At 37.9% G+C, this 72,089-nt stretch overlaps 2 protein-coding genes and 1 long non-coding RNA gene across 4 annotated transcripts; 2 read left to right on the forward strand and 1 right to left on the reverse strand.

Annotated features, from left to right (window-relative positions):
- The first annotated feature begins 2,412 nt into the window (after positions 1–2,412).
- Positions 2,413–4,448, forward strand: LOC138883666 (uncharacterized). Its single transcript, XM_070164366.1, has 3 exons — positions 2,413–3,007; positions 3,166–3,428; positions 3,912–4,448. The coding sequence occupies exons 1-3, from the start codon at positions 2,413–2,415 to the stop codon at positions 4,446–4,448; spliced, it is 1,395 nt and encodes a 464-aa protein (XP_070020467.1).
- An 11,042-nt stretch (positions 4,449–15,490) lies between these two features.
- LOC104240799 (ethylene-responsive transcription factor ERF024) lies at positions 15,491–16,060 on the reverse strand. The gene has a single exon (XM_009795687.2). It carries the CDS (start codon positions 16,058–16,060, stop codon positions 15,491–15,493), a length of 570 nt encoding a protein of 189 aa, XP_009793989.1.
- A 2,888-nt stretch (positions 16,061–18,948) lies between these two features.
- Positions 18,949–29,720, forward strand: LOC104240798 (uncharacterized). 2 transcript variants are annotated; one of them, XR_714542.2, is made up of 3 exons: positions 18,949–19,164; positions 20,274–20,359; positions 29,464–29,720. It is a non-coding gene; the product is annotated as an uncharacterized lncRNA (long non-coding RNA). The 2 variants fall into 2 exon arrangements; XR_011404525.1 differs by lacking the exon at positions 29,464–29,720 and adding an exon at positions 23,842–24,795.
- The last annotated feature ends 42,369 nt before the right edge of the window (positions 29,721–72,089 follow it).

Genomic DNA, 72,089 nt, shown 5'->3' on the forward strand with positions numbered 1-72,089 from the left:
CGGAGTTTGTACACCCCTAGTGAGCGCGGGTACCCAACGTGAGATGTGATATAGCCCGAGAGGCTGATTACGAGTGATTGTGAGGTAGCCTGAGGGACTTGTTCTGTTGATATTATGACCAAGGGACGATTTATGGTACATGTTTTGCCCGAGGGGCAGTTTACATTTCTATCATGTTTACTCACAGTTTTATCACTCGTTTGAAACTATTGAAAATTGTTTTAAAAGGATTTTACCGAAACTGAGCATGATTTACGAAGAAATGATTTCTGTACTGTGTTGGAAATATCATGTATTTGTTGTAGCATTTTGACGTGGTTTACGTATTTTCTTACTGCTCAACTTTCATTTACTTTTATTACTTACTGATTTGGCGTACTCACATTACTCCCTGCACCTTGTGTGCAGATTCAGGAAATTCTGAATCCGGTAGCGGGTGCTGATTTCTCAGTGGCAGAGTCATCGGAGTTAGCAAGGTAGCTGCCCGACGTTCGCAGCACTACTTTTCTCCCTCTTGTCTTCCTTGCATTGTATTTAGGATATTTTTAGACTCTTCGTTATATTAAGACCTTAGTAGATGCTCGTTACTTGTGACACCCTGATGTCGGGCTTGTGTATTTATTCCGCACTGTTCATTTAAACTGTTATTATGAAATATTTTAATAATTAAAGACTTAAAAATGACTTTTATTGATTAATGGTTAATTCGAGAGTTGTGTTGGCTGGCCCAGTTTCATGATAGGCGCCATCACGACCGGTTGGTTTTAGGGTTGTGACATTAATGGTGTTACACCCAACAACCCATTCTCTTGCTCCTAGATAAATTCTAAAGTCTCAAATAGTTATAATCAACATCATTCTTCATCACCCATAAGGTAAACAACACCCTTAACCAATAATAACTAATCAACAACCCAAACCTATAATTCGTTCATGTTTTTCTATCAAACCCATCAACTCATATCTCATGAACTAGAGTCTATAATCATTAATTCAATGCTAGAATCAATTAAAGGGCGAAGACATTACCTTTTTGAAGTTCAATCCCCTTGAATTCGAGTTCTAGGGTTCCTTCTCTCAACAATGATGTCTCAATCGAATATCTAATGATATGGAGGGTTTAATCATGTTAATAAGATGTTGGAAAATTGAAATTAACTTAGAATCACCATTACAACTTACCTTGGATAGTGGAGAGATCTTTAAGGAGTTAGGTTTTTGAGAGCTCCCCTTCCTAGAGCAAGTTTTTGTGTTTGGGGGGGGGGACAAAGTAGCGCTTTAAAATGACCTCCAAGTGCTTTCCCCATGCACGTAAAGTCCTGACTACGCACCTGACCGCGCAAAATGGCAGTAGCACTACCACAAGTGTGCGGCTGCGCACGTGACCCTCTGGATGCGCACCTGGGCATGCATATAGCGCACTGCTCTGTAAAACACACATAAAATTTTTCACATAGATCCATTAGGGCTCCATAATATATCTTTAGAAATATATTTTAAAGGCCTACAACTTTCTTGTTTTGAGTTTTCCCAAATTCCTTACATATTTTCACTAAATTCTGCTGGAAGAAGGACCTTTTGTAAACTTAGCCAATTTTGTCGAATCTTATGCACCTCACTCTCTATCTTGATTCTAAAACAACTATTTCTACCCATACTCATACCAATAGAACTTTACATGTCTATTACTATTCATTTAACATGTCCATACCTAAGCCAAATTAACAGGGTGTTATATTAGTTCGAGCAGCTCGAGCAGGGTCAGATGTCCGTGACCAATTATGAGGCGAGATTTTCTTAGTTGTCTCGCCATGCACTTATGATACTTCCTAAGGACGCATAGAGAGTGCAGAGATTTGTTGTAGGGTTGCACTCCAGTATTCGGGCTAGTATGGCCCGGGAGGTTGAGATGTGTACTGATTATCAGCTAGTGGTGGAGATTGCTTGAAGGATTAAGGGCTACCGCTAGAGGGGCAGAGAGAAAATGCAGCAGGACAAAAGGGTCCAATTATCTAGAGAGTTTAGAGGTGCCCCGGCTAGGGGCATAGGTCAGTTTGGGATGGGTCAGCCTAGGAGGCCCACATATCCAGCACCACCACCTCCTCGGGGTGCTCCAACACGACCCTATTTCAGTGCTATGTACGAGAGTTCTTTTCGCCCACCAGCTCATTAGGGTTCTTCTAGTGCCTATTTAGTGCCATACTAGAGAGTTCATACCGCCCACCAGCCATTCATGGTTCTTCTAGTGGGTATTCAGGCCATCAGGGTTAGACTTCAGGGCAGTAGTCTATAGTACCGATAGGTTGTTACGAGTGTGGAGATCCGGGTCACATGAAGAGAACCTGTCCCAGACTTTGGGGCAAGGCAGTACAGTAGGGTCATCAGCCTAAGATTGCAGCACCAGCTGTCCTTATGCCCAAAGGTGGGGGACAGACGGGTAGGGGCCGTCTTACAGGTGGAGGCCAAGAAGGGGGAGGTCAGCCAACTATTGTTCAGTTAGGTGGAGGCCAGCCAGCCGACGCTCCAACTAGATTCTATGCTTTTCTGGCCAGACCAGATGTAATGGCCTCAGATGTCGTGATCACAAGTATTATTTCTGTCTGCGGTAGGGATGCTTCAGTATTATTTGATCCTAGGTCTATCTATTCATATGTATCATCTCTGTTTTCTCATTTCTTGGATATTTCTCGTGAGTCCTTGGGTACTCCTATTTATGTGTCCACTCCAGTGGGCAACTCTATGGTTGTGGATCTGATCTATCAGTCCTGTGTGGTCGCATTCTGTAGTTACGAGACTAGAGTGGACTTTTTGTTACTTGATTTAACTGACTTTGAGGTCCTCCTAGGCATGGACTGGTTATCCCCATATCACTCCATCCTTGATTGCCATGCCAAGACTATTACCTTAGCGATACCAGAGTTACCGAGATTGGAATGGAAGGGTTTCTCTATTAGTACAGCTAGTCAGGTCATCTCTTTTTTGAAGGCTCGACATATGGTCGAGAAGGGTTGTTGGCTTATCTAGACTATGCTTGGGATACCACCGTAGAGTCTTCGACGATTGATTCAGTGCCAGTAGTCTGAGCGTTCGCCGATATGTTTCCTTCTGACCTTCCAGGCATGCCACTAGATTGTGATATTTGTTTCTGTATTGATTTGGCTCCAGGTACCCAGCCTATATCTATCCCACTATACCGTATGGCTCCAAAAGTGTTGAAGGAGTTGAAGGAGCAACTTGAGGAGTTGTTAGCAAAGGGGTTTGTGAGACCAAGTGTATCACTTTGGGGTGAACCAGTGTTATCTATGAAAAAGAAAGATGGGACTATGCGGATGTGCATTGATTACCGCCAGTTGAACAAAGTTACCATCAAGAACAAGTACCTATTGTCATGTATCGATGATTTGTTTGACCAGTTGCAGGGTGCTAGGGTATTCTCTAAGATCGACTTGAGGTCAGGGTGCCATCAGCTGAAGATTTGGGACTCAGATGTTCCGAAGACTGTTTTCCATACTAGATATGGCCATTATGAGTTTCTGGTGATGTCCTTCGGCTTGACTAATGCCCCAACAACGTTTATGGATTTAGTGAACAGGGTGTTCAGGCCTTATATTGATTTGTTCGTCACTGTCTTCATTGATGACATTCTGATCTACTCACATAGCCTGGGGGAGCATGAGCAACATTTAAGAGTGGTGCTTCAGACATTGCGAGAACAGAAGTTGTATGCCAAGTTCTCCAAGTGTGAGTTTTGGCTAGAGTTTGCAGCATTCTTGGGGCATATTGTATCAGGCGAGGGTATTAAGGTGGATCCCAAAAAGATTGAGGGAGTTCAGAGTTGGTCTCGTCCTACTTTAGTGACTGAGATCAGGAATTTCCTTGCGTTAGTAGGTTATTATCACCGGTTTGTGCAGGCTTTTTCATCCATTGCAGCACCTCTAACTAGATTGACCCAAAAGGGTGCTCAGTTCCGTTGGTCCGATGACTGTGAGGCGAGCTTTCAGAAGCTCAAGACAACTTTGACTACAACATCGATTCTAATGTTGCCTTCTTATTTAGGGATGTATACGGTGTATTGCAACGCTTCATGCGTTGGTTTGGGTTGTGTATTGATGCAAGAGGGGCGAGTTATTGCATATGCTTCACGTCAGCTGAAGATCCATGAGAAGAATTACCTTATTCACGATCTAGGGTTAGCCGCGATTGTTCATGATCTTAAGATCTGGAGGCATTATCTTTATGGGGTGTCATGTGAGGTTTACATCGATCATCAAATCTTACAGCATTTGTTCAAGCAATGGGATCTCAATTTAAGGCAGCGTGGATGGCTCGAGTCACTGAAGGATTATAACATCACTATTCTTTACCATTCAGGCAAGGCGAATGTAGTCGCGGATGCCTTGAGCAGAAAGGCAGAGAGTATGGGTAGCTTGGCATTCATTTTAGCATAGGAAAGGCCACTAGCCTTGGACATTCAGTCCTTGGCTAACAGACTTGTGAGATTGGATATGTCAGAGCCCATCAGGGTTCACGCATGTGTTGTTGCTCAGTCTTCACTATTGGAGCAGATGAAGGCTCGACAATTTGATGATCCGCACTTGGCAGTTCTCAGAGAGAAGGTACTATAGGGTAGTGACAAGGAGGTTTCTATCGGCGAGAATAGTGTTCTACGACTCCAGGGTCGTCTATGTGTTCCTAATGTCGGTGGCTTGAGAGGGAAGATTCTAGAAGAGGCACACAGTTCTCGGTATTCCATTCATCCAGGTGCTACGAAGATGTATCGTGACCTGGGACAATATTATTGGTGGCGACGGATAAAGAAAGACATAGTTGAGTATGTAGCTAGGTGCCTAAATTGTCAGTAGGTTAAGTATGAGCACCAGAGGCCAGGTGGCCTACTCCATCAGATGACTATACCAGAGTAGAAATGGGAGCACATTACTATGGACTTCGTAGTTGGGTTGCTGCGGACTTTGCGGAAGTTTGATGCAGTATGGGTCATTGTCGACAGGCTGACCAAGTTGACACACTTCATTCCGATTGTAACTACTTATACTTCAAAGAGGTTGGCCCAGATTTATAATCGAGAGATAGTTCGGTTGCACGGGGTGCCTGTTTCCATCATATCAGATAGGCGCCCTCAGTTCACTTCGCATTTCTTAAGAGCCATACAGAGTGAGTTGGGGACCCGTGTAGAGCTCAACACTGCGTTCCATCCATAAACTAACGGGCAGTCAGAGCTGACAGTTTAGATCTTAGAGGACATGCTCAGAGCATGTGTGATTGACTTTGGGGACAGTGGGATCAGTTCTTTCCTATAGCTGAGTTTGCTTACAACAACAGTTATCAGTCCAGCATCGAGATGGCTCCATTTGAGGCCTTATATGGTTGGCGATGTCGTTCTCCCATCGGGTGGTTTGAGCCCGAAGAGGCTAAGTTATATGGTACTGATTTGGTGAAGGATGCCTTAGAAAAGGTAAAGTTGATTCAGGAGCGACGTCACACAACATAGTCCAGACAGAAGAGTTACTCGGATCAAAAGGCACGTGATGTATCATTTATGGTAGGCGAGAAGGTTCTCTTGAAGGTCTCACCAATGAAGGGAATTATGAGATTCGGAAAGAAGGGCAAGCTTAGCCCAAGGTTTATAGGCCCATTTGAGGTGTTGAGACGGATTGGGAGGTTGCTTATGAGCTTGCTTTACCTCCCAGCCTATCAGGGGTTCATCTGATTTTTCACGTGTCTATGCTTCGGAGGTATCACACCGACTTGTCACATGTGTTAGACTTCAACATTATTCAGCTAGATAAGAGCTTGGGTTATAAGGAGAAGCCAGTGACCATTGTTGCTAGACAAGATCGCCAGTTGAGATCCAAGAGGATTTCCATGGTGAAAGTCTAGTGGAAGGGCCAACCAGTCGAGGAGGACATGCGGAGCAGATATTCATAGTTATTCAGCACTTCAGGTATGAATCTAAACCCCATTCGAGGACGAACATTTGTTTATGAGGTGGAGAATGTAACGACCCGACTGGTCGTTTTACTTTCTAGAATCCATTCCCCTAAATAAGACTTCTCATACTTGCTTTTATTGATTTATGACTTGCGGGGATGGTTATTTCGGTATTTGGAAGAGTTCGGGTTGAAATCGGAACACTTGGTTCCTTAAGGTTGGCTTAAAAGGCCAAGTTTGACTTCGGTCAACATTTTGTGTAAACGACCTCAGAATCGGGATTTGACGGTTATAATAGGTTTGTATGATGATATCGGACATGGGCATATGTTCAGATCGTGTTTTAGATGACGCGGGAATGTTTTGGCGCCAAATAGCAAAAGTTGGTTCTTGAAGGTTTTAGAAGTTCTTTAATTTTGGTTTGGAACAGGTTTTGATGATATCGAGGCCAAAATAGAATTTCGAGACCGAGAATAGTTCCGTAATTTCATTTAAGACTTGTATGCAAAATTTGGTGTCATTCCGAGTAGTTTAGGTACATTGATGTAAATTGAAGAACTTGAAGTTCTTAAGTTTGATTCAATTGGTTTTAATATTGTTACAGGTGTTTCGAGAGTTCGAGCGAGTCCGTTTTATAATTCCAAACTTGTTGACATGTTCGGGTGGGGACCCCGTGTGTCAATCGGACGAGGGTCAGACCAAGTTGGAAACTTGGAGCAAGAGCTAAAGCTCCCCAGATCTGTCATAATCGCACCTGCACTTGGCCAAGCGTAGATGCGAGCCATAAGCCGCGGAAGTGGAAAGGCGAAGGGAGCCCAGGCACCGTAGGTGCGGAGGAATTTACGCACCTGCAAGACCATAGGTGCGAACACTATGGTCGTAGGAGAGGAAAGGGCTCGCAGATGCGGAGCCCGGCAAGGTTAGGAAAAGGCGCACCTGCGAAGGTCTTGCCCCAGGTGTGAGTCCGCGGATGTGGCCCTATGACTGCAGGTGCGAAAATCGCAAAGGGCAGAACATCATGTAATATGGGACTTAGACACTTTTGAGCTCATTTATTACATTTTGGGGCGATTCTTGGAGCTCTTAGAGAGGGGATTTCACCTAACACTTTGAGGTAAGTAATTCCGACACAATGTGAGTTAAATACATGATTTATGGGTAGATTATAATATGTAAATTGGTAGAAATCATGGGTTTAGGTGAAGACCTAGGGTTTTGATAAAAAAAATAAGATTTTACCACGAAAATGATTATGAAACTTAGTGAAAATCATATATTTATGGTCCTAAGATTATGGGTGATAACTTTCTTCGAAAATTTTCGAAATCCGAGCATGTGGGACCAGGGGTGAATTTTAGAAACCTTACATTTAGGGTTGGGTAATCACTTAAATAGTTAGAATATAAACTTTTGAATATATATTGATTAGTTTTTACACTATTCGAATAGTTTTGGATTGTTCGGCTCCGATTTGAGGGTTTGAGCGCATTCTTGAGTTTGGAAGTTGGCTTTGAGACGAGGTAAGTCTCTTTTCTAATCTTGTAAGCGGAAATTTACCCCATAGGTGAACCTAATTAAAATGTGCCATTATTTGTTGGGGCTACGTATGCACGAAGAGACGAGAGTCCGTACGTAGCTATTATTCATGTTTATGTCCGGGTAGTTTTAGGTTTACACCATGCTTTATGCACACCGTTATTTGATTATATTTGTTAATTGTAACAAATAGAATTAAGTTGAGGATTTTCAAGGATTTAAATCTTCAAGTTGAATTGTCTTTATTTTGAAAAGAATCAAGAAAGGATTATGATTTATTGATAAATTTATATTTGACCGCGTCGCATGTATAATTCGCGAGCAGGGTAATTAGATGCATCCATAGTTTGCGCCGTTCGACCTTCAGTAGTGCACAATTTACATTTATATTGGATCAGACCGAATGTCCTCGGTGAAATTCGTGTGTGATAATAGAATTGGAAGTCCTTTTTGTAACTTGTATAAATTCATTGTTTAAGAGATCATTTGTTTTAAATGAAGGAAGTGTTTTGGGTTCTTAAATATGATGAAAGAATTGTTCAGTTATTTCTTGTTCTGAGTTTTATTGTTCTGAGTTTTATTGTTATCTTTATATATCATGCTTAATTAAAATTTCATATTTTTATATTGCTGGCCCTTAGTAAGTGTCGAAGTCGACCCTTCGTCACTACTTCTTCGAAGTTAAACTAGATACTTACTAGGTACATATTTTTATGTACTCACTCTACACTTCTGTACTTAATTGTACAGGATTTGAGGCAGGTGCATCTGGTCAACAGTCCGACGCGCAGATTTGATCCCCATTTTGAGACTTCACGGTGAGCTGCCTTCTGAGCCGTTCTGCAGCAGCTGGAGTCTTCTTTATGTTATATTTTTCTGTCTATTTCCTTTCAGACAATAGACTAGTATTCTTTTGTATATTCTACTAGAACCCCCACATACTTGTGACACCAAGTCTTGGCACACACACTAGTAGACTTATGATTTTGGGGTTTGTTTACATGATTTTGATTTGTACTCACTTGCTTCTGTTTAATTATGTTGCGTTTGCAAATTTCTAAATCTTTTAACAAGTGAGGACGTGCAATCCACTTAGTAATTTATTTAAACGGGAAACCACTAGTTTGATCAGTGTTGGATTGCCTAACAACGGTGGTTGGCACCATCACGGCCTGTAATTAAAATTGGGTCGTGACATGTCTAGATTACATGTAATTTTGATACTGGGATTGCTTCCGCTGCTCATAATAATCAATTACTAAGAAGCTATGGTTCAAGCGAATTCGATAGTTTTTGTTCAGACCCCGTATATATATTAAGAAATTCATTAAATATCTATAAATAGTTAATTGTGAATAACTTGAGATATTATAAGAACTCATAAACTTTAAATTATGAATATGCACGTGACAGTATAGACGTGTCACTCCCGAGTAGCTATTGCGAACGTGTCTATAAATCTTTGTCCGTACGGAAACAAGATCAAGGCACCAAACTATGAAAAAAAGATTAAACATGAATGAAACTGAATGATTGGTGGCTAAAATTGATATTCAAAATGGGAGTTGTTGGTTTTCTTTCGCTTTCTTAGTTTCTAATATTGGAGTCTTTTCCTTTACCCTACGTGACAGGTGTTTTAGCGATGTTCAGATTTGTTTACACCAATGTATATATTATATATATTCTCATGTCACAATTGTGGATCAATAGTAGAGAGATATATATTAACACCCCATTTGATATTTAATGAGCACAGTCAATGAAGGTGATTATTAGACTTTTGTGGTGCTTAATACCTTTGCTTAATCTGTAATTATCACTTATCTTCACTGTCATTAGGATCCCTCATTCTTATGCTAATTTTCTATTTATTAATGCACTTTGTTGGGACTTGGCAGTGCACTAAAAGTCATATACTTCCTTACTACTCCTCTGTTCACTTGACATGTATACCAAAAATAAATTTTTATTTTTACTTGTCATTTTACGTATATCAAGAGAAAATAATTTTTTTTTCTATTATACCCACAATATTTATTACTTATTTCAAATTATTTTCTCAAATCTAATAAAATATGCGCCAATTACTATGGGTATCATAGTAAATTATGCACTTCATTTATTATTTTTTAATGGGCGTGAAAAGTCAAAACTTGTCAAGTAAAAATGAACGAAGGGAGTATATCCTTTCTATATTATTTTTCTTTAAGGTGTTAACATGCTAAGAAAATTATTTATCAATTAACGTCTATTATAGAGTTATTTGATTAAGTTGCCCTTTATATATCTCTTCAAATATACTTTATCTCTTCTCAATTTTTTTAGTTCATTAATTAGGGCAAGGATAAATTTGAAAGAAAAAAAACTATTTACTACATTCTTTATTTGTCAAAGTGACTCCTATTGTAAACAAAATTTGAAAGGCTAAAGAGACTATCATGATCCCAAATTCACTAGTTGTGATGACATCTGACCTAACCTACTAGGTAAGTCAATTAATATTTATCCAATTCTAATAATATTAACAAGACAATTAAACAAAAGTAATTTAGTGAATCTTATATATTTTCTAAGGACTGGTAGTACAAATAATGAGCTTCTAAGAATAGAATTTACAAAGCTGATAGGAAGTAAATACATCTTCTATTTGAAAAGTACATAAACAGAGTTCTAAGAATCTAAGGCTACCATGAACAAGAGGCAGCTACAACAGGAACACAGTTACATCTTCAATCCCAGCTCCCGTCGATCACAGCAACATCATCAGTCAACATCTACACGCAAGGTGCAGAAGTATAGTATGATCAGTACAACCGACCCCATGTACTCAGTAAGTAACAAAACTAACCTTAGGTTGAAGGTCACTACGAGCTAACACAAAGGTCGGGTCCAATACCAATATTCCGTAAAAATTCATAACGACATAGTACAAGTAGTAAAAGAAGTATCTCAGAAATAAAATGCTCAACTCGTTCACAGAACAAAAAAATAGGCATGCTTTTCAAGTATCTCAGTAAAAATCCAAAACTTTTACCGAAATTGTCAAAAATACGATTAAGTTTGAAAACCTCAGATATTTCTCAAAAATTCTTTCAACAATAAGTAAGATGTTTCATTTTCAAATAGTGTGAGGAAAGTACATTTCTATGTCTACATGTCAAGATACAGGTAAAATCATAAATGTCACCAAATCGGGTAGCAGAAGAAAATGCATCTTTATGCACGTATCTCAGGTACGCATGTCAAATGAAGTGCCTCTCAATGATAAACTCATGTACTCACACTCTCAGAATATTCAATCTCACTGTCTCGCATTCTCTCTTACCGTACTCCATACTCAGCACACTTAATCACTTAGCACTGTACAATACTCGTTGCGGCGTGCAACCCGATCCACATATATAGACATAAGGCTCGTTGCGGCGTGCAACCCGATCCATATATAAATAGCCATAAGGCTTGTTGCGGCGTGCAACCCGATCCATATACATATATATAATCAGATGCGCTCACTAGGGGTGTGCAGACTCCGTGGGGCTCCTTCAGCCCAAGCGCTATATTGCTGCGGCGTGCAACCCGATCCCATAAACTGTAACCAATATAACACGCTGCGGCGTGCAGCCTGATCCCATAAAATATAACCAATATAACACGTTGCAGCGTGCAACTCTATCCCAAAATATCACTCTCACGCAAGCCTTCGGCCTTACTCAGTCATCCATCTCTCCAGTCTCACTCACAGGCTCACAATGTCATGAAACTAGCCCGATAACAATGATATGGTATATCAATAAATAATAACTAAGACTAAGATATGATATAAATGATGAATATGACTAAATACGAAATATCAATGAAATTAGTGAGATGACAGCAAGAAACGACCACTATGGGTCCTAACAATATTAGCATAAAGCCTAAACATGATATTCTAGCATGATTGAAAGTTCAGTTACTTTATCACATGGTGAAAACACAGATATCAACAAAATAAGGCAGCTATACAGTGCCATAGAGACAACAGAGTCACAGAGTCACAATTCACAGAGTGCACGCCCACACACCCGTCACCTAGCATGCACATCACCTCAATACCAATCACACAATACGTAATTCGGGGTTTTACAGCCTCAGCACTAAGTTTAGAATAGTTACTTGCCTCTAATAAGCAAATTCCAATACCGAGCAACCCAAGCGATGCTCCAAGAATGCCATCTCGCGCATTCTGACCTCCGAACGGTACAAAACTAACCAAAAATAACTCAAATATATCAAACAATGCTAAAAGAACCAATCCCAATCGAAAAAGGTCGAATCTTTAATCAAAAGCCCAAAATCTGCCAAAAAGTCCAAACCGGGCCCGCACCTCGGAACCCGACAAAACTCATAAAATCTAATAACCCATTGAATTACGAGTCCAACCATACTAGTTTCACTCAAATCCGACTCCGAATCGATGTTCAAAACACAAAATTTCATATTATGAAACATTAGACCAAACCTCCCAATTTTCTCTTTAAAAATTCATCAACCAAAGCTAAAATCGAAGATAAATTAACAAAATATAACCAAAATCGAGTAGAGAACACTTATCTCAATTTATATAGTAAAAATCTCCTCTATGATTAGCCAATTCCGAGTTCCCCAACTCAAAATATGTTAAATAAATAAAATCCTTGTTTTAACATTGTTCTGCCTCCTTTCTTATGCCAAAGGATCTCGAAACTCACTTTTGATGCCTCCAATGGATTCCTTGTGAAATGCTAGTCAAGTTAGGCTCTTGAATCACTCCATTTGACCTTATATTGAAGGAGATATGTTGGTTTCAATATTGTGCAAATTTTTAAATACGAAATCAGTGGCAATTTCGTAATTGATTTGAAAAATCTAGCAACCTAATTCTTAGTAAAATGACCATAAACTCCTCATACGATGTCCAAATTCGACGATTCTTTTTGCTATGGCTCCGTAATTACGATACGGATCTAATGCTTCAATAAAAATAGAAATTGAAGCTCATTTGCATATTGTAGTACCATTTATGCTCGAAGAAATGACGTCGAAACATTAAAAAATCGAGCGCAACACAACCACATATCCAAACCTATCCAAAACTCACCCGAGCCCCTCAGGACCCTTTCTGAACATACCAACAAGTCCCATAAAATAACACGGACCTATTCGAAGCCTCAAATCACGCATAACAATATCAAAACGATGAATCGCACCCCAAATCAAACTTAATGAACTTTTCTAAACCTTCAAATTCTAATTTTCACCAATTAGTGCCGAATCTTTTTAGAAATATCCAATGCAATCCGGGTATACTTCTGAGTCCAAAATTACCATCCGGACCTAATGGAACCATCAAAACTCCAATCCGAGGTCAAATGCTAAAAAGTCCAACTTGGTCAAATCTTCTAACTTAAAGCTTCAATCATGAAGTGCATTCTTTCAAATCAATTCCGATCCCTAAAAACCAAAACCGACAATTCACACAAGTCATAATACATCATACGGAGCTACTCATGCCCGTAAAATACGAAGCAAAGTGCAAATACTCAAAGCGACCGGTCGGGTCGTCACAGAGACAATAACGTGTCACTCCTAAGTCTTTCCATTTTGAGGATTTGAACTTAAGGAATTATTCTCATTGCAGTACTAATCCAAATTATAACCTATTTGGCAAATTAACATCTCTACTTTAAGCTAACAATATATCAGTCTCAATTATATGTGATTTTCTACACGAATTCATCTGTGGAGTAAGAGATGTTGTATAGGGGCATAATGGATATTTACCCAGAAAACAACACAAATAGTTAAAGGATTTAAGTTATACACTACAACAATATAAAGAATATTTATATTAGTATGAAATGAGTTTAAGTTTTATGCACTGATCATTTAAAATATATTTGCACAATCAGGTTTTTTAAATTAAGGTAATTACAAGTAATTTTCTATGAAAAATATTACTCCATCCGTTTCAACTTAGATGATGTAGTTTGACTTGGCACAAAATTTAAGAAAAAAATATTTTTAAAATATATGATCCTAAAAGCTTAAGGGGTAAAAGCTTTGTGGGGTCATGATATTTGTGTGACCATAAAAGCTTCTCATTAGAAAGTTAGTAAAATGAAAAGTTTAAAGTTAAATTGTTTCCAAATATAAAAATATGAATAATAAGGAAAATGTGTCATTAAAACTGAATTAGAGGAAGTAATTGGGAACCTGGTAAGAAATGATAACTTGCTATCACCCATAAAATTGTACTGATAGTATAAAAATTCTTGCACTATCGATATATATAACTTAAATCCTAGTTAGTACAATATAACTTGACATAACAGGTAATTTATTTTCTTTTTATTATTGTCATATAAACAAACTTGCTAAGAAAAATTACATGTTATTTTATAGTTTAACTTAATCCGAGAGTGTAATTTTTTTTTATAGTTGACAGAACTAACTCTTGAAATCCCTCTATATCAAGAGTAGTAGAAACCCCTACTATTCTTGATTTTGAAATGAGGGGAAGTTTGCATTTTTCTTTTTTCAAATTTGAAATCTTTCTCGTTAGATTTGGAAAAAGTACTTCAAAGAGTTGTACTAATAGGTAATATTTCACTGCTTTTAATTTTGTAGAAGATTTTGCGGGGGATACTGGTTGGACTCTCTATAATGCATTTATCTTTCTTGTACTATAAGACTTTTTTTTATTTATATATCTTCAGAAGCAACTGAATTGTCCACAAATCTTGTCAGCGAAAAATGGACACAGGTGGGAAACAACATAATTTTGCAATGTAAAGCTGTCTTTAGAAAGTGGCCTTTGACATATAACAAATTGGAAATGTCAATCCCAAAATTCTTTTCGGTTACGCGATGGTATTTTGCCAATATTGGGTGCTTAATTAATTCTTTTGATTTCGTGTTTAATTTTTAGGAGTTCCATCCCAGGTTCAAAAACCACAAAGAATTCGTTTGTATTAGCATTTGTCAAGGATGTTTTCACTAATCAAGAACGAAAATTGGGGACTCAAAGACGGATCAAATACCGTCCTAGTCTCAACCATAAACGATATTGACCAGAGATCGGCAAATATTGTTTTTATTGACTCCGCTGGTACCTTATGAGAAATTAAAATTTTTGGATTTCGAGAACTATGGTCAAGGCTGAAACTTAAAAGGAATTAACGGAAGGACACCATCCTGTGGCTTAATTTGACTCGACCGTGTTCTGCGCAATGTAACAGTGCAGACACATTCTTTAGCATAAGGGTATTGTATAGTGGAACATCGCTCAAGTGATCATGTCCATGTAACTCCCCACTTTGTTGCTAATAAATTACCATCATCCTTAAATGGAAAGGTAAGAAGACTTCTTAACATGGTTGGTTGGACAAAACCCTAGTTAGGGTCAATATTTTAATGATTCTATTTGACTAAACATTCCCAATTCGATCACCTTGCTCTTACCTAACAACAGGAATTTTTTGCTTTGCTGCTAATATAATTCTCTTGATTTGATTGCCTTAAAAAGAAATTAAATCATGTGCCATCTGCACCTTCAATATAACCTTGATAACCGCCTTTCTTTTTAAAGTACTAGTAATAAGTTCCCACTCCCATATATAACAAAGAGATAGTAGAAAATGAAGTTGCTCATTATAGAAACTTGTGCTATTTTTTACTGCAAATATATACTGTAAACATATTCTTAACAGACTTCTTGGAATCAAAGATTCAAGAATTTTAGTGCTATTAAAGATTTATTTTTTAATAGCAAAATTAAAGCATTTTCAATGGAGAGTTGCAAACCTTAAAAACAGTAAAACCCTTTAGAAACACAGTAGCAAAAAACATGCAAATTACACAAAGCTATCCCATTCTTTACATGGAGCCTTCGAAGCTGAGGTTATTAAGTTATTCCCATCTTATTTAACATCATTAATTACTACTAAAACTTGTCATTATGAAGCTAAGATTTTATCTCGATAAATTAGGGATAATTCCAGAGATCTTGGTCAGCAATATATTCAGCAGCAGAAGTGTCATCGTCAGGAACGTTGAAACGTGGAGGACTAAGAAGCATACCTTCAGCCATATTCATAATAACATTTGGCATATCAAAGATCAAATCTTCATCCATAAACTCATTATTATTCCAAGGTGTTGAATTTTCTACCTCTCTGGAAACCGGTCTATTGTTGCTATTATCAACTCCTCTACGGGCGCCTAAAGCATCCCCGGCTGCCCCAAGAGCTGCAGCCGCGCAGGCTGCAGCCGCCTGAATATCACGAGGGGAGTTGGTAGTCGGGACAGGCAATGAGGATGCTGAGTTCGGGAAATTCAACTCAGCATCCCGGCCTTTAAGGGCCAGTGCTGCTACGTCATAAGCAACTGCTGCCATTTCCGGGGTAGGAAATGTACCAAGCCAAATCCTATTGGGTGATCGTGGCTCTCGAATTTCTGACACCCATTTTCCGCTGCTCTTCCTTCTCCTTATTCCTTTGTACACAGGGTGGCGGCCACTGCTTCCGCCACTGCTACTCGCCCCAGGACTGGACATCTGAATACGTTAAGTTAGTTCTAGTTGATAGTACTAGGTAATGGTTCAGTTTGAGTTTAAGATTCCATTGGATTACGGAAGCCATTTATGAAGGAGGTAATTGTGTGCTATTAGCCTTGAGCAGCCAAAAATGGAGAAGTGCAAACCAGTTGGTAATGAACTGCGAGGTGTAAGGATTTTGGGTGAAAGCCAGAAATGAGTTGGAAAAATGGGTTGGATAGCGTTTTCTCAAAAAACCGCGCACAATAGGTGTTTGAACAGTGGCCTTTTATACTTTAAAGATTAGCTATAACAGTACTGTTCTGGATTTATTTATTTTCTTTTTTATTTCTGATGAAGTGATTGATTTTCTGATTCGAACTAAAGAGAACTTCGTAGTGTTCGGAAGAAAGTCGGGAAATGTGAGACGTTGATATGACATTGTCTCTATGATGTCAGAATCATTGTATTCAGGTTTACCAAATTAAAGAATAGTATAAGATATGTATTTTATTTATACACATTTATTATTGTTTACCCGTAACGGTACAATTGAATTTGTTACATGATTTATAGATAGCCGAATTGATTTGATTCAAAATGATAAAAAAATTAGATTAAAAAATAAGACTTAACGCTAAAATCAAATGGAATAGCAGGCTTGACCGGGGAGCTATGCTTCCGAGGAAAGAAATAAGAGCAGTATAACAGAAAGTAAAGTTGTACTATTTAACTTGAGAATAGAATGTAGCATAAGTTATACCATATATTTTGTGTGTCTACAATGGTTGTTGAAACTACTATTTATAGCTATACCTAGGAAACAAAATCCTAGGAACAAGCCCTTCTTAAATGATAATAAAGGGGGCCATTGATGAATATGTAGCGGCAAGTCATGAATGTCAAAATTCTCTGTAACGGCTTCCTATTTAATACTAGGGAATATTCTTCATTAAATGTCATAAGGCGACAAATATTTGACCCGCTCACGTTGATTATGCTCTCTTCGGGGCCTATCGGATGTCAACTGCAGCTATTGCTCCCGGTCTTGGTTTTTACTCCATTTGTCTTCCGCCTGTCTACGGTTCCACGTGTCATGCTACCATTTGGTCATTTAATATAAATCAATTTTACCCTATATGAATAGCCTCCTTGCTTTCCGGTGACATATCTTTGTGTCATCAGGAAGTTGGTGAAGATTCCTTTCTTGGCGGGAAAATTTCTGAAACCTTTTGAACAGTCTTTGACGCTTTATAAGACACACTTCTACTTGCATTTAATACTCCGAACACATGTTGCCCCACGATTTACCAGTATTTTCGCCGGTTCTCGAGGTAATCATGACAATGATGTTAGTCGTCTATATCTTTTTATACGCATCATTTTATCTCTTTCACTTCTAAAAATTTCATAAGCTCTTTTATCCTCTTTGCACTTAACTTCCTTATGCTTTCATCTCTCTCCTATTTTCTTCACAAAACTCTATCATCTTCTTACTATTATGGATTCTTTCACTAAATCTTTTAAGAACTCTGGTTTTCTCTTCGGTGGAGGCCCGAAGTGAAGCAAAGATAAGGAGGTTGATATTGATGCTGAACCCCCTTGGTAAGAAAAATCATACGCAAAACACTTAAGAACTGTTAATGACTTCCAAGAGAAGTTCCCTTCTATGAATCCTCGAATTTATGCCGTTAGTAGGTATCTTCTTCTATTTGCCCTTCTAGTATTCCTACTGTGAAGGAGGATTGTAACTGCCATGACCTAAACATTATCACTCCTCACTTAATAGAGCAAGTTACCTTCTCCGAGAAAGGCTTTACTTATGTCTATACATATCCCTTCACCTTGGGCCCATTTTCCTTGAGCATGGGGGCTTGATCCCGTGATCTTAGAGTTCTGCCATCGATACCAGGTCTCCTTGGCATAAGTGGGCTCCTCTATATGGCAAATGGTGGCTTGTCTGCACCAAATGTGCGTGGAGACGGGAAAAACCCTAACCCTGGCACATATGATGAACCTCTACCCCCCCCCCTTTGTAGGAGAGAAATAAATTTCAGTAAACGTGGCCACCACGCTCTTCTTACTAGCGTGGATAATGACGGTGAACGCGGATGGATGGAGTGGTTTATCATCATTGCTACCAGGGATATCATCTCGGTCACGACTCCATCCTTTCCTAAATCATGGAACCGTTCACGTATGCTCGTATTTCATTTTTTCCTTCATAAAAAAGAATTGTTCCCTGTTATTGATGACCTCTTTATTCTCGTTGTTTTAGCTGCTCAGTGGACACCACCAAGGGTTCAAGGCCTGGACCAATGGGTCCAGAAGATTATGGCTATTACAACACCAAAAACCCGTAGGTGGAAAGAGATGGCTCCTAAATACGATTGGAAGGCCTAGAATCATGGTAAATTAAATCCTTCTTCCTTTTGCTTCTATATGGACATAGATAAATTTGCTAATTATATCTTTTGCTTGATTCAGGACTTTCGGTGGGCTCTGTCACCTATCTCGAGGTCGATGTCTTGGCTGATCCTTCAGAGGCTGTGAGGTTGCTGCAAGATGCTCTTACTCAGAGCGATGCCCTCGGATCTGCCTCCGGTGGGGGCACTTCTTTTCGGAGTCCCTGGACAGAGAACAAGCAACCAAAAAGGCGTCGTTCCACTACAACAAAAAGGACTTTTAGTGATAATTAATTAGCAGCAATAAGCTAATGGCCAGTAAATAATTCCAAAAATCCGAATAGTAGTGGCAATTGTGAATTAGTCGGTATTGGTTACCTTTTAAGTGGCGATAAATATGTATGACCACCAAAAGACATTTCTTGAAAGCTGCCAGTATCATTTTAGCTTTTCCTTTGATTTTTTCCACTAAAATCACCTATTCCCTCTATTTCTAATCAACAACGAAGTTAAAAAAAATTAGAAAATATTTCAAAAATACAAATAAAGTTTATCCTTGCCGCTGCCCTCTTCTTGTTATAGTTGGCCACCATACCAAAGTAACTTTTTGCTGCCATCGTGCCTTCTTTGTCTCACCATCGATCGTCACCATCCATCCCTAGGTAAAGAGTCTCATCGCCGCTGCTCAGCCACCGTTCACATTGCCGCTACCATCTCACGGTAAGACAACTTATCTTAATTTTGGCTTTGTTGAGATGATTAGGATTGTCTAGTACGTATGAAGAAGATGATGATTGTTCTCCCACATATCTAATATCTTATTTTTGCAATTAACCCTAATATTTTAACTGTAAATTATCGAGGGTAATTGGATTACTCCTTATTACATGTAGTGGGTTATTAATTGAAGATTAGGGAACTAGGAATATGAATTTAGAGAAAAGGGCGAGAGAACAGAAAGAAAAAGAGTTTTGTGTGAAAGGTGAGATATTTCTAGTGAATCTTCTGTACAAGAAGTATATTATGAAACATATAGGATTATTTTATAAACATGGTATGCCTGTTCTTTCCATTTAAGATAACCGGGTCTCACCTTTCTTTAGACGTATGATTGGCATTATAGTTTTGCTGGGTTTATCATGATTGGAATGAAAGTTGAGAAAAAAGAATTAGGTGTAAGTTGATATTAATTCTCGTAAGTAGATACATATTTAGATTAATTCTACTTCAACTTTGAATAAGAATCGAAAAATGAGGGGGAAACTGCACGATGAAGATATGAGTAGATTCTTTCAACGTGTAGTAAACTTGGATGACCAATATTATATCCTCCAAATATTTAAAAATAGTTAAACTCTTCATTAAAGTAAAACTTTGATATGTGTCTATAAAGTAGCGATACTGTTACAACATAATAGACAGCGAAAACAAGAAAAGAAATATCACAAATAGAGTTGCTTAGAACAACATCATATTAAAAGCACACAGAGATTGAAGAAAAGGGGATAGAGTACAACACAACTCACATTTATTGATTATCTGGTTCTTTCTCTACTTAAATCACTTAGATTTTTTATTTTAAATTAGAATAAACATACTTTTTAGTTTATTTTCCAGATTTCTTGTAACTAGATCTAACGATACAAATGTTAGTCTATACATAGCAAAATATGCTAAAGTAAGTTGCAGCGCAATACTCGTAATTAATTTATGAAGGTGTTCCATCCACATACGACAAGATAAAGAGAATGATCATTTCCGATGCACTTAATATTAGTCTACACACAGTATTATTTTTTTATACGGATATACTACCTCTTCTTGTCTAGGATATTGAGGCTCGAGACAGGACATACATACTATTTTGGGCAAGCTTTCATCAAAGGTTGGATGGAACCATTATCATAGAATCAAGGTAAGTTTCTTGTATCTTGTTTATGACTACCCTACATTCATTCTCTCTAGTTAGTTGTGGTATTACTTCACATTTGGAATCAATGGAACAACATATAGCAGTTGATCGCTATTTCTTGTTAAATAACGTCTTTGACTTCATTTTCATGTATTGTTTACCAATATAAAAATTTAATTTTCTGCTCCAAGTATCACATGTAGTTCCTTTTCTTTCTGATTAGCCCTTATTCATGTAACAATGAACTCCGGTTCTTTTTTCTGCAGTTTTTATGAGATGAGTTTTCATACTTGTTCTTGCAATTAGAATTGAAGTCTTAATTTTTTGTTAGAATATCTGACTATCGACGGTAGCTTCTCCTTTATTTGTGATAACCCCAGAATCTTGAGAATAAGAGAGCTCAAGAAACATAGGATAGGAGAAGTTAGTTAGCAAAACAAATAGTACAAGCGCCAGGGATGCCATTTTAAAGTAACAATTTCTTCTTCGTTTCATATTTGAATCTATATTTTGCTAATCTTTGTTCTTGAAATTGTTGAGAACGCATAGAAAGCAAATAGTATGAACTATGCAAAATAGGTTCTTTGTGTTGCTAATAATTGCTACCTTATGTTTAGAAAAGGTAAAAATCAATGTGTTGTTAGTGGTCTTTATATCTCTTTACGCTAGTCTGAACTATTAGTCCATTTTTCTTAAACTACCTTGTGTAGGAAGACTCCTATTTTAATTTGGTTGAAATTACAATATTTGAACTGCCAAATATTGTTGTTTGATCACCAACTAGTTGGAGGCATTAGGGACTTTCAAAATGGTATCTTACGAGATTTGGCAATCATAATTCCAAAGATAATAATCAAACCTTAAACATGTAGATTATTTTGAACGAGAAGATATTTAGGCTTCTCCACATATCCAAACTTTAATACCTTGATAGTACTCCAGCACCTTCACCACCAAAAGAGACTATCAACAACATTTCTTTAGATCCACTATTAGAAATTCATTCTAGCATCTTTTGTAAAACTTTAAGTCTTAATCATGTGAGAACCACCTAATTTTTTTGGCAGGTCCTGTGAACTTAATATTGAGAAACGAATTTGAAGGTTCTTATAAGAGAAGAGATAGAGGTAGAAACAATCGATCTTGTTTTCCAGTGAACTTCAGGAAATGTGTGTTCATATTCCTATCAATAAGAAGGACTTAATTCATTTTGAGTTTAGTTGTATTGCGATGGTTTTTAGAAAAAAATTATATATTTATTTTTATCATTAATTTTACTAGGTGTGAATTATGTGAATATAACATGAAAATGTAAGGAGAGATTACTATGTATATTAGCATTTTATCTGTAAATATTTGTGTGACACAATCTTTGGTCTCTATCTTCGTGTTCCTCTTTAATAGCAAGCAGAGGAGTAGAATCTTGAAACTGGAGTAAAATATCACTTTTGCATCCTTGTCAGGTCTTTGGGGTTTGCATATTTCTCTGGGCTTCTTTTTTTTTTTTCTAAAAAGAAACGTGAATATGTCCATTCTAGTAGACAAAAACAGTAATTGCTCCACATATTTGTACTATCTACTTATTGGATTGGTATTGTTATGAACAAATAGACTCGAGAAATCTGTAAACCCAATGAAAAATATTGGGACCTTTTAGAACATGCTCGTGTAAGGCTGTTTGGCAAATATTCATTTAAATGTATTTGTGAAGTTGATTCTGAGCCTATGCTACTTTGAGATCTTCAAGTACATATATATGTTTTGAGAAAAAACCATTAACAACAAACTTCTTGTACATTTGATTTTGATGGGATTTTGTAGTAGCAATTCCTTGATACGCTAGTATATATGTATGTAAACACCAGACAATTATTTTCCTGACTATTAATGAACTTCATATGTGGTTATTTATTTATATTTATTTTATTTGTCATTTCAAGTCATACATTATGGTGGTCAAAATCTTCGCTCATGGTTGATTACATTATGATCAAGAGTTGGAGAATCTTTCTATGTCGCTTATTGTATATAGCTACTTGATAAAATAACTTGTTAGATGCAAAATGACACTAGGTGTTAGATTTAAATAGGTTAGCATTTTTTATGTTGTTGACACTTCCGATTTTTGGATTAATAATTTCGGTTGTTGCGGATTATTGAAGTGCATTAACATCTTTGAAGAGAATATTCATTTTTAAGGTTAATAAGAATACCAGGCATCAACTAACAATGATGGAAAAACTCTTTCTTAATAGTTAGTGGCAATAAGAAAAGTTTCTAAAATGTCATTGCTATAGCAATTAAATGAACTTTTATCGACAATAATAAAAGCAATTAAATAAATGAATAAAGATGGATTTCAAGTATAGCTTTAGCGGCTATTATATTTGCTTCCAAAAAGGGTTCTTTTTACCGGATATTAAATTTACTTTTAGCGGTAATAATAAAAGCTGCAAAATGTAGGGCTTATGGAATTTTTGCTGAGTTTTAGTATCCATTATAATTGCTAGTAATATTTGCCACTAAAACTAAAGGACTTTTACCGGCATGATATGGCCATTTACCAACATTTAGACAAATGGACACTAAAGCCTTTGCCGACGCTAGCTTCAACGGCTAATAACTAATTGCCGGTAAACATTTTTGCGGCCATTTCTATTGTTGCTATAAAGAATTTTAATTGCCGCTAAAAGCCTTTTTGTTGTAGTGTTCTTCTTCGGCTAGGAGTAAAAATAATAAAATAAGGAAGGCTATAACCGGACCGACCCCGACTACAGTGGTCATCGAAGATGATGAGGAAGCAGAGATGAAGAGGCTTCCCTTCTAAGGAGATAACGATCTTCATCAGCTCAACAAAATGCTCAATCTGGAGAGCTTAGAACCCCAACTGAAGGCGAGGTTCAAGCACTTTGGGGTGAAATGGAAATAGTAGAGGATGTTGGTTCTCTCTTCCCAACCCCTATTTCTTTTTACGGTCTCAGGAGCATGGACACCAGATATGCTTTGCCTTCGGTTAATAAGCAACCAATAATCGACGTTGCTCTCGTTGCATCCACTTCTCAACCTTCAACGCCTATAACTTTGCGCCCCTCTACACCAGCTACACCATCGTCATCAGCATCCGTTGCACCTCTTTCACCGGCCATAGACGCCCAAGAAGAGAATGTTTCTCCTCCCCAGTCCCCTGACCATGAGAATTTGGGGCACAAATACTCACCCCCTTCTCTAGATCCACGAGGGAAAAAGAGTGTCACTCTCTCGATTTCAAAGGAGTGACATCTGTTGTTCAGGCCTGTGGAGGTTTCCAACTATTTGAAGTAGTTGGCTTCAGAAAAAGATAAGTAGAAAATACATTCCTTTTCGGGGGAGTGTATGTTGAATAATGCCATACACAATGTGGCAGCGGTACCGTACTTGTTCTCTTACTGCTTGTTCTTTATTCATCTGTTATAACAGGGTTTCTTAATTTGATATACGTTTTGCAGGCCAACTTCCTTGCTGCCGAGGGCTTTCAGAGATTGATCCTCGATAAAGAGGGACTCATGTCTGACCAGGATCAGCTATTGTCCAAGAGGGACTGAATTGCTGCTCACTTCCCGGTGTTAGAGGCAAAGGCTTCTGAGGTAAGCGAGCTCGAGGTCCGGTTGCAGCTGAGCAACCAGGAACTGATGGCCTTTAGCCAAGAAGCCACTCAGCTAAATGTACAGTTTCAAGAGGCTAAGGCTAAATAGGCTGAGGTCCAAGATGATGTGCTTGCTGCTGCCGAGCGCAAGTCTGCCTCCATTGAACAAGTGAATAATTTGGAGGCAGCCTTGAACTCTAAAGCTGAAGAAGCTACTGCTGCCAAGGAAAAAAGAGTCCAAATGGAAGAGAGGTGTAAGAAGATTGTTGATCGGAACCGGTTTCACATATCTACAACCCGTGATATTGATCTTAGACTTGGCGCCACAAGGCCTGAGAGGGATGAACTTTTAGCCGAGGTTGACAGACTCAAGTCAAAGCTCCCACACCAAGGGGATTCCCTCGTCTTTGAAAAGACATATTCAATGTACCATATGAGGAGGAAAACCTTGGAGGAGGCTAAAGTGGGGGTCATTGATATTGATGATGAAATCGCAAAGGCCCATGCGTTGGAGTTAACTGCTCGAGAACATCTCCCAGCTCAGCCCGCCTCAACTGACGCTTCAAGTACCAATTTCGAGTATTCAGAAACTGAGGAAGAACTTGACGAGAATGCTGATGAAGGCCCAGATCCCGCACCAACGACAGATCTGCCCACCTCTCCCGGGGGGGAGGGGGAGGGGGGAAGATGCCTAATCTTCCCCTGAGTTCTAGTAGCAATGATGTTTAAATTTTTCCTTTTTTCTGTTGTTTTACTTTTGTTCTTTTGTACTTATGCCGTTTGGCATGTTGATAAATAAAGAAGACTTTTTGCTTAAGTATTGCGCAAAGTTCATTCTTTTTGCGTCGAATTAGATAAATCATCGGGTGTATTTTCTTCCAATAGCTTTTAGGTTCCGGCATAAACACTTCCGGAACCAGCCCTTTACTATGAAGGTTTCATAAGAGAGGTCCCTCTTATGTTTAAAGTGCTCTTGAAAAGGACGTCTCATGTTCATTCTGGCACAAGCATTCGAAGTTTTTAGTTAACTTTCTAATGATAAAATCAATTCATCCTTTGGACAAGAAACAAGATAAAAATAAAAGGACTTCATTTTATTTCTTCTATCTTTAAAGGTACATAAGCATTCGTTTGTTGAAAAGAAAATTTCCAATACATGTGGCTAACTTGTACATCTTATTTTTACGAAGATGGTCGTGTAGTCCCCGATCTCGATAAGACTATTGTTTCCATGTCTCGTAGTCTCAGTTTTTGTGGCAATCATGTTGATGCATTCTCATATTATTCCTCCTAGTTTTCTAATGCGAAGTATACGAATTGGAATACTTGAAGTCTTGGTCCTTTGAGGAAAAATACTTGTGAACAATTGAACAATCTTTGGTTCGATTGCAAGCTTTATTTCCCGTTAGGAACTTTTCCCGCGAGCCAAAGATTATCTAACCATCCCGTAGCGGCTTGTTATTTCAGTTCCTTGTCAGTTAAAGGTCTTAACTTTGCTGATGACGTTTTCTTCATAGTATGTTTTCTGTTACTACCTATTTAAAAATCTTGCCAGAAAAACCATATTAGGAAAAATACTGGTCGAAGGGAAAAAGAGTGCAGCACATACTTTCAGTATAGTTAGGATCCATCAGCTGTAATACCTTTTAAGGTGAGCCACATTCCAATGCTGGGCAATTTGACTCCATCTTGATTCTCTAGCTCGTATGATCCTTTACCAGTGATATCTGAAACCTAGTAAGGGCCTTCCCACATTGGACCCAGTTTCCCAACATTGATTTCCCGAGTGTTCTGAGTCACTTTCCTCAAAACCAAGTCTCCTACTTTAAAGTAGCGAAGATTGGCTCTCCGATTGTAGTATCGTTCCATCCTCTACTTCTAAGCCACCATCCTAATGTGTGCCAAGTCCTGTGTTCATCCAGTAGATCCAGCTTTATCAACAATGCCTTGTTATTTGTTTCTTCATGGCTTGGGAAAACCGTAAGGTTGGTTCCCCTACTTCCACCAGGATCAAAGCTTCTATGCCATATACGAGAGAGAAGGGTGTCTCTCCCGTGCTTGATTTTGCCGTCGTACGGTACACCCATAGCACGCCCGATAACTCTTCGGGCCACTTGCCTTTAGTAGCTTCTAATCTCTTTTTGAGGTTTTGGATAATTACCTTATTGGTTGATTTCATCTGTCCATTAGCGTTCGGATGGTATGGTGAGGAGGCAATTTTTTGATTTTCAAATCTTTGAGAAATTTTGTGAGTTTGGAGCCTACAAACCGCTGTTTGTTATCGTAGGCAATCCCCTTCGATATTCTGAACCGACAAATTATGTATTTCCATATGAAGTTGATCACTTCGCGCTTACCGATCTTTTGGTAAGGACTTGATTCAACCCACTTAGTGAAATAATCAGTTAAAATAAAAAAAACTTACCTTTCTGAACCCGACGATGGTGGACTCTACCGGTTGGTGTACCAATTGCGCATAGCTTTTGAACTTGTCGCATTTTTATACGAACGTCTTTGCGTCCTATTCCATACGAGGCCAGTAGTATCCTGCCCTAACTAGTTTCAGTACCTGTGAGCACGTGATTTTTGCCTCACAAGAACTATTCCAAAAGAAATCACAAATAATTATTTTCTTTGTGTGCAATATTTAGAATTTATGTGGCATTTATTAATTATTTGTGTTGTGTCCGTAAATGTTTACTTTGTTATAGTTAAATGAAAAAATAAAATAAAAATACATGTTGCATGCATATTTAGGATTTAATTATGCATTTAAGAATTGATTAAATTCAAAAAGAAAATCACAAAAATATGCATTTATTTTATTTTTCATCATTTAATTATGTCATTGTATGATTAATGTTTTGTTTATGTGTTAATAGTTGTTAAAAAGTAATTAATATTTTTTGTAAGGGTAATTTTGTTTTTATAATTAAAATTAGGAATTTAATAATTAGGAACAAAATTAGAACATGAAAAGAGTGAGAAAATAATAGAAAAAAAATGGACTGGGCCATTTAATTAAAAAATATCAGGCCCAAAACAATGCACTTACCCAGCCCAGATCTGTCAACCCGAAAGACATCAAACGACGTAGTATAGGGCAGAAGCTACGTCGTTCTGATGGTACCCATTCAGGTGATTCCCATACAATCAACGACACCGTATTGGTATGTTTATCTGAACCGTTGATCAAATTGATCTAACGGTCCAGTTCAGATCCTTCACTAAACCAAACGGCGACGTATGATCATATTTAATCAGGACCGTTCATTGTTTCTGATCCAAGGGCTCCTAGAGTTTTGACCTTACCCGTACCCCCTACCCGACCCATTGCCCCAATTCAGCCCGACCCCAACATTAAACCAAACGACATCGTTTGGTTAAATGAACTGATCCTGACCGTGGATCATATTTGATCTGACGGTCATTATCAATCCACCCCACCCCTATAAAAGCCTAAATCCTACCCCAGCCCCCCAAACCAAATACCCCACCCCCTCTGTCCTGTTCATCGTCTCCTTCAAGAGACCAAATGAACTCCACCGTCCACCACCGTGCACCGCCCACCGGAAATCGCCTCACGGCGGTTCCGGTGGTCCAAACAACCCCACATTAACACCCTCGACTCCTCACAACCCCCTCTTTACGTATCCGGGGTTAGTTTCCCTCGAATCAGACCACATAGTCTCGAATCTTCGATCGAAGGTTGGTCTGAAAATCCAACTTTCTCCGATGGTCTCCAAATTAACACCACAGTCTCCCCTGTCCATCCTCATCATGAACCTGTTAATAGCATGGTTCGAATCTACCTGGAACTGCTCGAATCTTCATTTGAAGATTCGAGTAAAACCTAACCCTACCCAATGTACCTCAAACTCACATCAGTTATCCACCTGACCTCCCTCGTGCCTAAAACATCATTGGTTTGGTTCGAATATGTCTAGAAGTGTTCAAATTTGAGATCAAAGAATCTGAAACCCTAAAAAATTCCAATCGTGGAGTTTACCCAAATTAAATGAGGGATTGAGGTCTAAGAGACTTTAATCGAGGTATTCTCAATTGAGAATACTTCGAATAAAGTCTGTTCAGCCTCAAAAGGTCCGAATCCAAAGTTGAGCTTTTGTCCGTGTAAATTTGAAGATTCAGAGGTATTCTTCTTACTTCTTTTGTATCCTATGTGTATATTGTTGCCTGTTTCAGTAGCTTGTGTAATTTTTCATATTTTGTTTATTTGATTCTGTGATTCTATCTCATACCCGTTTATGTGATCAAATTATAACAATGTCTCTGTTTGTTGTGATTGTTTACAATGTGTGTAATCGACTCGACTAAGTACGTCGATTAGTTGTTTTATAAATTCCTGTTTCTGTTAATGTTGATTGAAACAACCTGTTTATCTATTTGTAGACTGATTGTTGACAATTATGGTAGTTAGTCAGTCGATTAATGAGTGGTGTCAATTAATTAGTTTTCGTAAAATCCTTGAGTCTGGCAATAATCCTGAAGTTATTTGATTTGCTTACTTTCATTATTTGCTGATCAATGTCAGCTATAATCATCTGATTAAGCTTCATTGATTAGTCTGTCTGTATAAACTGAATCATTTCAATATTTTGTTTGGTTTTAATCCTGATTGTTAATTACCCAATTAGTTAAAAACTCTATAAATATTGTTCTGACTTGGTAATCCAATGTTTTTCTTTTTCTCTGCGTTAAAGCCATAGGATTGGTTATAGCTGTTTGAACAGATTGTAGAATCTGTTCTGATTTTGTATTAAGAACAGTAATAGCAGTAGGATTATAAGGGTACTTTGGGGAATGAAACAGTAAGAACAGTGTGTTAGTGTTAATGTGTTATAGTGGAATGTTAGTGGCTATTAATTAATGGGATAAGGGGAAACAAAGGGTAATGGGAGTCCTGAAAATCAGGAAAAGGTTTTACTTAATGGGATTTAAAGTAGAAAAGCAGATTTTGAATAGGATTTTCTGATTTTAAAAGAAAGAAGGGGTCCAGGCAGCATTAGAGGGCAGAGTTATATAAGAGGGGAGTTGGGACTGATTTGAAGGAGGAAGAGAATCAGATAGAGAGAGAGAGAGTAATCTGAAAATTAGGAGATACACACAGAGAGAAAAGAGACACAAGGAAAAACTGAGCAAAAAAAAAATCAGAAACAGAAATCTGAAAATTAGGAAGAAAACAGAAAAAGAAACAGAAAAGAGAACACTCACACACACACAGAATCTGAAACAGATATAGAAGAAGGAAAGAAAATCAGAAACATAGTTTTCTTTGAACCTGTCCGGGTCTGTTTGTTGATATTGCTTGGGTTAAATCTGAAATATTTCTTAAAATTCTGTTACTGTTCGTCTGGTTCCAAGGGTCTTGTTATTTTGCTCAAATCTGCTGAATTATTCGGCAATTTCTGCTGATTTTGTTGCTGCTGCTACTGTTGAAATTTGCCTCTTTTACCCTCATTTTCAGGTATATATCTTTAGACTCGTGCTGTGGAAAGTTTCAACATTGCAAAAATGAATGAAGTTTGGAATTAATATTATGTCTTCTACTCGTTTAAGTCTATTAGTTTAAATTGCAGTTTTGTTTCAGTTGGTTAATATAGTAGTATGTTTGACATGATGACTATTAGTTAATCATTCCCTTTTGAAGTTCGTATAAGTGTTGTAATAATGTTATCTATTTCAGAATTTCATTAAAGTATAGTTATGATTGAATTGTCAAGATAGGGAACATGGTATAAAGTTGGCCATTAATTAAGTCTTGTGACATTGTTAGTTAAGTAAAGAATAGTATGGAAATGTCAAAAAACTATATTACTAGCCTATTTTGTCAGATATCTGATTTAGTTGTGGATTGAATGATGTTAGTTGTATTTTGTTCATATATGGCGCACTAATGGTTATGTTTATAATCAATAGTTGAAAGGTGCATTGATACAATCCGTTATGTTCACAATGTTGGAATATGGCGAATGGTGTAGAGGTATATTTACGTTATATGTGATATCATCTCATTAAGTCAACAGGTAGATTAGTTCTCTTTCTTAATAACAAATGGCCTAGTTATTTGAATGCAATCAACTCATTTCTTTAAAAATAATGTAAAAGATAAGTCAACAATTTTTTTTACAACGTGTAAAGTTAGTGTTTGCCAATAGTTCGCATAGGTTGAGAATAAAAATTGGTTTGATTATGTATATCCCAAACTCAATCATAAGCAGAATTAACCAAAATAATCATGCCTATTGGATTAAGAACAAGTGATGTAGAAGGAGATTAGGCTTATAAATTGTAACAATTTTAAGAATGTAAAATAGCATTCGCTACAAATAGAATAATGAAAATTCTTCGAAAATATCATTTCCTTTTATAAATCATTTTTTTTTCTAATTTTATACGCAATTCACTTTTGGGTATACATATATTGTATTTACGAGAAAAATGGTAGTATTAATCACACGTTGTTTATTTTTTACTCTTTAAATTTGAATGGCTTGGAGGAATATAATTCATACGCGAAAAATATAATTTGTGGTCAACACTTAATAAATTGTGAATTCTTTTCAAGGAATTTAGAGGCATCTCAAATAGTGATTTCTCATGACTTTCACATAAAAATGTAGGGATGTAATAAACAATTTGTGGAAAATTTATACTACCATCAAGAATTTTCTGTGTGATTAGGGATACGTTCGCGTGACCTGATTATATTTCTAAAGGCAATTCGGATTATGCGTTCGCGCAACTTCGAGCGAACATTTAATAAAAAGGGGGTTCTTCGGAGAATATCAAATCAATTTCATATAACCCGAGAGGTGCAGTTCACTATTTAATCATACAAGAGTGACGAACGTTCTTAATTTTATTTTAAGCACAATTTCGAACATAAGTCTATTTTTTATAAACAAAAAAATAATATTGTCAACCTTATTGTGTACACGTATGCGTGACACGATTCTTCACGTTTATAAAAAATATATAACACGAATATACGTACGCGTGATTCGTTTCAAGAAAATCTTTAATTGTAGCGGTAACAAAATCATGTATTTAGCAAATCGAGATAATTAAGCCAAGTATAATAACGGTTAAGCGACCGTGCTAGAACCACGGAATTCGGGAATGCCTAACACCTTCTCCCAAATTAACAGAATTCCTTACTCGGATTTCTGGTTCGCAGAATAACAAACAGAGTCATATTCTCCTCGATTCAGGGATTAAAACCGGTGACTTGGGACGCCTTAAAATTCCCAGGTGGCGACTCTGAAATAAATAAACAAATCCCATTTCGACTGTCCTTTAATTGGAGAAAACTCCTTCGCACCCTCGCGGGGGAGGAAAGAGGAGGTGTGACAGGTCTGGCGACTCTGCTGGGGAAGACAAGTTGTTAACCCAGAACCACTGGTTCAAGGTTTAAGAATTCGAGCTTAAAATGACTGTTATAGTTGGCTTTATCTATTATCTGATTTTTACATGATATATGCCCAATGTGCTAAATGACACTTTTACCGCTTTAATATTATCTGAATTGTGTATATACAACTGCTACGAAACCCCTTCTTTCTGAGTCTTCTGAATTTATGGTGCACACGTGCGCGTGGCCCACCTTTCTGTTAAAGTCATACCAAATAAGACGAAGTTGGGACAAGTAACTAGGCCGGGTAGACTTTCGTGCTCCCGGTACGTTGCCCCCACTTCGGCTCAAACTGTCCGTTTGGGTAAGCCAGGTTTAGAACAATCAACCTCAGGTTTTTCACTTAGAATAACTCAGCCATGTGCCGGATCCCTAGTAGGAAACGTCTATTTGCATCATGTACATTTGACCTTGGAGACTCAACACAGGGGTTGGGTCTGTCTAGGACAGGTGAACCCGAAATGAAAAGACCATCCTGATGCATCCTACTTACTACTTGTGCATTCATTTGCCTCGTATTTGCTTGTTGACCAGCTTAATTGGAAAAAAAATCATTGTAAGAGCCGAGGAATAAAATGGGTTGTTTTAGAAAATTCCCAAAAAATAGTTTTAAGTTTTGAAAAAAAGAAGTGTTAAATAAATAAAAAAAATATATAAAAAATGATTTTTTTATGAGTGTCTGTTTTCAAAATGAGTCTTGATTTTTGTTAAAATTAATCGCAGACACAAAATGAGCACTACCCAAAACCCACCATCCGCAAATGCAGATGAGGTTCTATTTCGGCTTCAGATGTGGTGGCATGAGTTAGGAGAAGATGGTCAAAAATGGGTCATTAAACATTTGAGAACTCTCACAGATATTATGAAAGTTAAACCACGTGATGATTTGATTGCGGCATTAGTAACTTTCTGGGACCATGTTCACAATGTTTTTCGCTTATCTGATTTTGAGCTTACTCCTACATTAGAAGAGATAGCTGGATATGCCAGTTTTGATGGAGATTTAAGAAACCAAAGTCTCATATTCCCAAAAGCTCCCTCAGTGCATCGATTCTTTGGGCTCCTGAACATCAATAATCAAATCAGAAAAAGCAATGTTATCAACGGGTGTTGTTCTTTCAACTTCCTACATTCAAGGTTCGGAAAGCCAGATGGATTTGAAATTCATGAGAAGGGCCTTACTAACAAGCAGAACAAAGACACCTGGCAGATTCACCGTCGCTTCGCCTTCATGGTGGCTTTTCTAGGAATCATGGTCTTCCCAAACAAAGAACGAACAATTGATATTCGCACAGCGAAAGTCGTACAGGTCCTCACTACCAAGGAAAATCACACCCTTGCCCCGATCATTCTCTCAGACATTTATCGGGCGTTGACCTTATGTAAATCAGGGGCAAAGATCTTCGAAGGGTGCAAAATTTTGTTGCAAATGTGGATGATTGAACATCTCCAACATCACCCCAAGTTCATACAGTATGGTCCAAGCCATGATAATTTCATCGAGAGTTATGAAGAAAGAATAAAAGACTATAAGTCACCAGAAGGGGTCGAAGCCTGGGTATTTCATCTAAGATCTTTAACGGCAAGTCGAATCGAGTGGACTTTGGGATGGCTCCCGGTAAGGGAAGTGATACACATGTCAACCTCAAATAGTTATTTACTACTATTGGGATTGAGAAGCATCCAGCCATATGCGCCACAAAGAGTTTTAAGACAACTAGGGAGATACCAAGTAGTTCTTGATGATGAAGATTTGAGTATGCAAGTAATCGAGTTACACCCTGAAGCCACTCTTCCCAAGGCTTTAATTCGGCAAATGTGGAATGGATGTCGATACTTGAAAGATGATACTCAAGTTCCAGACACTACAAAGGGCGAGATAAATCCAGGATATGCAAGGTGGTTTGAGAAACGGTCCTGCGTGGATGATGCACCAGAACCCGATCTAAAAAGGCCAACAAAAAGACCCCATGTTCAAACCTTTAACGACAAAATCCAAGAGCGGTTGATTTGGGGAGAAAAGGAAAAAGGGTACAAAGCAACTATCCATGCCCTAAAGGAAAATCTGAGGAGCCTCAGTTTGGAGAAAGATTTGCAAGCACAAGAAGCAGAAGGCGAGAAGAAGAGTCTAGCTTGTGAGAATAAAAATCTTCACGCTCAATTTCAAAATATGAAGAAAGCTTCCGAAACACCAATGAGGAGTTGGAAGGATAAAAAAATCATCGCCAATCTTTTTGAAAAAATGCAAGATTGTGATTCCATTTTGGCAAAAATCGAAAAGGCGTTGAGCAAAGCTAAAGAAAGAATCCAACAATTAAACGAAGAGGCCAGATCCAATAAAGAACGCCAAGTAAGGCAATCCGAAGAAGACAGGGCACAATTTAAGAAGGAGAAAGACCGTTGGATACATTCAGAAGCCCAACTTCATGCACAACTGGAAGAAGCGAGAAGATACAACAGAGAACATCAACATGCAGACATCGACAGAGAAAGAGCACCGGCAAGACTCGATCAGGCCAGACTCCGAGCTCAATTAGAGTCAGCTTTAGATCGTGAAGACCGTATCAGAGATATAGCCACCACTCGCCAACAGCAACTGCAAAATCAAGACCAGCGTCTCCAAGATTTCAGGGCACAAATCCATGATTTAGCGGTTTACACCTCTCAAAGTTATGTAAACTGCCAAGGGATAAGGTTTATAGAGCACGCACCTATTTTTGCCCGTCATCTGGGAGGTCATCCAGGTCAAGCCCCACCATTAGCAGATGATCCAATGATTGAAAACAAAAGTGGGGAGTGGAGCATGTTCACAACTATTGAGAGTTATGTCTTTTGTTTGATTTGGGTTTGTGTCGAGTTTTAAACCATTTTTATAAAAAAATTTTCAAATGTAATGTTTGTTCCATCTTTGTAAAATAAATAAAAATGTTGATAATTGCTTACGTTCGAACTACGCAAGGTCTGATTCATGCGGGGGCATGATACGTAGGCAATCTCTATAAGATTCGACCACATCCACAATTATAAAATAAAATGAGAGTGAGTAACAATAAAAAGACCAAGAAAAGCTGGAATGACACAAGCAGCCGAGCAAATGCATAATAGAAAAGGGTTATTTGTCTAGGAACATTGCATCTCAACGTGTAATTATATATGTGTTAAAACTCTCAAAACTAACAAGTTTGCTCATTTTCAGAATTCAAGCAGTTAGTTTTTCTAAGAGATACTGGCATATTATCATTATCACACCAGATCGAAAGGACCGATACCCGAAAGTATGTCTATTCTGGATGTCGACACAGGTATTGAGATAGAGAAGATGGACGTTGGCAAAATGAAAGAAGAAATGCTTAAACTCAAGCAGCAAATGGCTGAGATGTACCGAGCCTGGTCTACAGGGAAATCACCCCCATCTTACCCAGCTAACCCTGCTCCATCACTAGCCCAAGCTCAGGATAATCTTACCACTGAACTATCCCCAAATTTCCCCATCTACCAACACTACCGAGGCACCACCTCTCAGACACCGCAGTCTCCACCTCCGAAACCAGTTCCATACCATCCTCCACCAGTGACTCTTGTCTTCGTAGCACCTCCCCCGGCTACATTCCACAAATCTCCTAGTGAGCCTATACTCCAGGCCCAGGACAATCAATACTACCCCCCGGAGCCCACCTTCAAAGCCTCCGAAATCCATTCAACTACTCCTCGTTTTGACCTCCCAACCGAAATTGACAAGCCAGCCAAAAATGCTGAACAAGAAGAGATGTTCAGAAAGGTCAAAAGCCTAGAACAATCGTTCCGAGACATGCGAGGGTTAGGAGGACAGGACAGTGTGGCCTACAAGGATTTATGCTTATTCCCAAATGTGCAATTGCCAGTTGGTTTCAAGATGCCCAAATTTGACCTATACAACGGGCACGGTGATCCAGTAGCCCATTTGAGAGGATTCTGCAGCAAGATGCGATGAGCTGGAGGAAGAGACGAATTATTGATGGCTTACTTCAGTCAAAGTTTGAGCGGATCAGCTTTAGAGTGGTATACACGCCAGGACCATGGGAGATGGTACACCTGGGATGACCTAGCACAGGCATTTGCTTACCACTTCCAATACAATCTGGAAATCATCCCAGATCGACTATCTTTGACAAAATTTGAGAAAAAGCACAATGAAAGTTTTAGAGAGTATGGTTTCCGGTGGAGGGAACAGGTAGCAAGGGTGGATCCTCCTATGAAGGAAAGTGAAATGGTAGACTACTTCCTACAAGCCCTGGGGCCAACTTACTATGCCCATTTGGTTTCAGTGGTAGGAAAATCATTCAACGAAGTAGTGAAGATGGGAGGTATGGTGGAAGAAGGCCTCAAGACAAATAAAATCATGAGTTATTCGGCCATTAAGGCAACTACTCAAGCTATTCAAGGCGGAGTAGGAGGAATTGGAAGAAAGAAAAGGGAGGAAGCAGCGGTGGTTGATTCAGGAACTTGGTCGGGATCCGGAGGTTCACCTCATTACTACAATCAACATCGATCCCACCAATCAACTTACCACCACAATTCGCCCCAACACTACTATCACCCGTCGGAACCTCATTTTTCCATCAATCATGCACAAGCATACAATCAACCACCTGCTCACACTCATTGGCGTGCCCCTGTCATACCAAGTACTTACCCATGAGCCTACCCCGGACCAGGTTTCAGGCCTAGTCAAGCATTCAGGGGTGAACGGGGACAGAAAAAAAAAACCTTCACTCCATTGGGTGAATCCTACACTAGTCTGTTCCACAAGTTAAGACAGCTAGACATGCTAAGGCCAATACAATCCAAGCTGCCCAATCCTCCTCCAAAGAATCTGGACTACACCATAAAGCTGTGAGTATTGTTCTGGTACACCAGGCCATGATGCAGAAAAATGCTGGCATTTGAAGAATGCAATACAAGAGCTGATTGATACTAACAAAATTGAAGTTCAAACCCCCGAAGCTCCCAATATCAACAAAAATCCAATGCCAGCCCATCAGGAGGCCAATATGATAGAAATAGTACGGGCTGATGGGGAAACAAAGAAGCCATTGCAAACCATCATGATGATTAGGTCTCATGAAACCAAGCTAGTTAAGCAGTTAACAAAGGAGAAGTCGGTGCCTGAGCAAAACAAAAATGGTGGTGAACCATCGGTGGTATTTGAGAAGGGATCTTCAAGCAAAGTTGCTACAAAGCAGGAAGGATTAAAAGTGATTGTACCAGGGGTCGCCAACAAACCCATTGTAGTCGTGGAAGGAGCCCGTATAGAGCGGGTTATTATCAAGTCGGTAACCCAGTTACCAGTGATCAACAACAAGGCCATTCCATGGAACTATGAACGGGTGACAGTAATGGACAAAGGAAAAGAAGTCAAGGAAGAAGTCTGTGAGGTGCAAGGCTTGACTCGTTCGGGAAGATGTTTCACTCCCGAGGAGTTAAGAAAAACTAAAAATCCAACACCAATGAAGAAAGCTGTTACGGAAGAAGAAGCAGAAGAATTTTTGAGAAAGACGAAGCTCCATGACTATTCTGTTGTGGATCAATTGAAAAAGACGCCCGCTCAAATTTCATTATTGTCATTACTGATCCATTCAGAGGAGCACCGTCAAGCTTTGATGAAAATCCTGAATGAGGCACACGTTCCTGATAAGATCTCCGTGAATCATTTGGGAAAAATAGCCAACAGAATCTTTGAGGCAAACAGAATCACATTTTCTGATGATAAACTGCCTATTTAAGGTACTGAGCACAACAGAGCTCTTTACCTCACATTGAAATGTGAAAACTCCGTAGTAACCCGGGTATTGGTTGACAACGGGTCAAGCGCAAATATCTGCCCTCTCTCCACTGTGGGCAAGTTGAAAATCAAAGAGGAGAGGATCTAGAGGAATAGTATTTGCGTACAGGGGTTTGACGGTGGAAGCAGAGATTCATTTGGCGACATAGAGCTAGAGCTGACAATAGGGCCAGTTGAATTCATAATGGAGTTTCAAGTGCTGGACATAACTGTTTCTTATAATTTGCTGTTGGGTCGACCATGGATCCATGCTGCTAAAGCAGTCCCGTCAACACTACACCAGGTAGTCAAGTTTGAATGGGATAAACAGGAAATAGTTGTGCATGGGGAAGACAGTTTAAATGCTCACAGCGGTGCCATTGTACCAGTCGAGGGAATAGAAAATGACCAGGGACCATGGGTATACCAAGTGTCCGACACAGTGTCGGTAGAGAAAATTCCAGAGGGGAAGTACCTTCCGAATCCAAAGATAACCTCTGCATCAGTCATGGTAGCCTATGAAATGTTAAAAAATGGTTTTATACCCGGCAAAGGTTTGGGCTCATCTTTGCAAGGAATTATACAACCAGTATCTCTCCCCGAGAACTGGGGAACATTTGGTTTGGGATTCATACCCACTGTCACAGACGTGAGAAAGGCCAGAAAGCTGAAACAAAAGGCATGGATTCTTCCAAAACCAGTCCCACATCTATCAAAGTCTTTTATCAAGATCGGTGCTAAAAATCACCCGATAACAACAATTCCTAAATCCTTGGTCAATCCTGAGGAGGAATTAATTGAAAGATTCGAGAAATTGTTTGACGATGTAAATATGGTGGAAAGCAGTGAAGGTTCTAGCGACGCAGAAGTGCAATTCGTCAGGCCAGAGACAAGGCTTAATAATTGGAAAGTCACTCCTCTCCCTATTCGAAAGGGGTCTTTGTAGTTTATTTTGATTTTCCTTCAGTTTGTTTGGGTTGCCTCAGGGTTGTAATCCCAATGTTTATCTTACAATTTGTTTGAAGTGTGCAAACCTTGTTATCTTTCATCATCCAATAAAATATAGTTCCCCTTTCATTATCATTCCTGATATTTTTCTTTTCTTTTCTTCTTTTTCTGTACAGTTCTTTTTACGCTGGCTCTAGTGATATGGCATGCATGAGGAATCCTCAGCCCAGTCTTAAAAATCAATCTGATTCCGAAATAATAATTCAAGAAGTATATTGTGATTATGAATCAGAATATGATGAGGATGAGGCTTTCGAAGAGATTAGTAAAGAGTTAATTCATTTTGAGGAAAAAACCAAACCTAACTTGAGTGATACCGAAGACATCAACATAGGGGACACGAATAATATCCGAGAAACTAAAATAAGTGTCCATCTCAAACCAAAGATCCGAGAAGAGTTGATTAAAGCACTCATAGAATTCAAAGATGTTTTTGCATGGTCGTATGACGACATGCCAGGTTTGAGCACTGATTTAGTGGTTCACAAATTGCCCACTGATCCAATGGTGCCTCCTGTCAAGCAAAAATTGAGAAAGTTCAAGCCTGATATGAGTGTGAGAATTAAAGAAGAAATCACCAAACAGTTGGAGGCAAAGGTCATTCGAGTCACTCGATATCCTGTTTGGTTGGCTAATATCGTTCCTGTGCCAAAGAAAGACGGCAAGATCAGAGTATGCGTCGATTATCGCAATCTCAACAAAGCAAGTCCGAAGGATAACTTCCCATTGCCCAATATCCATATTTTGATCGATAATTGTGCCAAGCATGAGATAGGATCTTTCGTGGATTGTTATGCCGGGTACCATCAAATTCTGATGGATGAAGAGGATGCAGAAAAGACGGCATTCATCACCCTATGGGGAATTTATTGCTACCGGGTAATGCCCTTTGGTTTGAAGAACGCCGAGGCAACTTACATGAGAGCAATGACCACGGTGTTTCATGATATGATACACAAGGAGATTGAGGTATACGTGGACGATGTGATCATAAAATCAAAGCATCAGGCCGACCACGTTGGGGATTTGAGGAAATTCTTCTTGAGACTTCGCAGGTACAACCTCAAGCTTAACCCTGCCAAGTGCGCATTTGGTGTTCCATCTGGAAAGCTGTTGGGATTCATAGTCAGTCGGTGAGGCATCGAGCTAGACCCATCAAAGATCAAAGACATCCAAGAATTTCCACCTCCAAGGAACAAAACTGAAGTAATGAGTTTGTTAGGGAGGTTGAATTACATCAGCAGGTTTATTGCTCAGCTCACGGCAACCTGTGAGCCTATTTTTAAATTGTTGAAAAAAGATGTTGCGGTCGAGTGGACTGATGAGTGTCAAGAAGCATTTGATAAGATAAAAGGATACTTGTCAAACCCACCCGTGCTGGTTCCGCCAGAGCCAGGAAGACCTTTGATTCTTTACTTGACGGTCTTAGAAAATTCCTTTGGTTGTGTATTGGGGCAACATGACCTCACCGGCAGAAAAGAACAGGCCATCTACTACCTTAGCAAGAAATTCACAGCTTATGAGGTTAAGTATACTCATCTGGAGAAGACATGTTGCGCCCTAACTTGGGTAGCTCAGAAATTGAAACACTATTTGTCATCCTACACTACTTACCTCATTTCGCGTCTGGATCCGTTGAAATATATTTTTCAAAAGCCTATGCCAACGGGAAGACTTGCAAAGTGGAAGATATTGCTCACAGAATTTGACATCATCTATGTGACTCGGACTGCAATGAAAGCCCAAGCATTGGCCGATCATTTAGCCGAAAACCCGGTCGACGAGGAGTATGAGCCATTGAAAACCTATTTTCCCAATGAAGAAATAATGCATATCGGTGAGATGGAGCAGATTGAAAAAACTGGCTGGAAACTTTTCTTTGATGGGGCCGCTAACATGAAAGGAGTCGGGATAGGAGCTGTAATTATTTCTGAGACCGGGCATCACTATCCTGTTACGGCTCAACTTCGATTTTATTGCACCAATAATATGGCTGAGTATGAAGCTTGTATTTTGGGGTTAAGGCTAGCCGCAGACATGGGTATCCGGGAAATCTTAGTCATGGGAGATTCGGATCTTCTGGTACATCAAATTCAAGGAGAATGGGAAACCCGAGACTTGAAGCTCATACCATACCGACAATGTCTACATGATCTTTGTCAGCGGTTTCAATCAGTGGAGTTCCGGCATATTCCAAGGATCCATAATGAGGTTGCCGATGCATTGGCTACCCTGGCATCAATGTTGCACCATCCGGACAAAGCTTATGTGGATCCACTGCATATTCAAGTCCACGATCAGCACGCTTACTGCAATATGGTTGAGGAGGAATTTGACGGTGAACCATGGTTCCACGACATCAAGGAGTATATCAGAATGGGGATATATCCAGCACAAGCCACAGGGGGTCAAAAGAGAACCATTAGGCGATTGGCAAATGGATTCTTCTTAAGCGGAGGAGTTTTGTATAAAAGAACACCAGACCTTGGATTGTTAAGATGCATAGATGCCAGACAAGCTACGGCTGTCATGTCTGAAGTACATGCGGGAGTTTGTGGACCCCACATGAGTGGATATGTGTTGGCAAAGAAAATTCTTCGAGCCGGTTACTATTGGCTTACCATGGAGCGAGATTGTATCAGTTTTGTGCGCAAGTGTCATCAATGCCAGATACACGGGGATTTGATTTATTCTCCACCATCTGAGTTGCATACAATGTCGGCACCATGGCCCTTCGTCACCTGGGGCATGGATGTGATTGAACCAATTGATCCGGCAGCATCCAATGGGCACAGGTTCATTCTGGTAGCCATTGATTATTTTACCAAATGGGTTGAGGCCAAAACATTCAAATCAGTGACCAAGAAAGTTGTGGTCGATTTTGTTCACTCAAATATCATATGTCGATTCAGAATCCCAAAGGTGATCATCACAGATAACGGTGCTAATATTAACAGTAACCTAATGAGGGAAGTATGTCAACAGTTTAAGATTATACATCGCCTCTACCCCATATCGGCCCAAGGTGAATGGAGCAGTCGAGGCAGCCAACAAAAACATAAAGAAGATACTTCGGAAAATGGTAGAAGGTTCAAGACAATGGCACGAAAAATTACCATTTGCGTTATTGGGATATCGCACTACTGTTCGCACTTCAGTAGGAGCAACTCCTTATTTGTTGGTATATGGCACTGAGGCAGTAATTCCTGCAGAAGTTGAAATTCCTTCCCTTCGGATCATCGCCGAAGCTAAGATTGATGATGATGAATGGGTCAAAACCCGTCTGGAACAGTTAAACTTGATTGATGAAAAACGATTGGCAGCAGTATGTCATGGCCAATTATATCAAAGAAGAATAGCAAGGGCATACAACAAAAAGGTGCGTCCCCGAAAGTTTGAAGTGGGTCAACATGTGCTGAAACGTATTCTTCCACATCAGGTTGAAGCAAAGGGCAAATTTGCCCCGAATTGGCAAGGACCATTCATTGTGACCAGAGTATTGTCCAATGGTGCATTATGTTTAACAGATATTGAAGGAAAATGCATAGACATGGCTATCAATTCTGATGCGGTAAAGAGATATTATGCATGATTTCTCTTTGATATAGTTATTAAATGTTTGTATTCGGCATTATTTCAAAGATTGGAATGACAAAGGCAATTTATTCTGCTATCCAAACACTATACCCTTTGTTTCCCCTTTGAGCCACATTCGTTTCTTTCTTACCCTCTCTTGGAATCAATGAAAGTCAAATAAAAAAAAGATAGAAAATCACTATTATTGAAGTGAACTACGTTTGACCTGATTCCTCAAAGAGGATACGTAGGCGCCTCATGGCTCGGTCATAGGGTGCATAATATGCATAATATGCATAATGTGCACAAAAGGAAACATCAAGAGACCCCGATCAAGAAACTGGGGCAGGAGTTGTATTGGCAAATAAGAAAAATGATTCCAAGGGTTGTAATTTTTAAAAAAAACCCTATCAAAATTGTTTAACTTTTGATGCCTTTCCATTCCAACCACATACCAAAAGACCTTTCAACCAATCTTAGAAAGAACGCCGAGTCAAATAAATGAAGATGATTCATAACACTCTGGTCCAAACAAGAAGAAGTAATGAAAATGAGAGAGTCTCATAGGTGAAAACCCTCACGGGCACCATGAGATGACGAAAGCTGAGAGAAAGAAAAATGAGAGAGTCTTATTGGTGAAAACCTTCGCAGGCACCATAAGGCGAAAAGGAATTAAGAAATGAACAAATGAGGAAGATTTGTCGGTGAAAACTCTTTTAGATACTGCAAGTCGAACAAGGTTTGTAAATTGGCAAAAGTAAAATTGGGTTATGGAAATTTTGGGAAAACAAAATGAAACAATTGAAAAAGAGATTGGTTAAAAAGATTGGGTTGATTAATCCAAAATACATACCCTGATCATTGGTGCCAGTAACTCCAATCAGATAAGTTCTTTATTCCTTCTCCAACAGTCATCCAAATTTGGATTTTTCTTTTCATTCCAGATTGTCGAAAATCGTCATGTTTTCGTCACTAATAATCTTACTCTTCTAAACCTTTTGAGGTAAGTTTTGTTCCAAACCAAATAAGAAGGATTGTCAAGGTATACTACGAAGATTCAAGATTGCATAAGGCAAAATACGGCCATGACGGGCAGGAAGTAATAGGATAAAAATGAGATATGGGTGTAAGAAAAGTTGAATCCAAAAAGTGATTCAGCAATGTCAGGAGAGACATATGATTACAGTTGAAAGGGTTTGAAGTGAAAACAACAGTTGAGGATCCTATGGTTAAGGATCAATTACAAAGATAAAACTGTCTTTTCAACCGCTCCAAGGCAGTAAAACAAGACAAAGAGAAACCCCACCCCCAGCAAGAATTCCACAACTGACCACCCTGCTTTAAACTGACGAAATTTTCTTTGATTTGAAACAGGGGCAAAAACAACATTTGAGTCAGGAAACACCCGGTGAAGGAAATAGAAGAAATCAGGCGTCCACTTGGAGAATAAGGAAGAGCAAAGGAAATAGCAATCAGGCGTCCACCTGGAGAACAAGGATGAAGAAAAGAATTAGCAATCAGGCGTCCACCTGGAGAACAAGGAAGAAGAAAGGAAATGGCAATCAGGCGTCCACCTGAAGAACAAGGATGAAGAAAAGAATTAGCAATCAGGCGTCCACCTGGAGAACAAGGATGAGGAAAGGAAATAGCAATCAGGCGTCCACCTGGAGAACAAGGAAGAGCAAAAGAAGTATTGGCAATCAGGCGTCCACCTGGAGAATAAGGAAGAACAACGGAAATGTTAGCAATCAGGCGTCCACCTGGAGAACAAGGATGAAGAATGGAAATAGCAATCAGGCGTCCACCTGGAGAACAAGGATGAAGAAAGGAAGAAGTAATCAGGCATCCACCTGGAGAACAAGGAAGAGCAATGGCAATCAGGCGTCCACCTGGAGAACAAGGATGAAGAAAAGAATGAGCAATCAGGCGTCCACCTGGAGAACAAGGAAGAAGAAAAGAATTAGCAATTAGGCGTCCACCTGGAGAACAAGGATGAAAAAAGGAAATAACAATCAGGCGCCCACCTGGAGAATAAGGATGAGGAAAGGAAATAGCAATCAGGCGTCCACCTGGAGAACAAGGATGAAGAAAAGAATTAGCAATCAGGCGTCCACCTGGAGAACAAGGATGAAGAAAGGAAATAACAATCAGGCGTCCACCTGGAGAACAAGGATGAAAAAAGGAAATAGCAATCAGGCGTCCACCTGGAGAACAAGGATGAGGAAAGGAAATAGCAATCAGGCGTCCACCTGGAGAACAAGGATGAAGAAAAGAATTAGCAATCAGGCGTCCACCTGGAGAACAAGGATGAAGAAAGGAAATAGCAATCAGGCGTCCACCTGGAGAACAAGGATGAAGAAAAGAATTAGCAATCAGGCGTCCACCTGGAGAACAAGGATGAAGAAAGGAAATAGCAATCAGGCGTCCACCTGGAGAACAAGGATGAAGAAAAAAATTAGCAATCAGGCGTCCACCTGGAGAACAAGGATGAAGAAAGGAAATAGCAATCAGGCGTCCACCTGGAGAATAAGGATGAAGAAAGGAAATAGCAATCAGGCGTCCACCTGGAGAACAAGGATGAAGAAAGGAAATAGCAATCAAGCGTCCACCTGGAGAACAAGAATGAAGAAAAGAATTAGCAATCAGGCGTCCACCTGGAGAACAAGGATGAAGAAAGGAATCAGCAATCAGGCGTCCACCTGGAGAACAAGGATGAAGAAAGGAATTAGCAATCAGGCGTCCACCTGGAGAACAAGGAAGAAGAAAGGAAATAGCAATCAGGCGTCCACCTGGAGAACAAGGATGAAGAAAGGAAATAGCAATCAGGCGTCCACCTGGAGAACAAGGATGAAGAAAGGAATTAGCAATTAGGCGTCCACCTGGAGAACAAGGAAGAAGAAAGGAAATAGCAATCAGGCGTCCACCTGGAGAACAAGGAAGAAGCAAGGGAAATAGAAGAAATCAGGCGTCCACCTGGAGAACAAGGAAGAGCAGTTGGAATGTCAGCAATCAGGTGCCCACCTGGAGAATAAGGGAATACAATTGAAGTATCAAGCAATCAGGCGCCCCCTGAAGAACAGAATGGCAATTTATTTTGACATTACGGGTTGAAGTCAAAAGCCCGCCCATATAAGAAAGGAGCACACTTAGAGTCAATAAAGCAGAGGAGTCCAACCAAATCCCCAGCAGGACACAACAAGAGTCCAAAACAGAGAAAGAAGATACGAGACACAATGAAAGGAAATGCGGAACAAGTCAGATGCCCGAGAGTCACCAAGGCATCAAGACAACAAGAAACGCAAGGGCATGATCTAGATAAGATTTTGTAAATCATATACCATCATCTAGCTTAGCTTTTTGTTTTTCCTTTAAAGCAGGGTGTAATAAGGAGGTCAGCAAGCAGTAAAAGCAGCACAAAACAGCAGTAACATCACAGTCCCATGGTAGTCCCAGCTACCAAAACTTCCGAACTACATTGACCTAATTCCTTTATAGCCAAGGATATGTAGGAAACCTTTGAAGCAGAGGTTCGGTCAAATCTTTCAAAAAATGCTTCCCACGGAGTATTCGAACAGGCAAAAATCGCTCGTATCCGCTCACTTTATCTTTGCACGAAAACTCTTCGAGTTTCCGCACAAAGAGGGGCAGTTGTGAGCACGTGATTTTTGCCTCACAAGAACTACTCCAAAAGAAATCACAAATAATTGTTTTCTTTGTGTGCAATTTTTAGAATTTATGTGGCATTTATTAATTATTTGTATTGTGTCCGTAAATGTTTACTTTGTTATAGTTAAATGATAAAATAAAATAAAAATACATGTTGCATGCATATTTAGGATTTAATTATGCATTTAAGAATTGATTAAATTCAAAAAGAAAATCACAAAAATATGCATTTATTTTATTTTTCGTCATTTAATTATGTCATTGTGTGATTAATATTTTGTCTATGTGTTAATAGTTGTTAAAAGGTAATTAATATTTTTTGTAAGGGTAATTTTGTTTTTATAATTAAAATTAGGAATTTAATAATTAGGAATAAAATTAGAACATGAAAAGAGTGAGAAAATAATAGAAAAAAAACGGACTGGGCCATTTAATTAAAAAATATCAGGCCCAAAACGATGCACTTACCCAGCCCAGATCTGTCAACCCGAAAGACATCAATCGACGTAGTATAGGGCAGAAGCTACGTCGTTTTGATGGTACCAATTCAGGTGATTCCCAGACAATCAACGACACCGTATTGGTATGTTTATCTGAACCGTTGATCAAATTGATCTAACGGTCCAGTTCAGCTCCTTCACTAAACCAAACGGCGACGTATGATCATATTTAATCAGGACCATTCATTGTTTCTGATCCAAGGGCTCGTAGAGTTTTGACCTTACCCGTACCCCCTACCCGACCCATTGCCCCAATTCAGCCCGACCCCAACATTAAACCAAACGACATCGTTTGGTTAAATGAATTGATCCTGACCGTGGATCATATTTGATCTGACGGTCATTATCAATCCACCCCACCCCTATAAAAGCCTAAATCCTACCCCAGCCCCCCAAACCAAATACCCCCCCTCTGTCCTGTTCATCGTCTCCTTCAAGAGACCAGATGAACTCCACCGTCCACCACCGTGCACCGCCCACCGGAAATCGCCTCACGGCGGTTCCGGTGGTCCAAACAACCCCAACTTAACACCCTCAACTCCTCACAACCCCCTCTTTACGGATCCGGGGTTAGTTTCCCTCGAATCAGACCACATAGTCTCGAATCTTCGATCGAAGGTTGGTCTGAAAATCCAACTTTCTCCGATGGTCTCCAAATTAACACCACAGTCTCCCCTGTCCATCCTCATCATGAGCCTGTTAATAGCATGGTTCGAATCTACTTGGAACTGCTCGAATCTTCATTTGAAGATTCGAGTAAAACCTAACCCTACCCAATGTACCTCAAACTCACACCAGTTATCCACCTGACCTCCCTCGTGCCTAAAACATCATTGGCTTGGTTCGAATATGTCTAGAAGTGTTCGAATTTGAGATTAAAGAATCTGAAACCCTAAAAAATTCCAATCGTGGAGTTTACCCAAATTAAATGAGGGATTGAGGTCTAAGAGACTTTAATCGAGGTATTCTCAATTGAGAATACTTCGAATAAAGTCTGTTCAGCCTCAAAAGGTCCGAATCCAAAGTTGAGCTTTTATCCGTGTAAATTTGAAGATTCAGAGGTATTCTTCTTACTTCTTTTGTATCCTATGTGTATATTGTTGCCTGTTTCAGTAGCTTGTGTAATTTTTCATATTTTGTTTATTTGATTCTGTGATTCTGTCTCATACCCGTTTATGTGATCAAATTATAACAATGTCTCTGTTTGTTGTGATTGTTTACAATGTGTGTAATTGACTCGACTAAGTACGTTGATTAGTTGTTTTATAAATTCCTGTTTCTGTTAATGTTGATTGAAATAACCTGTTTATCTATTTGTAGACTGATTGTTGACAATTATGGTATTTAGTCAGTCGATTAATGAGTGGTGTCAATTAATTAGTTTCCGTAAAATCCTTGAGTCTGGCAATAATCTGAAGTTATTTGATTTGCTTACTTTCATTATTTGCTGATCAATGTCAGCTATAATCATCTGATTAAGCTTCATTGATTAGTCTGTCTGTATAAACTGAATCATTTCAATATTTTGTTTGGTTTTAATCCTGATTGTTAATTACCCAATTAGTTAAAAACTCTATAAATATTGTTCTGACTTGGTAATCCAATGTTTTTCTTTTTCTCTGCGTTAAAGCCATAGGATTGGTTATAGCTGTTTGAACAGATTGTAGAATCTGTTCTGATTTTGTATTAAGAACAGTAATAGCAGTAGGATTATAAGGGTACTTTGGGGAATGAAACAGTAAGAACAGTGTGTTAGTGTTAATGTGTTATAGTGGAATGTTAGTGGCTATTAATTAATGGGATAAGGGGAAACAAAGGGTAATGGGAGTCCTGAAAATCAGGAAAAGGTTTTACTTAATGGGATTTAAAGTAGAAAAGCAGATTTTGAATAGGATTTTCTGATTTTAAAAGAAAGAAGGGGTCCAGGCAGCATTAGAGGGCAGAGTTATATAAGAGGGGAGTTGGGACTGATTTGAAGGAGGAAGAGAATCAGATAGAGAGAGAGAGAGTAATCTGAAAATTAGGAGATACACACAGAGAGAAAAGAGACACAAGGAAAAACTGAGCAAAAAAAAAATCAGAAACAGAAATCTGAAAATTAGGAAGAAAACAGAAAAAGAAACAGAAAAGAGAACACTCACACACACACAGAATCTGAAACAGATATAGAAGAAGGAAAGAAAATCAGAAACATAGTTTTCTTTGAACCTGTCCGGGTCTGTTTGTTGATATTGCTTGGGTTAAATCTGAAATTTTTCTTAAAATTCTGTTACTGTTCGTCTGGTTCCAAGGGTCTTGTTATTTTGCTCAAATCTGCTGAATTATTCGGCAATTTCTGCTGATTTTGTTGCTGCTGCTACTGTTGAAACTTGCCTCTTTTACCCTCATTTCCAGGTATATATCTTTAGACTCGTGCTGTGGAAAGTTTCAACATTGCAAAAATGAATGAAGTTTGGAATTAATATTATGTCTTCTACTCGTTTAAGTTTATTAGTTTAAATTGCAGTTTTGTTTCAGTTGGTTAATATATTAGTATGTTTGACATGATGACTATTAGTTAATCATTCCCTTTTGAAGTTCGTATAAGTGTTGTAATAATGTTATCTATTTCAGAATTTCATTAAAGTATAGTTATGATTGAATTGTCAAGATAGGGAACATGGTATAAAGTTGGCCATTAATTAAGTCTTGTGACATTGTTAGTTAAGTAAAGAATAGTATGGAAATGTCAAAAAACTATATTACTAGCCTATTTTGTCAGATATCTGATTTAGTTGTGGATTGAATGATGTTAGTTGTATTTTGTTCATATATGGCGCACTAATGGTTATGTTTATAATCAATAGTTGAAAGGTGCATTGATACAATCCGTTATGTTCACAATGTTGGAATATGGCGAATGGTGTAGAGGTATATTTACGTTATATGTGATATCATCTCATTAAGTCAACAGGTAGATTAGTTCTCTTTCTTAATAACAAATGGCCTAGTTATTTGAATGCAATCAACTCATTTCTTTAAAAATAATGTAAAAGATAAGTCAACAATTTTTTTTACAACGTGTAAAGTTAGTGTTTGCCAATAGTTCGCATAGGTTGAGAATAAAAATTGGTTTATTATGTATATCCCAAACTCAATCATAAGCAGAATTAACCAAAATAATCATGCATATTGGATTAAGAACAAGTGATGTAGAAGGAGATTAGGCTTATAAATTGTAACAATTTTAAGAATGTAAAATAGCATTCGCTACAAATAGAATAATGAAAATTCTTCGAAAATATCATTTCCTTTCATAAATCAATTTTTTTTTCTAATTTTATACGCAATTCACTTTTGGGTATACATATATTGTATTTACGAGAAAAATGGTAGTATTAATCACACGTTGTTTATTTTTTACTCTTTAAATTTGAATGGCTTGGAGGAATATAATTCATACGCGAAAAATATAATTTGTGGTCAACACTTAATAAATTGTGAATTCTTTTCAAGGAATTTAGAGGCATCTCAAATAGTGATTTCTCATGACTTTCACATAAAAATGTAGGGATGTAATAAACAATTTGTGGAAAATTTATACTACCATCAAGAATTTTCTGTGTGATTAGGGATACGTTCGCGTGACCTGATTATATTTCTAAAGGCAATTCGGATTATGCGTTCGCGCAACTTCGAGCGAACATTTAATAAAAAAGGGGGTTCTTCGGAGAATATCAAATCAATTTCATATAACCCGAGAGGTGCAGTTCACTATTTAATCATATAAGAGTGACGAACGTTCTTAATTTTATTTTAAGCACAATTTCGAACATAAGTCTATTTTTTATAAACAAAAAAATAATATTGTCAACCTTATTGTGTACACGTATGCGTGACACGATTCTTCACGTTTATAAAAAATATATAACACGAATATACGTATGCGTGATTCGTTTCAAGAAAATCTTTAATTGTAGCGGTAACAAAATCATGTATTTAGCAAATCGAGATAATTAAGCCAAGTATAATAACGGTTAAGCGACCGTGCTAGAACCACGGAATTCGGGAATGCCTAACACCTTCTCCCGAATTAACAGAATTCCTTACTCGGATTTCTGGTTCGCAGAATAACAAACAGAGTCATATTCTCCTCGATTCAGGGATTAAAACCGGTGACTTGGGACGCCTTAAAATTCTCAGGTGGCGACTCTGAAATAAACAAACAAATTCCGTTTCGACTGTCCTTTAATTGGAGAAAACTCCTTCGCACCCTCGCGGGGGCGGAAAGAGGAGGTGTGACAGTACCAACAAATCTGCACCTGGATGGTTTCCGCAAATTCCTTCATGGACTTCTCTTATCACGTAATCCGCTTTTGAGGCTTCTAGACATTGGGCTAGCGGGTCTTGGTATGATCTTCCTATATAACTGTCCTCCCATGAGGTAGTATCAATCCGCTTTAGTCAATGAACTCGTTCCTCTAGTCCCAGACTAGATTGGTTGTATTTATTTTGCAATAGCCATCCACATCTAGCATCGAATTCATAAGTTGAATTACTGTAATGACCCGATTGGTTGTTTTGCTTTCTAGAACCCCGTTCCCCTAAATAAGACTTCCCGTACGTATTTTTATTGATTTATGACTTGCGGGGATGGGTAGTTAGGGATTTGGAAGAGTTTGGGTTGAAATCGAAGCACTTGGTTCCTTAAGGATGGCTTAAAAGGCCAAGTTTGACCTCGGTCAACATTTTGAGTAAACGGCCTCAGAATAGAGATTTGATGGTTCTAATAGGTTCGTATGATGATTTCAAACTTGGGCGTATGTTCGGATCGGGTTTTGGATGACCCCGAGAGCGTTTCGGTGCCTAATAGTGAAAGTTGGTTCTTGAAGGTTTTGGAAAGTTCTTTAAATTTGGTTTGGAGCGGATTTCAGTGTATCGAGGTCCAAATACAATTTCTAGACTGGGAATAGTTTCGTAATGTTATTTAAGACTTGCACGCAAAATTTAGTGTCATTCCGAGTAGTAAAAGTACGTTTCGGTGCATTGGAAGTAACTTGAAGAACTTGAAGTTCTTAAGTTTGATTCAATTGGGTTTAGGGTGTGATTCTTAGTTTTAATGTTGTTTCGGGCGTTCTGAGAGTCCGAGTGAATCCGTTTTATGATTCCAAACTTGTTAGTATGTTCGGGCAGGACCCCAGGGGCCCTGAGTGCCAATCGGACGGGGCTCGGACCAAGTTTAGAATTTGGAACAATAGCTGAATCCACCAGATCTGTCATAACTGTACCTGCGTTTGGACAACCACAGGTGCGAGCTCACAAGTGCGATCCAAGGTGCGCAGAAGCAGCCAAGGAGGGGCAACCCAGATTTCGCAGGTGCATCCCTCTTTCCGCAGAAGCAATACCCATCCGCAGGTGCGACGCCAGCCAGCCCAGGCCATTTCGGCAGAAGCAAACTCTTATCTGCAGAAGCGGGGGCGCAGATGCGGTCCTTTGACCACAGGTGCGAATAAGCTGGAGGCAGTGAGGTTTATTTAATACAGGACTTAAACCATTTTTACACATTTCGCTCACTCCTTGGGCGATTTTTGGAGCTTCTTGAGAGGGGTTTTCACCATGCTTTTGGAGGTAAGTAATTTCCACTAAATGTGAGTTAAATACTTAGATTATGGGTAGATTAACATGTAAAAATTAGTGAAAATCAAGGGTTTAGAGAAAAACTTAGGTTTTTGATAAAAACGAGATTTGACCATGAAATTGACTATGAAGCTTAGTGAAAAAAATCATATATTTAAGTTCCTAAGGTTATGGGTAACAAGTTTCTTCGAAAATTTTTGGAATCCGAGCATGTGGGCCCGGGGGGTAAAATTTAGGAATCTTGCAATTTGGGTTGGGTAATAACTTTAATAGTGGAAATATGAACTTTTGAGCATAAATTGATTAGTTTATGTAATGTTTGACTAGTTTCGAGTCTTTTGGCATCGAATTTGGAGGTTTGAGCGCATTTTTGAATTGGGAAGTAGGATTTGAGACGAGGTAAGTCTCTTTCTAACCTTGTAAGAGGGAGTTAACTCCATAGGTGAATTAAATAAATATTTGTATCTATTTGTGGGGGCTACGTACGCACGAGGTGACAAGAGTCCGTACATAGCTACTATTATGCTATTGTTCGGGTACTTTAGGACCTGTGTCATGCTATATTTGAAATGTTTGTGTCCTTACTTGATAATATAATCACTTAAGTCATGTTAGAAATTGATAAAAAGAATTGTATAAGGTTAAATTCACTTACTTGAAGATTTGAATGGGATATTTGACTGTAAATGAGAAACTTGTGTTTTCTTAAAAATAATTGTTATTTGTGGATCGGGCCGAGCACCTCAGTAGTAAATAGATGCATCTATGGTTGGCGTCGCTCGACCCTGTGGCAGTGAACAGTTCAAATACTATGTTGGATCGGACCGTACGACCTCGGCATAATTTGCGCATGATAATTCTTTGGAACCTTCCATGATTGATATTGCTTAAGTACCTTGATATGTAAACTGTTAAATGATAATACCGAATTTGGAATCTATAATTGTGAAAGAAAGACTTATTATTTCCTGTTTTGAGTTTTCGGTATTATTCATGCAATCCATGATTAGCATAACCTTTTCATATACTATTGTTACCCTAGTGAGTGTCAAATCGACCCCTCATCACTACTTCTTCGAGGTTAGACTGGATACTTACTGGGTACATGTTGTTTAACTCATACTACACTTCTGTACTTAATTGTATAGGATCTGAGGCAGGCGCATCTAGTTACGCATCCGGCGTGCATACTTGATTTTGGACCGAGATTTCACAGTGAGCTGCCCCCTTCTGAGCCGTTCAGCAGCATGCCGAAGTCTCTCTTTTGTCTATTATTGTCTATTCTATTTCAGGCAGTAGGATAGTCATCTTTTGTATATTCTACTAGTTGCCCACATACTTGTGACACTAGATCTTGGCACGTATTAGTAGACTTACGATTTTTGGGTCGTATTTCTATAGTTATGATTTCCTTTAGTTGTTTCCGCCTTTGTTTGCCTTAAAATCCATTATTTATCAAATGTTTTTAAATTTAAGTAAAGTTAGTTGTTGGAATTGCTTAATAAAAATGGGAAATCACTAAGTTGTTCGATGTTGGCTTGTCTAGCAACGGTGCTGGACGCCACCACAGCTTGACATGGAGTTGGGTCATGACAACAACGCTACTGGAGTCAGACCCTTTCATATCCGTGGACGATCCCAAATTGGCCAATGCATCTGCTTCTATGTTTTCTTCTCTCGGGATGTGTGTGATTGACCACTCCTTGAACCGTGCAAGCAAAGTTTGAACTTTAATAACATATTGTTGCATGTGTTCCTCCTTTGCTTCGCAAATCTCGGACACTTGGTTTACCACCAACTGGTAATCTTATTTGACTTCTATGATTTTGGAACCAATTCCCTGGGCCAGTTCAAGTCCTGCAACCAAAACCTCATACTCGGCTTCATTGTTAGTTAACAGAACAACTTTAATGGCCTGCCTCAGGGTTTCCCCCGAGGGCGTGATTAGGACCACCACGAGCCCAAACCCTTTCACATTAGAAGCTCTATCCGTGAACAAGGTCCAAACTCCTGATGTCGTTTCCGACACCATCGATGCCTCTTTAGTGGCCAAGGGTAATAGCCCAAGACTAAAATCGGCCAAAACTTGTGATTTGATGCAGTCCTTGGCTTGTATTCAACATCGTCTACTGCCCATTTGGCCAACCGGCTTGACAACTCAAGCTTGTGAAGAACATTCCGCAAGGGAAAGGTCATTACAACGACTATCGGGTGGCACTGATAATAGGGCATAAGCTTTCGAGAGGCGACTATGAGAATTAAGACCAACTTATCAAGGTGCGGATAACAAGTCTCTGCTCCTCACATAACATCATAAATAAGAAATTGTGCATCTTCATCCCCCCAGACTAGAACCGCACTCACAGCTACGTCCGAGACTACTAGGTATATTAGTAATTGCTCGCCTTCCCTCAGTTTTGAAAGTAACAGGGGGCTTGATAGATAATATTTCAGGTCTTTTAAGGCTTGCTGACATTCTAGAGTCCATTAGAAATTGTTCTTCTTCTTCAGAAGAGAGAAGAAGTGATGACATTTTTTTGAGGATCGAGATATGAACTTGCTTAAAGCGGCCAATCTTTCGGTTACCCTTTGGACTTATTTTACACTTATCAGTTGGTCTGGGATGTCCTGATGACTTTGATCTTATCGGGTTTTACCTCGATTCCCATTTGTGAAACCAAGAAATCCAAGAACTTACTAGAGCCAACTCTGAACGCGCATTTTTCTGGGTTGAGCTTTATGTTGTGCTTCCTCAGGATATCAAATGTTTACTGGAGGTGTCTTAATGATCACCTGCATTTAAAGACTTGACCAACATGTCATCTATGTATACTTTCACTATTTTACCTATTTATTTCTCGAACATCTTGTTCACGAGCCTCTGATAAGTGGCTCCGGTATTTTTAAGCCCAAAGGACATTACATTATAACAATATGTGCCGAAGTTCGTTATGAATGATGTTTTATCCTGATCTTTCGGGTTCATCTTAATTTGGTTATACCCGGATAGGCATCGAGGAAACTCATTAACTCGTGCCCGACCGTTGCATCGATTATTTGATCGATGTTTGGCAGTGGGAACGAGTCTTTAGGGCACGCCTTATTTAAGTCTTTATAATCTACGCATATTCGAAACTTGTTATTCTTTTTGGGAACTACAACTATATTAGCTAACCATTTGGGATATTTTACCTCCCGTATTGAACTGATGTCAAGTAGTCGAGTTATCTTTTCCTTAACAAACCTATTTTTGACCTCGGCTACTGGGAGTTTCTTTTGCCTCAGCGGAGGGATGCTTGGGTCTAGGCTTAGCTTATGCACGACCACCTCTACCGGGATACCTGTCATATCCGAGTGCGATCATGCAAAACAGTCAACGTTAGTGTTAAGGAAATTAATAAATCGTGACCCAAGTTCGTGATGGATTCCTATTCCCAAGTGAAATTTTCTTTCCAAGAATTCCTCAAACAAAGCTACTTGTTCGAGTTTTTCTACTGTGGACTTGGTCGGGTCTGTCTCTTTCAGTACCTGGTGAGATTTAGAATACTCCTCGCCTTTGTTATATTCACTCGGCTGTTGATCAAGCGTCGGTTCTTGTAATTGCTATTTTCTAGGTTTCTCCCCTTTACTATTGGAAATTGGCACTACGTTCATTTCACTTGCGGTCGGTTGATCTCCTCCTATTTACTTGATTCCCTCTAGGGTCAAGAATTTCAGTACCTAGTGATATGTTGATGGTACAACCTTCATTTCATGTAACCATGGTCTACCGAGAATTATGTTGTAGCCTATATCGCCGTCCACCACTTTAAATAGGGTGGTCTTCGTGACCCCTTCAGCGTTCGTGAGCAGCAAGATCTCTCATCGGGTTGTCACACTTGCCAAGTTGACCGGCGAGATGTTGTTATCAACTCTTTGAGCCATTTCAGCTGCAGGAGCCCTGGGAGGAACTGGGCCTCTTCCATTTGGATTGTTGAAAGCATCTGATAATTCCAGTTTTAATTCCGTCATGACTTGGTCCTACCTTGAGAGATGGTCCATGATGGCTTTCTGTTGTTTTCTCAAGATCCTTACTGTTTCCGTAATGTGTTCATCCTCTGCATCATCGGGAGTTGCTTCCCGCACATGTTGGGAATATTGTCCGCCATGGACCGGAAATGCCACATCTCCCTTTGCGGGTGTCACTGATTGAATCCTCATGTTGAGATAGATTTTTATGCGGCTCAATAGTGAGTGCGATGTTGATATCGCTAGCTGCTATTTTCAATTTTTGCTATGAAACAAAGAATGAAACGAGTTAGTAATAGATGCAAGGATAAACTCAATTATGCAACTGTCTAAGCCCAACAGTGGGCACCAAACTGTTTACCCATAAAATGGTACAATTAAATTTGTTACGTGGTGTATAGACATGTAAACTGGTTTGATCCAAAATGATAAATAAATTAGATTTAAAAATAAGACTTAGCGTTAAGATCAAAGGGAATGGCAGGCCTGACTCCGGGAGCTATGCTTCCGAGGACACAAATAAGAGCAGTATAAAATAGAAAGTAAAGTTATATTATTTAGCTTGAGAATAGAATGTAGCATAAGTTTTTCCAGAGATTTTGTGTATCTACAATGGTTGTTGAAACTATTATTTATAGCTACACCTAGTAAACAAGATCCTAGGATCGAGCTCCTCTTAGATGATCATAAAGAGGGTCATTGATGAATATGTAGAGGCAGGCCACATTGAATGCCAAAATTCTCTGTAATGGCCGCCTATTTAATACTATGGAGTATTTTTCATTGAATGTCATCTGGTGACAAATATTCGACCCGCTCACGTTGCTTATGCTCTCTTCGGGGCCTATCCGATATCAATTGCAGTTGTTGTTTCTAATTTTGGTTCTTACTCGATTTGTCTTTCGCCTGTCTATGGTTCCACGTGTCACGCTGCCATTTGATCATTTAATATAAACCAACTTTACCCTTATACAATTACTTAGCCGTGATTAATTGATATGTATTCTAATTTTAGTTTTTACTATTAAAATTAAGTTATTTAATTTGATATAAATATCGAATAACCTTCATGTAATCAAAGGAAGGCAACGGTGTTGCTGCGCTTGATTAAGTAGGCGTCTGGACATACATTGTTTGGAAATATTAATTGTAAACAAAATATTAATTTGATTTATAATCTCACCGTTTATTAAACTTCACTTGAAATAGAAAATTTGAATTTAAAAAATTGAGTACTTCAAGTGAACTATTTTTATCCACAAAACATCAATTTTTCCTTAAAATAAAACTTATGTCTACAGTTTCCTCGTTTGGTGATAAATAATCTTTCAGCACTTACAGATATTGAATTTTAGTATTTGCAAATACTGGTGAAATATTAAAAAAACTTTTTAAATTAATTTGAGGAGTATATCAATTATCAAGAGAACAAGAGAAATATTAGTTTTTTTGGCTTAGAAAACTTTTCTTCCAAGTATAAAATTTAGTAGAGATACACTTTCAACTTCCAAATACTCTTTATCTACTTTAACTTCAATTTTCTTTTTCAACTTCAACCAAAAATTATCCAAATGCCTGTTACTTTAAAGTAGAGAGAACCATTATTTGAAATTGAAGTTGAAAATTAGTATATGAAAGTTGAGTGTGTAGCCATATGATTTTCTTATCTTTAATTTTAAGACAAAAGTTGTATTTACAGAATGTTTTCAGTTCATTCAGGACTTAGAAATATGAGCTTACTAGTTTTCCGAACATACGCGTGAACTCTTTATAAAATACCCAAAATGTTGATTATTGTACCTGAAGTACGGACTTCATTAATAGAAGGGTAAACCTCTCCTCCTTCCAAAGAAAGAAAAGATCAATAAGAGTGACACAAATTATGAAGGGGGTGCTCTTGTTCCACTATAGATGCAGGGGAGGCTCAACAAAGTCGGTGGCCTAAAATTAAATCTTATTAGGAGGTTTACATTTTTTTATTTGAAAAAATATGTACATATTTTTATTTGAAGAATATTTTTATAATTTTTTAATATGAAAAGTTAATAATTTTTTTGGCATAATCGACTTCTTCTAAAGAACATATATATATGTATAGATAGATAATTAATTTAGTCTATACTATTACCATTACTCTATAAGCAATATAAGTAATTGAAAAAGAATTAAATCATTTTATTTGATTGAGTGTATAGGTTAGAGTATTATCTTCTTTTTGTATTATTTTTCTTAATATTTTTAGTTCAGAAAATAATTCTAAACTATCAATATCGAATTATTAAGCCAATCCTTATTCAATTTAGTATATAACAACAAGTAAGTTAAAATGAAATACAGTGAGTGCGGAATAATATAAAAACTTCAATATTTACTACCACCCAGATCTGGAGTCACAATTCACGAACTTCTAGGATTTACTACAAATAAAATCTGAAAGGAATACAACTTTTTGAATGAAAGAAACAGTAAAAACAGAAAAGATAGACGGGGACTTCAAGGTCTGCAAATGCCGACAGATCTACCTTGAGTCTTCGATGAGCCAGTTCGAGCTGCTACGCCTCTCGATCAGCTGGGACCAATACCAAAATCTGTACAGGAAGTGCAGAGTGCAGTATTAGTACAACCAATCCCATATACTGGTAAGTGTCGAGCCTAACATCGGCGAAGTAGTGACGAGGCTATGACAAGACACCTACAATTAAACCTGTGCAATTTAACATTATATGTACAAAGATAACAACAAGTAAAAGCTAGACAAGTAATATCGGGAGGGGAATATGTTAAGGGGATCACAAGATAAAGAATCACAGTAATAATAAGAACTTGATCAACCAATATACCTTAAACCAATAAGAACAAGTAAACACAGTAAAAGAAAATGTACGGTATCACCCTTTGTGCTTTTACTCTCAACCTCACCATATAAATCAATAGATACGGTACGACATCATCCTTCGTGCATTAACTCTCACAACATGGCACGACATCACCCTTCGCGCATTAATACTCACAATATGGCATGGCATCACCCTTCGTGCATTAACACTTACGATATGACACGACATCACCCTTCGTGCATTAACACTCACAATATGGCACGACATCACCCTTCGTGCATTAACACTCTCCCTTATCCAAAAGCGATGGACAAATGATAACAAAGAGATAGAAATAACAAGAACAATTCTTACTTCAAAAATTGGTTCTGCAATACCAACCTCAACTTTGAATCAATACTCAATATTACCAAAAGTCTGTAAACATGATAAGAACGATCAACTTAACAATTGACTAGTCTAAGCTTGAATAATATGATCAAGTAAAGCAACAATTACAAGAATAAGACCCACTTTCTGTCTCGCCTCGATTTACATGCGCAGTCCGGGCGCGTAGCCGGAAAGCCATTTGTAAAAATTTGTGAAAAATGATGAATTTTGAATTTAAAATAAATTTAAGTTGACTTCGGTCAACATTTTGGGTAAACAGACTCCGACCCGTGATTTGACGGTTGCGGAGGGTCTGCAAGAAAATATGGGACTTGGGTGTATGCCCGAAATCGAATTCCGAGGTACCAAGCCCGAGAAATAAATTTTTAAAGAAAATTATTTTCTGGAATTTTTTATGAGTTTTGGAAATGAAATGCGTTTAAAATTTGATGGTATCGGGCCCGTATTATGGTTCCGGAGCTCGGTACAATACCAAGGATTTCACCCAGCTCTTTTGCATCAAAGCAAATTTGAACCCTTTTTACCAGGCTAGTGACCCTTCCATCCTTTACCTCAGCATTAGCCATGAATTCAACAATCTCATTTATGGCTAGTCCCCCATATAACTGAAGGACCATGTCTTTCCACCCCTGCACCTCAAGTTTCTCAAGCAATAGAACCATTCCTTCTTCTTCCAAGTTTTTCAAAAGTCTCCCCATCAAGATAGTTCGTTTGCCAAACTTGGCCAACTTGTCCTTTTCTCTGTCAGATTCATCCTCCTCATCACCACTCCCGTCCTCTTTATTAGTAATGTTCACTTGCTTGGCTTTCAGTGCAGACCTTATTTGTTTAGCAAAGGTTGAGGGTTCAGCACACTTAGATACAGAGGAAGACTTTTTTGAGGAAGTCTTAGCTTTCTTGGGCTTAGGGGTCTGAACCTCCACCTCAACAGTCACCTGTTCACCTTGATGGACCAGGTCCATCTCATCCACATCAACAGTCTCAATAGACTCTGCCACTTTTTCTTTCTCCTTGTCCATCCTTTTCTTCTTACTTTCTTCCATAGCTTTCTACAGTTCCTCCTCACTTTGCTTTAGCTTGCTCCTCGTGGACCTTCCTTTTGGGGGAGGATTTTCAGTAGTATTAGAAGGAGAAACCTTCCTTTTCTTGTTGGCTCTTGCTGTTTCAGGGGTCTTTGTTTGTGGAGTCCACTTTTTCTTGGGATTATAACTATCATCTATCTTTTTCAGAAGATCTGCTAGTGTTTCTTCAACAGATGAACCGGGTTCATCTGTATGCTTGCCAAGATTAACTAGCCCTTCAACAGCTTCCCCTGATCCACTTCCCCCTATTTTCTTGCTACTTTCTACTACCTTCTCTGGCTCAGCTCCACAGATAGCCATTTTAACAGTTTCAGAGGTGGGTGATAAATCAGCCACTTCGTTCCATTTTCCCCTCATCACTACACACACCCTCACTCTCTTTTTCTTTTTCCCTTTTGATTTTACCACCTCTCCTTCTTGACTTAGTCGTTTCCACATCCACAACATACCCAACCAAAATAAATCAATTTTCCAAATTTTCAGCCAGATTAGAGATTACCTCAGTAGAAGGATTTTGCACAGATGTCACCTGCTCAGAATCAGAAGACCCAGTTCCTTCCCCCTCACTCGCAAACTTGAAAGAATCATCAGAATCTTGGGAATCTTGGGCTTGACCAGCCTTTAACTATGCATTTAATTTCCTTGAAAGTACACCAGTCGCCACAGTTTTTCGAGCAAACATCTTTACTCTCCGTTTCCTAGGTTGAGAGATAGTGCTGGGTTGAGGAGTGGTGGAGGAATCAGAGGGAGTAGGTGGAGGAGGTGTACCAGGATTGTCTTGGGGGTTAGTCATTTTCTGTGGATTCTGTAAGAAAGGAGATAGGTGTGCAGGATTTTGAAAGCGAAGAGAAGAGAAGAGAGAAAATTTGTGACAGTTATGGAAATTTTGGGAAGTGGCAGTGGTGATGGTGATGAATTTAAAGGAGGAGGTGTGATTAATGCACAACGGCAACTTTCAGTAGTCAAGTAGAAGGCTAATCACCCTAGAATTTCAGTTTGAATAGGCGGTTAGGCTTCCCTAGAATCTAGGCATTTTAACACGGTGATGATTCTTGTCTAAAATGGAACTGGTTCAAAATTAATTGGATAGGCTTTTGAGATTTTGGACTTGGGTAAGCCTCTGCTCATGATTTAAATATTAATATTTTAAATTGTGCAGAGTATAGAAAACATACCTCGCTATTCAGATGAATCAGCACTGATGAACCAGGTTCTTCGTTGAGAATCCTCTTAATCGTGTCTCAATTTGCCAAAATAAAGAAAAATTTGGTTAGAGATTAGTGAGTCATATTAACACATGGCACATGAGTATACTAGTTATAGTATGAGACTGAGCAAAAATTAATCTAGATATTTACACACTTTCCAAATTTTCTAACCAATTTTTTTTCATTTTCTTTTTCAATTGTGCATTCTGAACTGGTCCCATTAGGTGATCTTAATCATCCTTAATTCTAATCTGTTCCTTTCAAAGTGCTCTCTACTCAGTGATTTTGTAAAGATGTCAGCAATCTGCTTATCAGTAGCATAAAACTCTACAGTGATCAAGCCTTTCTCATAGTTGTCCCAAAAAAAATGGTGCCTAACATATATGTGCTTAGTTCTCTTATGATGAACCGGGTTCTTTGTCATACTAATGGCACTAGTGTTATCACAAAAGATAGGAATGCAGCCAACATCAATTCCAAAATCCATTAATTGCTATTTGATCCACAACAATTGAGCAGAACATGAAGCAGCAACAACATACTCAGCTTCAGCATGAACCAATCAAGTTTCTAAAAAATAAAAACAATGGGGGCACCACCCACTTATTATGGGGATTAAGAAGTTGATTATCCAACATTTATGCACATTAAAGAGGGGGATGAAATCTTACCACTACTTTTTTATGTGTTCTGGAATAGCTATTAGTCTATTCTCATTTAATTGTACAAAACTACTAATTAAATTTTATGTAAGCTCATGTGGTTGGAGCATCTAAATCTGGAAGAATGAGGGACAGCTATTGTTTCTAAATTTAACAGCAGTTTAGCTCTCTTCTAATTCTTTTTTAGACGATTTTCTTTTACCAATTTTTTTTAATTCGAAAATACGTTTAGTAGAAAATAAATTTTTAATCAGTTATTACTGGTTGAATTTCACTCGTATAAAAGCCACGACACTTATTTAGGGTTTAACGGTCAGAAAGAAAAATAAAAATAGACTCAAGGTCAATTCTTCCAAATCAAACACTCCTTTTTCCTTTTCCAGAAAAAAAACAAAACAAAACTATCCAGTTCTCCAAAAACAATGTAACCTTTGCAGCTTGTTTGGATTGTTGTTACATATCTTTTCGTAATATATCGTATGGTATTTTACTGTATTATATTATATTTATTGTATTATATTGTTTGATGAATACAACTTTTGAATAGATTGTATCATTTGCCGTCGTTTCATGATGTCATGCACCAACAATATGAAGAATAAAATTACAACATTATTAAGCAAAAATACGATACAGAGTAGGAATATCATAATAAAAAAAAAGATATATGATAAAATATAATTATTTAATAATAAGAGGAAGGGCGACATGAAAGAAAAAAGCAAGGAAACTATGTCACCACACCAAATCTGTTATTACATAAAGTGACACTTTTCATCGTTAAGAAAGATGGTTTTAACGATACGATACGATACAGTCAGAGGTGGACCTACGTTGTGAGTTAAGGGGTCACGTAACCCCGTTAGCCTCGACAAAAACCTTATATATATATATATATATATATATATATATATATATATATATATATATATATGTCCATACATGTGCGAAACCCTTAAATATTTTTGGTGTGCCCCAAAGCACAGAAAGGCTTACTGGAGAAATGGTTGCGTTGGCCCCGCTAGTTCCCTTCTCTGTTGAATGATTTGGGTTGGATACCCAATTGGCCAATTTCAGCTTTTTCTCCTCCTTTCTAATTTAGTTCTTTCTCCTCCCTTTCTATTTTAGTTTTTACCTTTTCTTCTCCTTTCTATTTTAGTTCTTTGAATACAACATAATTTATATTTAATAGCAAATTATTTTATTTTTTATATTAATCTTTTTCTTAATTCAATTATAGTTTAGTACTAACATATAATAGTCAATTCAATTATTCCCTTCCTATAACATCCATTTCGCGAAGAAATCTCTCTCTGTTCAGTATTTTTTTTATTAAAACTTCCCTTTTTGTTTATATTTGGATGATAAATTTATTAAGTTTTTAAAAAATTGCACGCCGAATTTTATCGCTAGTGGTTAGTACACAATGGTGCCCCCGTCGTGCTCAAATCCTGGGTCCGCCTCTGGATACAATATAATTTAAGTAATAATCAAAACAAATATTGTATTTAAAGTAACAATCATCCAACAATTTCTCTAAACACGTTTAAAAAAAAAAGAGAGCAAAAAAGAAAAAAAAGGATCATTTTAGGTGTATAAATAACATTTTTGCTAGTTGAGTGAATCTGTAATAAGGTTGAGATGTTACCGTCATGTGACTTTTAGTAAACCTAATAGGTGAAACTGTTAGGTGACACTGCGGTACGCTGTGATTGATGGTTCTGCTATTATATTGCAAGATAATATATAAAGATATTGACGTGAAGTTTTTCAATTGCAATTAGCCGGGAAACGCCGCACGCGGCAGCGGCAACACGGTGCATGTTTATTATACACGGCTTTCTGCTTGGGTTTGAAAAACAGGGGTGATTGTGTGTTCAAAATTCAACCCCATCTCTTTCTTAGGGTGGTTCGGCAGGTGGGATAGCGGACAATAATCTAGAAATTAGATATAAGATTATTTTATTTTAAGTTTGGTTAAATTTTTGAATCTGAAATTAGGGATCCCGAGATTAATTAATCTTATAATTGGATATTATTTTATCCCAGAATGTGGAATAATAATCTCGGGATTAATTAATCCTGGAATAAAACACTAAAATGACAAAAATGTCCTTCTTACTCTTTCCCTAGTTTATCTAGTATACAACAGACACAAGTTTCTATTATACCCCATATAAACCATTTTTATTACAATGAACCACATATCTCCTAATAAAATTATATTCATTAAATAATCTCGTCATTATTTAATCCCCGTATTGTAATCTCATCATTATAATCTCAGGATAACTTGTTCCCTATCAAACGGCCCCTTAGGGGGCGTTTGGTTTGAATACTGCTTATGCTGGGATAAATTATGCTAGAATAAACTATGTTGTGATTAGTTATGCTGGTATTGTTTTTTATTCACTGTTTGGTATGTTGTATTAAAAATGACAATTGCATAATTTCTAAGAAGAATGTATAAGTTATCCCGGCACTAATTACCCCATCCCCTACAAGGTATAAGTTATTCCGGTACTAATTTTAATCTGGGGATAACTTATACCAGGTTTACAAACCAAACAAAGTATTAAGGTGGTATTAAAATTTTATACCAGCACTATATCTACTTATACCTCATACCAAACGACCCCTAAGTGGTCTGGCTGTGTAACCTATCAATGTATAAAACTTAAGGCACTCTTATTAGATACTCATATTTATGCAAAATTAGGACATTTACTACTACATTATTTTATCAGGGGTTAGATATATATTCTGCATGTATATAAGCAGGGGCGGAAGGGGTTCACTCGAACCCCCTCCGAAAAATTACACTGTATATATAAGGTAAAATATGTTGTTTACCTCTATATATTAAGTTTTGAACCCCCTCAACACAATCCAAAAGTGTAGTTTAGTGGTCAATGGGGTTCAAAATCCTCATAAGGTTCATAGGTTCAATTCCTACTAGCTACAAAAATATTTTTTTGAACCCCTTTCGTGAAGATCCTGCCTCCGCCACTATATATAAGTTGCTTTTTATTGGAGTATTTTTTTTCTCATAGTATGAAGAAGCATTTTGAAACATTACAAGCTTTATATGTGCTAGAATATTCCGAATTGAAGTGTATACGAATGTTAAAAGAAAAACCTACCATAGAGTATAGACCCTCTACCGTTTGAGGTCCAGATTTCAGTCTAGAGGTAATAGGTACATATATTCAAGAAAACAACTGATGGCTTATTGAACCAAAACTTAGAGTTATAGGATTTATTACCGGTGGAATTGAAAGATGTAGTTTTAAGTTTTAACTTACTCGTGGAAAATGACATTGACAGCTCCAGCTGGAGACTGCCACTAATTAAGAAGATCTTTATAATATATAATGTGTAATTGTAAGAAGATATTATGAGTTAGTTTTATGATTCGAATTAGGGTTAAATAGTCCATTCTTAATATCACACATTTCAATTCAGATTAGTCGTGCACCGCTACACATGGTGCTATTTGTACGTCATGCCCCTTTATAATGAATTTTAAAAAATGACCTTTTTAGATCTCTTATGAGTAAAAGAGACATCACTTACGTGTAAAAATAAATCTCCCATATGTAAAAAGAAAAGAAGAAGATAGGGTCATAAAACTAAAAATAAATTTGTAAAGAGCCAAAAAAACCAATTGACCTCCAAATACTGGATAGGAAATTAAAATAAATAAATAAATAAAATAAAGTAATCTTTGTGAGTTCTTGCCTGAAAAACCAACTTCTATTCCGTTTAGGGTGAAGCATACGGCAAATAAAGTAAAGGTTTTAAGCCTCAAAATTTTAGGGCCCTCATTTTTTATTATTAGTAGTTTTGCAAATTATTATTTTTTAAATATTGAATATTTTGGAGTAAAAATAACACAATTTTTTTTTAATAAACTAGGGAAAACAACTTCAAAACAGATTGAACAATTCAAAATATATGAAAATATTTTTGGTTTTTGAACAAAACATTGAACAATGCTCATGTTTTGAACAATTGAACAATTCAAAACATTGAACAATTCTCATGTTTTGAAACCTAATTTTGTGATCCAAAGCCTTAAAAAATTATGTTTTAGCCTTCCTTGATTTGCATGCGCAGTCCAAGCGTCTTTCCGAAAAGTTTTTATGTGAAAAACTGATAAAAATAAAATATTTTGCCTAAAAACTTCATTTGAGTTTGATTTCGGTCAAACATTTTTAGTAAACAGACCCGAATTCATATTTTGACGGTCCCGGTGGGTCTGTATCGTGATTTGGGACTTGGGCGTATGCTCGGAATCGATATCGGAAGTCCCTAGTCCGAGATATCGGACTTTGTCAAAAATTGAAATTTAAAGGAGTAGATGTTTAACCAATGTTTGACTTTTTGGATAACGGGTCCGTATCTTGATTTCGGCAACCGGTATAGGTCCAATACCACATTTATGACTTGTTAGTGAAATTTGGTGAGAAACGGAGTTAGTTTGACGTGATTCGAACGTCCGGTTGTGAAAATAGAAGTTTCAAAGTTTTCTTGAAAATTGTCACGACCCAATTCCATGTCGGCCGTGATGGCGTCCAGCACCATTGCTAGACAAGCCAACAATAAATAACTTAGTGATTTCCATTTTTACTAAGTGATTCCAACAACTAACCTTTCCTTAAATTTTAAACATTTGATAAATAACGAATTTTTAAAGCAACCAAAAACGGGAACGAACTAAAGAAAATCATAACTGTAGAAATACAACCCAAAAATCGTAAGCCTACTAATGTGTGTCAAGATCTAGTATTACAAGTATGTGTGCAGCTAGTCGAATGTACAAAAGATGACAATCCTACTACCTGGAATAGAATAGACAGATACAAGCAAAAGAGAAACTCCGGCATGCTGTTGAACGGCTCGGAAGGGGGCAGCTTACCGTGAAATCTCGAACCAAGATCGAGTATGCGCGGCGGGTGGGTAACTAGATGCACCAGCCTCAGATCATGTACAATTAAGTACAGAAGCGTAGTATAAGTACATAAACAATATGTACCCAGTAAGTATCCAATCTAACCTCGAAGAAGTAGTGACGAAGGGTCAACTTGAAACTTACTAGAGCTAACAATAATATATTAAAATGTTAAATAATACTGAAAGCTTAAGAACAGGAAAATATAAGTCCTTCTTTGACAAATATAAATGCCAAATTCGATTTTATCATTTAACAATTTACATTTCAAGACATTTAAGCAATATCAATCATGGAGGGTACCAAAGAATTATCATGCGCAAATTATGCCGAGGTCGTACTACTCGGTCCAACATAATATTAAACTGTGCACTGCCGGAGGGTCGAACGACGCGAACCATAGATGCATCTATTTACTACCGACGCGCTCGGCCCGATCCACAAATAGCAATTATTTTAAGGAAACACAAATTTCTCATTTCCAGTTAAGTATTCCAATACATTCTTCAAATAAGTGAACTTAACCTTTTACGAATTCTTTTATCAAATTCTCACACGACTCAAGTAATTAAATTAGCAAGTAAAGGCACTATTGATACCCAATTTTTTTCTATATATTGTCAATACATATATATACTTTCAAAATAGCATATATGCATATATAAGCATGCATAAACATTTTTATAATTTTTATAATTTTTCTATAATTTTTAAAGACTTCAAATTGATTTATTTCTCCCCTTTTTACTCATAAAATTTCCAATAATTATCCTTCAAATTATTTTTGTTGTAATTTAGCCATCTAAATTCCATATTTATACCAAAATAATGCTTAAATATTTTTAGTGCATTTTCTATAATTGCATTTACATTTTAGTTAATTTGCATATATTTGCAATATTAGCCATATTAAGGCATAATTACGTTTTAATACATAAAATGGTCTTTTATATTTTTAAAATGTTAAAAAATTATTTTAAATCATTTTTTCAAAAATCATTTATCATTTCTTATAAATTATTAGTATTAAAATGGCTATTTAAAATATGGCCTAATCATATTTCAATTTTAGCCCCAATTCAACCCAATCCAATCCCAATACCCAGCCCAATGTTTTGATTAAAATACCCATCCCACACCCCAAATACCCGATCCGGGCCCCACACCCTTTAATCCCGGCCATTGATCACATAGATCAACAACTACAATTTCCCCTTTCCTAGTTAAACTAGCCTATACCCCCCAAACCTAATTCATTTTACCACCAACCCCACTACCCTAAAATCCTCTCTGCCCTCAAATACTCTCAACCTAAACCCTAATCTCCGAAAGCCGACCCCCATCTATGGCCATCTCTGGTGACCTCTCACCATCTCTCAGGCCTCCAATGGCTTCTCTTGTGTCATTCTTGCCATCTCTAAGGCCTTCAAGGGACCAGAGCCATGTCGACTTGCATCTAGGGTTCATCTCTCGCCTGTTCCTGGCCATTCCTGTGTGATTTCGAGTAAAATCATCCTATACTAGCCATGATCTATGGTTTTGTAAACAGGTTTCTTCATCTTTGTATGGTTCTCCTCGAAACCCTAATTTCGTTTCTAAAACTCCTAGATCTGTACAAATCTAAGACGATTTGTGTTTGTTCCTTGTGTGTTTTACAATAGCCTTGAGTTTCTTTACAAGAATCGTATGATTTCAAGTGATTTTTCATCTTTTTCTAAAATTAGGGTTTCCGGAATTTCTTTTAAAACTCTGTTTAATAATTTTTTGTGTTTAAAGTTCTATTTCTCACATATTTTGACTGATTCTATGAGTCTACTACAACCTTAACTCGCATGTGCTGAAAGCACTAATTTTTAGGGTTCTTCGTTTGGTTTCTGAGTATTAGTATATCTGAATGGTTCTTGCTTTGGGTTCTTGTAACTTTCTTGCCTTAATATGCTTCTACTGAGTTTCTTAGTTTGAGCTTTCATTGATTTTTTGTGCTTGTGCTCATCTCGACTATTCACATCAAGACTTGTATACTTCTCCTTGAATCAGTGTTGTTTAACTTTTGTTTGTTAAACTTATGTATCGATCCCTGACTACTCATGCTTTGCCTCATTTTAAATGTTAAGCATGTTGATTCTTCCATGATTCTATCTTTAACTGATCCCTTAATTATTCTGAATCCCTTAAATTTTGGGTTATTTGGAATACTTTCCTTTAAACGTTTGATTCTTACTTCTTTACTCAATTTGATTGAATTTACTTGCCTTAATTGTTTTCCCTGCCTTGTTTGTATTCCGCTGATTATATTGATTTGTTTCCTTAATTAAACTACTGTGCATTTACCCTTAATTACCTATTTTATACCTAAGCTTTACTTTATTCCTTTCCTTAAATACTGAGTATGTTTTACCGTTGGTTGAGCTGTCCCTTGATTAAAGGAAATCTTGCTGATTCATATATGGTTTTCCTGATTTACTACTTAATTGATTTATTACCTTATTTGTTAAGTTTTTTATTCCTATATAAACCTCCCCTTCTTTTAAAACAACCAGAACAAGGGTACTCTAGTTTATCTACACTATTATACTCTCAAAAGCTCTCTACTCTCTTCTATTCCTTGCAACTCCTATTAGTTCAGCTGGCTGTAGGCCAAGGCTGATTACTGGCATTATCTTTACTCTGTATTCTGCATACTCTCCTTAACTGGTATGTTTTGATTCAATTCATATTCCAACCAATGTGTTTACTTTGTTCCTGCAGTTTATCAATCTTGATTTCCAGTTTTTGAGCTATTTTACTTAGTATACAATCAGTATGCCTAGATTATTGTATCAAAAAACATGTTTTAAGTTTATGGTTTCATGCTGTTTAGCATGATCAAACCCTGCTTGTTCTAAAATCTTGAATGTTTTTCTGGTACAGTCTGTTCTAATGTAATTCTGTTTGTGTCTTAAACCTATGTATTCTCAACTTGTCTTTGCAACTACCATTTATGTATTTGATTGCCATCACTAAGGTGTATGCTAGGTGTTCCCCTACCTCTTCCCTTTGTGTGAGATCTGTTCTGAAGCTATATGTTCTCTAGCCTGCTTTCTGACTATTTTTTAAATGTCTTATTAAACTATTCCTACTCTTAACTCTGTTCTGACTTTCATAAAAGTTCTTTCTACTACTAAGATTTTCTTTCTCTGTTTACCAAATCCTTTCAAAGTCATTATGCACTCCCACATTACTCCTAGGGTATTAGGTTCTGCCTTTCTGGCATGTGTACTGCCTTGAGATCCTTCAGATCTCTCTGAACTCTAGCATGTCAGAGTTGACCCTTCCACACTGCACTTAAATCAGTTATTGTTGAGAAGTGGTCTAGGTGTGAGCACTGCCCGGGATCCTTGAGGTCCTTAGGGAACTTTGACACACCTAGACATGATATTGTCTATGGAACTTTGTTATTGAGGCTATCGGAGGCTTGGGAAGTCATTTGGGCCTGCTTCAGGCTCCCTATAGTTAACTTCTTCTTTTTCTTCTTTATTTGTTAATTTAATTTATTTCAACTGGTCTGTAATAATTATTTGTAAATAACATTGGGGTGATTAGTGAAAAGGGATGGGTAGTTATATCTGTTAGGGTAATTCGGGTAGACACCATGCCTATAGGTTGCGTTAATACACTTGCTATGTTTGCTTTACTTTCACAATATTAGAAATCATGTCTATAGGGTTAAAATCAATTTTATAATTAGAAATCATGCCTATAGTATCTAAATGGATTTGTAATTAGAAATCATTCCTATAGGGTTTAAATGGCTTTAATAACTAGATACCATGCCTATAGAGAGAAAAGTAATTGAGTTCGATTTCTGTCACTGCACGTATTTGCATTTGTTTCACTAGAAATCATGCCTATAAGTTCCAACATCAGCTCTTAACAATTAGATACCATGCCTATAGGAATTAAAATCAGAAATCCTGCCTAAAGAACTAAAGTTAGTTTGGTTAAACAAGTCAGTTTAATTCATGTCTAATTCATGTTCAAATTGGTTCAATTACTGTCCGTTCCTTTAAATAAGTTTCCAAACACTGTCTTAATTTACTACCGCTAGATGTCTATAGAATCTCAAGTATCCATTTACAATTGTTTGTTGTTTTGCTAAATCAATGTAGATATGCTGCTCTTAGGACATCACTGTTTGCGTTTAGGCAAGCCTATAGGGTGATTAAAATTCTGCAACTCTGAAACTGTGCTTTTGCTATTTAAAACTGTCCAGATTTAATAGGTTTAAACCAGTAGGCTAGCTAAATAGGATTTTGACACTTTGTCCTAATTCAACGCTGTGTAATCCCTACTCACCTAGATACCATGTTCTAGGATCTTCTCTTAAATACTTGACTGTTGTTTGAAGACGTTCATTTACTTGTTATATTTGTGGAGGTAACTGTTGGCCTATAACTTGTTCCCTTTAAATGCAGTCCTAACTGTTCTTGATTGACGCCTAGACTTTTATCCTTTAAAACCTTAGGAAGGTCTAGAACTGTCCAAAAGTAGAGGTCCTGAAATACCTCCAGGGCCACGAGGAGGGATGGGTAATGCACGCATAAGACATTTTAAGCTTATTAGAACGTTTTAGGTTATGACCAAGGGGGGGGGGGATTTGGGTAGGAAAGGATATGATGACTATGCGCTAATATCACATGTAGCCCCTCATTGAGGAGTGTTTACAGGACATTGAGTGGGGTGATCCTGTAGGCTAATCAACCTAGGACCCCTTTTTCCAATTCCCAATGTTTAAACTTTACTCTTTTATATGCAACTTGCTCAAATTCTTTGTCTTATTATTATTTAAGTCAAACAGTGTCCGATATGCTTTTATTTACAAATTATGTGTTTCAACTTCTTGTTTATTAAAGGACTAATTCATAAGTATGAGTTCGGCCGGGACCCACCGTTGACCAAGAGGGGTGCCTAACACCTTCCCCTCTAGGTTATTTCGAGCCCTTACCCTAAATCTCTGGTAATGCAAACTAGTCTAAGAGTTAATCGCTCTAGGTGCCCTAACGCACCATAATCCGTTAGGTGGTGACTCTTCAAATATCCAAATCCCAAAAGGAAACGAGTTATTACCCCCATGAATGTTGGAACCCGGACTTCTCTCCGCGGAGGGAAAAAAGGGGGTGCGATAGCACGTCGACTCTGCTAGGGATATTTTAGGCTCTTACCATAACGAAATTATTTTTATGAATTAGTCCAAGCATACTTTATCCTGAACCCTTTCCCCTTATTTGAAGTTAACTACCTATTTTAAGCATTTATTTTTCTTTCATTCATAAAACTGACTTGTCTCTTTATTTTCTTTTTTTGTAACTGTCTTTCAATTATTTAAATACTGT

The sequence above is a fragment of the Nicotiana sylvestris genome, chromosome 12 (genome assembly GCF_000393655.2).
Source record: "Nicotiana sylvestris chromosome 12, ASM39365v2, whole genome shotgun sequence".
Lineage (NCBI taxonomy): Eukaryota > Viridiplantae > Streptophyta > Magnoliopsida > Solanales > Solanaceae > Nicotiana > Nicotiana sylvestris.

Coding starts and splice junctions, on each gene's coding strand:
- LOC138883666 (XM_070164366.1), top strand. CDS start 2,413: ATGCCCAAAGGTGGGGGACAGACGGGTAGGGGCCGTCTTACAGGTGGA. Junction 3,008..3,165: donor TCGACATATGGTCGAGAAGG/GTTGTTGGCTTA, acceptor ATTTGGCTCCAG/GTACCCAGCCTATATCTATC. Junction 3,429..3,911: donor ACCAGTTGCAGGGTGCTAGG/GTATTCTCTAAG, acceptor CGGTTTGTGCAG/GCTTTTTCATCCATTGCAGC.
- LOC104240799 (XM_009795687.2), bottom strand. CDS start 16,060: ATGTCCAGTCCTGGGGCGAGTAGCAGTGGCGGAAGCAGTGGCCGCCAC.